The 59,347-nt window shown below is 37.8% G+C and overlaps 5 protein-coding genes across 7 annotated transcripts; 2 read left to right on the forward strand and 3 right to left on the reverse strand.

Annotated features, from left to right (window-relative positions):
• Positions 1 to 11,029: 11,029 nt before the first annotated feature.
• On the reverse strand, positions 11,030 to 14,030 carry LOC110871640. The gene is made up of 4 exons (XM_022120353.2): positions 13,408 to 14,030; positions 12,527 to 12,679; positions 12,226 to 12,431; positions 11,030 to 11,415 (listed from the first exon to the last, which is right to left on the reverse strand). The coding sequence occupies exons 1-4, from the start codon at positions 13,951 to 13,953 to the stop codon at positions 11,211 to 11,213; spliced, it is 1,110 nt and encodes a 369-aa protein (XP_021976045.1). The 5' UTR covers positions 13,954 to 14,030; the 3' UTR covers positions 11,030 to 11,210.
• Positions 14,031 to 15,397: 1,367 nt separating this feature from the next.
• Positions 15,398 to 24,102, forward strand: LOC110871639 (ABC transporter B family member 26, chloroplastic). The gene is made up of 18 exons (XM_022120352.2): positions 15,398 to 16,022; positions 17,132 to 17,259; positions 17,381 to 17,423; positions 17,899 to 17,943; positions 18,018 to 18,140; positions 18,230 to 18,333; positions 18,937 to 18,991; positions 19,100 to 19,170; positions 19,290 to 19,392; positions 20,076 to 20,286; positions 20,639 to 20,712; positions 20,797 to 20,853; positions 20,954 to 21,028; positions 21,775 to 21,849; positions 21,929 to 22,210; positions 22,876 to 22,934; positions 23,005 to 23,065; positions 23,734 to 24,102. Exons 1-18 carry the CDS (start codon positions 15,591 to 15,593, stop codon positions 23,824 to 23,826), a joined length of 2,091 nt encoding a protein of 696 aa, XP_021976044.1. The 5' UTR covers positions 15,398 to 15,590; the 3' UTR covers positions 23,827 to 24,102.
• A 1,284-nt stretch (positions 24,103 to 25,386) lies between these two features.
• Positions 25,387 to 29,459, reverse strand: LOC110871638 (F-box protein At1g70590). Of its 2 annotated transcripts, none has more exons than XM_022120350.2 (4): positions 28,752 to 29,457; positions 27,348 to 27,481; positions 27,032 to 27,214; positions 25,387 to 25,805 (listed from the first exon to the last, which is right to left on the reverse strand). In XM_022120350.2, exons 1-4 carry the CDS (start codon positions 29,314 to 29,316, stop codon positions 25,638 to 25,640), a joined length of 1,050 nt encoding a protein of 349 aa, XP_021976042.1. In that variant the 5' UTR covers positions 29,317 to 29,457; the 3' UTR covers positions 25,387 to 25,637. The 2 variants fall into 2 exon arrangements, with proteins under 2 accessions (XP_021976042.1, XP_021976043.1); XM_022120351.2 differs by having other exon boundaries at positions 25,463 to 25,838; positions 28,752 to 29,459.
• Positions 29,460 to 30,541: 1,082 nt separating this feature from the next.
• On the forward strand, positions 30,542 to 32,019 carry LOC110871637 (divinyl chlorophyllide a 8-vinyl-reductase, chloroplastic). Its single transcript, XM_022120349.2, has one exon. It carries the CDS (start codon positions 30,670 to 30,672, stop codon positions 31,888 to 31,890), a length of 1,221 nt encoding a protein of 406 aa, XP_021976041.1. The 5' UTR covers positions 30,542 to 30,669; the 3' UTR covers positions 31,891 to 32,019.
• Positions 32,020 to 46,294: 14,275 nt separating this feature from the next.
• LOC110871636 (glutamate--glyoxylate aminotransferase 2) lies at positions 46,295 to 55,474 on the reverse strand. Of its 2 annotated transcripts, none has more exons than XM_022120346.2 (14): positions 55,145 to 55,474; positions 53,296 to 53,429; positions 52,723 to 52,788; positions 52,490 to 52,607; positions 51,988 to 52,069; positions 51,149 to 51,236; positions 50,438 to 50,596; positions 50,156 to 50,329; positions 48,878 to 49,009; positions 48,637 to 48,702; positions 48,101 to 48,165; positions 47,927 to 48,018; positions 47,666 to 47,822; positions 46,295 to 46,621 (listed from the first exon to the last, which is right to left on the reverse strand). In XM_022120346.2, exons 2-14 carry the CDS (start codon positions 53,410 to 53,412, stop codon positions 46,492 to 46,494), a joined length of 1,446 nt encoding a protein of 481 aa, XP_021976038.1. In that variant the 5' UTR covers positions 53,413 to 53,429; positions 55,145 to 55,474; the 3' UTR covers positions 46,295 to 46,491. The 2 variants fall into 2 exon arrangements, with proteins under 2 accessions (XP_021976038.1, XP_021976040.1); XM_022120348.2 differs by having other exon boundaries at positions 53,296 to 53,455; positions 55,145 to 55,378.
• Between the last annotated feature and the right edge of the window lie 3,873 nt (positions 55,475 to 59,347).

Consider the following 59,347-nt stretch of genomic DNA (forward strand, 5'->3'; position numbering starts at 1 on the left):
ACTACGCAAGATGGGTGATGTTAAAAGAGCAAGAGAGTTGTTTGATGAAATGAAGAAAGAAGGCGTGATGGTTTAGTGAAGTGCTTTGACTTTGCCTTTGACTTTAATCAAATTTTGTAACAAACTCAATGTAATGCCTGCGTCCCTAGACTTTCAACTTTTGTCACTTTTAGCCCCTATACTACGTGATATTTGATACTTGGTGAATCTAATGCTATGAATCTTATGAGACTTGAATCTAGATACTTGATTCTTGACACTTGATACTTCGAAACTATGATTCTTGATACTTGGACTCTAGATTCTTGACTCTTGATACTTTGGTGCTTGACTCTTGGGGCTCGTGAAACTTGAGACTTGGTTGAATGAGGGACTAGAGTCTTGTCACTGGCGGAATCTATGAAACTTGGAATCTTTTGTATTAATAACGTAATCTAGTTATGTGATACTATGACCAAATAATACGCAACGCTGAATCTAACTCGCAAACGAATCAAAGACGGTTAAACGGAAAGGATGGGATTGGCCGAATGGCAATCTGATCGGATGACCATCCGATCGGATGATCAACATATCGGATGGCCATTCGATCGAAGTGCCATCTGATCCGTGCACACCGCCTTACACCCTCGCTCTGACACTATAAATAGGCCTGTTACATCATTCTCACTGATGTGACAGCCTCACTCGATACAGAGGCACGCACTCCTACTTCTTCTTCATTTCTCGACGATTTCAGTACGTTTTACACTAGACTCTTGTAAAACCTTGATCTAAATGTTATTCTCTACATGATTCTCCTTTAAAATCTCACTTTTCACCATGAAATCTCTGAGATTTGAGCTCTTGGGGGTGACATCATCATGGTGGTTTGTACAAACTATTGTGTGATGACATTCCTGCCAAAATTTAGCTCAAATATAAGGAATTTCATGCGTTTTACACTAAATCTTTACTAAATCTAAACTTTTCAGCTAAAACTTATGTTTTCTCTCTTCTTTTCTTAAATTTTCACTTAAACGGTGAAATCTGGATCTGAACGGACTGAAGACTTGATGATTAGTCTTGAGTCAGCTTGGAAATGGATTGTTGCCGGAGAAGATGACCGGAGTACGGATTCCGACATAAACCCCCATCAAGAACAGACGGTTGGACGGACCGGGGTGATTCCCATCCGACCAGAACGGCTGAACATTGATGTACTTACCATTGTCTCAATATGTACCATGCCGTCACCGTCAAACCAGAAACTTAGAAACTTTACAAGGTTATAAACGGGACAAGGACAACTCAATCAAATGACAATCCGATCAGATAGCCCTCCGATCGAACCACCATCCGATCAGGTGACACTTGCCTCGTAACCATTGAATACTTTGAAACCTTGAATCCTTGATCGTCGAATGGCAATCCGATCGGATAGCCATCCGATCGAACTGCCATCCGATCGAGGTAACAATGTGTATGGAACCCTTCAACACTTAGAAACTTTTTCTAGAAACTTGAACACTTGGCAAAACTTTTGGAATCACAACCCTTGGATCGAATAACCATTCGACCGAACGACCATGCGTACGGATGACCATCCGATCGGATGGCAATCCGTCCCCCACACAATAGTCATCCCAATCGAATGGCAATCTGATCGAATAGCCATCCGATCGAACAACCATTCGATCAAGATGACTGATCCGACACTTGGTTCGAATCTCGTTGTTTTGTCCGACACTTACCTGCTGTAATCTAATCAGGCTAAACCTAAAGAGCTCCCTTTGATCCAATAACAGTTAATCTGTTAAGCAATTGTTGTGAGTATACTCGATCCCGTTTTGTTTTAAACTTTGGGATGCAACATGTATTCTACTAAACTATGACACTTGAAACTTTTAGAATCTAACCTCTATCCTATGTGTATGTGAAACTTGTGATTCTTGATTCTTTGTGTTATGTGAACATTTAATCCAGAGTGTGTAGTTCCGCGTTAACAATAGTAGCGCTATAGGAGATGCACCTCCCCATTATTCTCGGGGGTATTGTTAGGAGGATTCTAGTTTTCCTTGATTCTTGGGAAAACACTAAAGCATCGGGACACTTGGGCTATCACTTGGACTGCAAACACTAGCACGGCTGAAACTATTTTGTCACTACTAGAAAAATTAAAATTTTTGACACCTTTTTCCGTAGGAAATTCGTCATAACTCTCGCTTTTCTACGAATTTGTGACAAAATGCATATGTAGGAAAACCACTCGTAGGAAACTGATTTCTTACGCATTTTCTACGCATTTTCCTACCCATTTTTGACAAAAAAGAGCTCTCACAAATTGCTACAAATTTTCTAGGCATTTTCATACCCATTTAATGGAAGTTAATTTTTAATTTTTGCTACACAATTGTCACGAAATTTAATTTTTATATTTTTTCATAGTTTATGACAAATTTCCTACTACCTGTTTACTACACATTTATGACGAATTTATAATAAATAAAATGAAAAAAGAAAATGTTTTTGGCGATGATTTTATGTAAAAAACCCTTCAGTAAAAATATGCTTTGTTTAAAGAAATAAAACTAAAAACTATACAAACTCAATAACATTAATCATAAATTTATACAAATTTACAAACAAAAAACTCAATAACATTAATCATAAATTTATACAAATTTACAAACAAAAAATGTATATCTGATTGTTCCTCTTACTGCCGTCTTTGACCCGAAATCGCGAACCAAAACTTCATCGAACAAGAATTATTTGATTCTGCCTCTTACCTTCTCTCTTTCTCTCTCTTAAATCTGCAAGATGTGGGGGTTGTCAGAGAACATGTCGACCGGGATTAAGAATTGTCGGAGAAGTATAAGAGTACCGCCACCGCCGCTGTAAACGACGACACCTCAACGGAGAAGCAACCCCCGTCATCGGAGACGGCACTGACCACCACCGGTTCTCTCCCTCTTCTCCATTTCCTCCATCTCTCTCCTTTCTTTCTCCGTCGCTGAAGAGAAGCCACGCCGCCGTCGCCATGTGCGGCGGTTCTCCCCTTTTTATTCTGTTTCCAGATCTGTGAGGGTGTGGGTGAAATGAAGGTGTGGTTGGCTCGCCGGAGACACTGGCCGGAGTTTATCTCCGGTGACCGGCTCGTAGAGAAAGGAAACAGAGAATTCTGTGGGTGTCGGCTGAAGAAATAAGGGGCATGTTAGGGTTTTGTAATTATAATTGGGTTTATATACTAGTGTTTGAAATTGGGCTTGGGCCCAAGGCCCGCAAGCCCATCTCTCTTGTTTTTAAGCGACCCGATAAGTCACTGAAGCCCATTTCCGCACCCGAACGTCGTATGAGGTCGTAAATCAAAATTTTAAGGTTGAGCGCACTTAAAATTATGCCGTAAGCCGTTAATAAGCGCGTATGCTCGTCAGTCGCGATAAATCACGTAAACTGCGTAGTTCGTCGTTTTTAATGCGTTTTTCAGTCCGTTTTCAAATACGGATAATAAAATTTAAAAACGAAGCTAAATACATCATAATATACTAATATCGAGACGTAATTGGCTTAAACGTTTGTTAATCGCGTAATTAGAAGCCGTTAAGTACCGGTTGTCACATTTTTCACACCAGAAATCGTTGGAACGTCGTAATATATAATTTTAGTATTAATATGCGTAAGATATGGTTGGTTTAATTAAATGAATAATTGCATATTTCCCCCTACTAAGCTTTTTAATTGCATATTTACCCAACTCCAATTTAAAATTGCATATTTTCCATCCTCTATTAAAAAGACAAAATTGCCCATTTCAAATTACAAAAATCCTATGATATATAAACATCATGTGCGTAACCAGGTTTAACACTCCGTAACGTTGTGGAATAAAATTTTAGGATCAAATTATGAAAAATAGAGTCGGTAGTCGCGTTTGGCGTGTTTGCTTGTCGTTTACGATAATAATTGCGTAAAGTTGCGTCGTTCGCCGTTTCAATCCGGTTTCGACTACGGTTATTAAAATTTAATTACGAAGCAAAATATATCATAAAATCTCAGTTTCGTTGCAGGTGCGTTCGTTACCGTTTAATATTTCGCATATTTTTCGCAGATCGTCATACGTGCACTGTAAAGTCGAAAAGACGTTCCTAGGCACTCCAAGGGTCTAATTAAGTTAGTTCGCATCATAAACACCATTTATTATCGTATTAAACATCTGTTAATCGTGTAATTAGAGGCGTAAATTACCGGTTGTCACACTAACCCACCACCACATACACCCCTTCACCTTCACCCATCATCACGAGCGCCGTCGAACCCAAATCAACTGCCGTCACCGCACCTAAAGGACATAACGTGCAACATTTTCAAACATTTAAATATTTTTTCAGTTCAAGTTTAAATTTAGAAGGTTAAAGTATGGGGTGTTAGGCCATGTGTAAGGGCACTAAGCTAGTTAAAAATTTATACTTAGGGTTGTTTTAGTGGGCTTTGGGCTTGGGCCCAAGGCCCACAAGCCTAATCTCATGCGTTTAAGCGGCCTGAACTTATTTACGAACCGGTTTTTAAAACCCGAACACTCCGTAACGTTGTAGAATAAAATTTTAGGATCAATTATGAAAAATAGAGTCGGTAGTCGCGTTTGACGTGTTTGCTTGTCGTTTACGATAATAATTGCGTAAAGTTGCGTCGTTCGCCGTTTCAATCTGGTTTCAATTACGGTTATTAAAATTTAATTACGAAGCAAAATATATCATAAAATCTCAGTTTTGTTGCAGGTGCGTTCGTTACCGTTTAATATTTCGCATATTTTTCGCAGATCGTCATACGTGCACTGTAAAGTCGAAAAGACGTTCCTAGGCACTCCAAGGGTCTAATTAAGTTAGTTCGCATCATAAACACCATTTATTATCGTTTTAAACATCTGTTAATCGCGTAATTAGAGGTGTAAATTACCGGTTGTCACACTAACCCACCACCACATCCACCCCTTCACCTTCACCCATCATCACGAATGCGTAGCAAGTTGCTACGCATTTCCTACGCAATAAATCGTCCATCACAAATGCGTAGCAAGTTGCTACACATTTCCTACGCAATAATTAATAATAATGCTGATTAAACATTAAAATATAATCTAAGTATAGTAATAAATATTTCGTCGTAAATTCGTAGCAAGTTGCTACACATTTCCTACGCAATAAATGTTCCATCACAAATGCGTAGCAAGTTGCTACACATTTCCTATGCAATAATTAATAATAATGATGATTGAACATTAAAATATAATCTAAGTATAATAATAAATATTTCGTCATAAATGCGTAGGAAGTTACTATGCATTTCTGACGCAACAATTAATATAACCGTCATAAATGCGTAGCAAGTTGCTACGCATTTCCGACACAATACTTAGAGTTAGTATTTTTGTCACTATTGTGTCACAAATTTGCCAAAAAAATCAAGGTCTTTTTTCCGTAGGAAATGCGTAGTAAATGTGGCAGAATTTGCTACACATTTTTTTGCGTAGAAAATTTTCGTAGCAAAATGACCACTTTTCTAGTAGTGTGTTATCATTTACATGATGGATATGAGTTGTTCTTTTAAACTATTATGCTATATATTCAAACTTGTATACTCGCCGGTACATTTTTGTACTGACTCTATTTTAATACATGTTGCAGGCTAATAGAAATGCTGGATACTGGAATCAAGCTAGGATGATGCTTGGAAACTCATCTAGATAATTAAGTTATGAGTAATGCTTGAGACTTGATGTAACCTATTGATACTTGTTGGTTGACTTGATATTCTAGACAGTTTATTGCATGAAATTTAGTTAAACTATATTGAAACAATAGTGTTATGGAAATCTCATGAACAATCTGAACGCTTAGTGCCGCACCCCGATGTTTCCGTCATCGGTTGGGGTGTGAGACTCAAATAGCCAAAAGGTAATATTCAACTATATGAAGTAGTTGTGTTTGTGGTAGATTATGTTTTTTTTTTCTAATTCTTACCTTTTTATCGCTTCCAGATATTGATACATTGGATTTTTTTTTGAAAGATCATCTAGAGCCTTCTCATTTTTCACAATCCGCATTGCGTGTCCAATACAACTGTTGGATCTTCAATTGTTACATAATAAAGTGAGATTGGGAATTTTGATGGGAAAACGATGTTGCTGGATTATTTATTCACTTCTTAGTGGTAGTAACCTTCTAATATCCGTGATTGGTGTTGTTTTTTTTTCTAGCAAAGTTGTTGGATTAAAAAATTACATTTTTCTGAATTTGATTGATGCGAAAAACAATGGAGATGCGAAATGCGGGTTGAGTTTTGTGGTTAAATCCGATATTTGTAATGAAGAAGCAAACTGAAAACCGAATCTATAAATCGATTCATTTTTTTTGTTACGGATATGAATCGGTTTTGGGGTCTTTTTTTTCGATTTTCAGTTTTTATTAAACACCTTTATATTGATTAGCTTCTTGAGCTTAACATGATCTTTGTCTAGTAAACCTACCGAGGACTAATAGGAAAAAAGCCCAATTTGAATAACTAAATGGTTAACTCAATTAATCCAATAGGAACAACAACAACATGAGGCACAATTCACTTATACCATGAAGGTGAGATTGAGAATTTTGACAGGAAAAACAATGTTATTGGATCATTCGCCTAGTTCTTAATGTAGGTAACCTTTTACCATGGTGATTGTTGTTGCTTTCTTTAGCAAAGTTGTTGGATACGAAATACATTTTTTTGAACTGGACTGATGATAAATTTGGTGAAGGTGAGATTGGGATTTTTGACATTAAAAATAAGGGATATGCTGTTGAATCAGAGCTTTGTAATGAAAGGGTAGGTACCAAAATCGAAAAGGAATCGAATTTGAATCGACTTTTCGGTTGCGGGTATTATTCTTTTTTTGGTTTTTTTTTTCGATTTTAACATCCCTCGTATTGATTACCATTATGAGCTTAACATGATCCCAGTCTGGTTAACTAAACGCGTCCTAACATGACAAAAGCCCAATTTGATTAATTAAGTGATAAACAAAATTAATGCAATCGAACCAACAACGTGAGGCATAATTCACTTGTACTATGAAGGCGAGATTGGGATTTTTAATGGGGAATTCAATGTTATTAGATTATTCACATTCTTCTTAGTGTAAGTAACATTTTACCATCCGTGATTGTTGTTTTCTTTAGCAAAGTTGTTGGATTTAAAATACATTTTCTGAACTGAATTGATGATAAACTTCATGAAGGTAAGACTGAGAATTTTGATGGGAAAAACCATGGAGATGCGAAGGATGGGTTAAGTTTTATGGTTGAATCAGAGCTTTGTAATGAAGGGGCAGGTACCAAACCGAAAAGCGAATTTATAATTCACTTTGGTTTTATCGGTTACAGATACGATTTGGTTTTTGGGTTTCTTTTTTGGTTTTCACGTTTTATTCACACCAACGTATTGAGTACCTTCGTGAGGTTACCATGATCTAAGTCTCGTTAACCTAATGAGGCCTAACAGGACAAAAACCTAAGTTGATTAAGTAAGTGATTAACCTAATTAATTCAACAGGCCCAACAGGCCAACAACAACGTTAGGCATAATTTGTTTATACCATGAAGGTGAGATTGGGAATTTTGGCAAAAAAAAACATTGGAAATCCGAATAGTGGGTTGACCTTTTTGGTTGAACCGTAGCAATGTAATTAAGGGTTAACAAATGAACCAAAAATCAAGTTTACAATTCGATACGGTGTTTTCGGTTAATACGATATTAGTCTAGTTAACCGAAAGATGGATAATAGAACAAAAACCAATTTGATTAACTAAGTGAATGAAACAACTAATTTAATAGGCATAACAACTTGAGGCACAATTCACTTATACCATATGACTAGGCCCAATTTATGTGTATGTGTTAGATCCAATTATAATCATTATATAATATAGAGTTTTATGTGGATTACATTTATACAGTCGCAAACATACTTAACATCCATCTTAACATTAAATCCAATTACATTAAAAGGGTTGCATGCTCCTCTGTTCCCAGATTTTCGGTCTATTCTCAGCATATGTCCTCCCAATGCTCTTATTGTGGGGCGTGTTAGAAGGAAGATACCCAATTATTCCATAATTAGCATATCTTATATCTTCAAATTTATTTGCATACTCAATTATCTGTCCTCACAGTGATCAGCCAGCCTCTTTAATCTTATTCTCAATAGTCTACGACACAAACTTCGGCTTCACAACGATCGGTTTCTTTATCAATATTCCTTTACCAAGGAGCATAAAATAACCTAAATGAGTAATATCAACCACTGGTGCATTATCAACTAAAGCTGAATCGGTAACCACTTTAGACTTTAGGAATAAGTGACCAGAGCCTATCAACATTAACGATAGGGCAATAGAACTTGTTACAGAGCTTTAGAAGTATCACATACTGACCTTACTAAAGAAACCGAGATGGTACTTGTCGAAGAGGATGCAGTGGTGGTGCATACCCCCGGTGTCACCATGACCTCCTGGATACTTTTGGTGTTTTCCAATACGGTCATGGTTGGTGCTCATGTGGCCGCATTTCTTTAGGTTTTACAAAGTATAGTCATCATTAGAGATGGAATTAAGGTTTTGAGTGGTGGTTATTGTTCAAGGAGAGATAGAAATTGTCCTATTTTGGGCTTTTGTTTATAGAAGGGATAACTTTGTTAAATAGTAACCATGTTTTAAGAGTGTTCCAATCAGGTCACTCATGAAATTTTTTGTTTCAATCAGGTCACTAAAGTTTAGTTTATATTTCAATCCTATATATTTTACCTAAATAGAAGGTTATCCATCCTACATACATGACATTTATTTCTATGTTTTAAATATGTTGACATGGCTTATAAATGACAACATTGATAAAAAATTGTATAATTTTCTAAATTTCGACTTTTTTAAAGTACTAAAAAAATTTTAAAAATGGCAAAAAAAAGGTAGAAGATATTTTGTCAAAATTTTTTAAAATTATCAAAACTATTATAAAAGTGCAAGTTCATTCATGAATCTTTACTACATATGCATTTTCACTCTATACTTCAATTATGTTGTTACCACTTGGAACAACATTATAATGCCTACACAATCAACCCGAAAGTCTATAAAAATTCATATCAAAATAGCAAAAATTTAATGATACAACCATTACCTTTGATTCTTTCTAATATCTTATAGTTTCTTTCTGATTGTAGAGCATAAGATGTTTAAAGCTTTTCAATTCTTTCACCACTAAGATCATTCTACACATCACAAATGTTCTTAATATCTTATAACATACTGATAATAGGTTTCCATGCATATGCTTGAATACAATATCTTCTATGTTCATCATACAAAGAACAAAAAGAGTCAAAAGCTTGATTGAATTAGTATTTAAATTGGCTCCAAAGAATTTACCTGTTGTTCGATTGGTACTTAAAAAAAGGTCGTCGTTGTTATTGGATTAGTCAAAGGCTTGATCGACATTGCTTGACGACAATTGTTCTTGATTCGCCATCTTCAACAAGTAATTCCTTACTAGAAAATTAGGCCATGCAAACATTTAATGATTTCATGTCAAAACATGTGTGTGTACGTGTGCAAATTGAGTCAACCAATCAATAACATGTACTTAAACATCCGATATTAAAATAAAATAAATATAATCCATACTTTTTCAACTCTCTTTGTGACTAATCAAGTAATCATGATGTAAAATCTTTATTACAAGTAGTAGGGGCTCAACAAGACATGAAACATAATATTTTTGTAACTTTCATCAAGTATCATTAGAAACTAAATCTCTCTTCACTTTCATCATCTACCCATGACATGTTCTTGAACAATGTCACAAATGAGGTGCTTCTAAAGTTGATAGGGTGGGTGGTGCGACGATGGGTGGTGGTGCAACGGTAGGATTTGAGAACAATGGTAAGTTTATGGGAACATGAATGGACGATCTATGTATTAGAATGTTATATTTGATTGTTTAATTTGTTTCTAGTAGAATGTTGTATTTGATTGCTAATTTGTTTTATTTTAAATCTCTTTTATTATTCATGTCGCAAAAAACTACATAAATGCCACATAGGATAGTTTACCTGTTATTTAGGTAAACAATATATGATTAGAACACAAGTACAACTTTTGCCAATGTGGGGCTAACCCACTTGGTAGAGATACATGCCTCTTAGAGGAGAGGCTCAGGTCCAAACAACCTAGACAAGGAATATCATCAATAAAGTGGCAAAGGATTTGCAAATTTACAGAGAATGAGCGTTATTCTAGCTTGACAAGTGGTTAGATTAAGGCGTTCTATAAAAATCCGTTGAAGGATCATTTGGGAGTTGATGCTAGAGAGTAAAATGCATTAGATTCAATGTTCAAAATTGATCAGTAGATGGAAGACAACGACGAATATTGATACATGGAGATGGATTGATAAACCAACGATACTTTTTCGGTACATTTTCTTAGGAATGTTATTGAAAGGGTCATGTTTAATATTGATTCTTACATATACACAATGGGGTTAAGTGAGTACCACTAAAAGTTAATTTCTTTGGTCGAGTAGCTGGTTTGGATAGAATTGCCATGAAGGAGGCGCTTGTTAGAAGAATGGTGTCGGTGTAGTGTCAAACACGAAGATCATTTTCTATTTTCGCGAAAGCTAATTGAGAGGTGATCAAAGGGTGGTACAAAAACATGGCTATGGATAATATTGTTATTATTGTAGCAAAATCACTAATTTTATGTTCATGTTCTTTTGCTTTTAAAATATTAAAATCTATATACACACAATTACAATTGTGGCCAGTATCAATATATCTTCTAATTTGCAGGTTTCATATTTATTACGGTATTAAACGATAAATATACATTCAAATACATCGAAATACATTTTGATGTAGTTAGCTCTGTTATAATTTACCATATCAATAAATTTAGAACTCCGATTCTTTTTGTACGAGCACTATGGCGCATGCCTTCGAGATATAAAACAGGCCTTAAAACCAAACTGGTAACAATAATATACCCATTGAAGAGAAGTTAAAAACATATACAATAATAATCACATATTATCAATTCTTCATATACACATTAAGATGACATAATAATCATATTATAGCAACTTGTTTTAATAACGCACAATGAGTTCACAAATGATACCTGCAAACACCTAGTTCGTCATTGGAGAAAGAGGGCCGCTCCAACCAGAGCCACCCACACTACTAAAGCCGCCCAGAAGGCCTGATTTTTCGCCAGGTCACCTGGCGGCCGCCATACCAAAAAGTCACCAAGGTAGTCTCTGCCAGACGACATTTGGTTGGTTGTGGACCGGTTCATTTTATCATCCTTGTCCTTGTTTTTGTCGCTCCAAGTTCCTGCATAGCTGCATTTATTCATATTCTTGTCATGTTAGTATTCTTGTAAGGTGAATGCCACAGGTCAAAGTGGATTCTGACCAAAATAGACTCAGATTGGAATGAGTCGTTCTAGAAAAAATATCAAAATACGTATGCCCGTTGTATTTTTATGGCGGCTAGTGGCAATTGGTTGGGTAGCTGGCTAGCGTGGGTAAAAACGAGCCGGGCCGAGCCTGAGCACGACTAGGCTCGAGCTTGGCTCGTCATGTTTTTATGAAGCTCAAGCTCGGTTAGAGCCTACTTATTTGAGCTCGAGTTCGGCTCGCGAGTAAAACCTAAAGCTTGAGCTCGGCTCGACTCAACTCCAACTATTTTGAGAATAACCTCAAACAAGCTAAAAGCTCGGCTCGAGCTCGCTTCAATATCGCTCAAACGAGTCAAAGCTCGGCTCGCCAATGTTATCATCATTATTATTATATTATTAAAAAAAACTAAAACTTTGTTTGGGCTCGTTTAGGCTCGCGAGCTTAAACGAGCTTGTATATCAAGCTCAAGCTCCGGCTCAATAACTAAACGAGCTCTATTTCAGGCTCGGGCTCAGGCTTGTTAAGGCTCGGCTCGTTCGAGCTATTACACCCCTAGTATTTGCACTAAGACTCCATTATATTTACAATATGACAAGCAACAAGAGTGTAATAAGTAACAACGATGATAACGGACAAATAGGTCGTTACTTGTTACTTTTAACACTTGACTTGATTTTTCATCATGCTTAAACATGTGAACTATGCATCACTAATGAGATGTATTAAAAAAATTTAATAACACGAACTCACCTATCATAGCTGGAACCGATAAGTGGAATTGTAACCATTTCTTCTTGTGATATCTTAAGCTTGGGAGCTTGTAAGATATATCTTAGGTCTTTAGCCTGGCGTCTAATACTTATAATAGGATGACTCGTTTCTAGCTTCCGATAAAGATCAATGCAATCTTTGTGGCGGTTATTAGCTTCATAAGCCATAGCAAGCCATATTTGTATCTGAATGTTCCAATCAACGAATAAATAAAAAAGGTCAACTTTACCACAAATTTTGACCCGTAACCAGTCAGACCGGATAAAAAAAACCAACCTACCTCGCCACCAAACAAAGTGGGCCTCGGTATGATTGTGAGAGCACCTTCCAAGTACTCGATAGACCTCCCATACATACCCTTCCCATAAGCCCTTTGGCCCATATCAAACATCAATTGAGCCATTTTCCTCCTCTCTGCTTGTTCTTGAGCAACCTGCCAATGTAACAAGAATTCATGTGTTACTTGCACCCAACAACACAAAGTGGTTAACCGAGACATAAAAGTACATATTTGAAGTTCATTAGGAATCGTTCACCTTTTTAAGTCAGCAGCCAAATTCGCAACGTATCATACTACAATTAAATTCAAGTATCAGGAACAAGGTTTAAAGATCCATCTGGATCACAACTGACATTCTCCTTTCATATTAGCTCGTAAATCCTTCCTTAGTAAAACGAACTAATAGAAAAATAAACGTAGTTCAAAACTTCTTAGTTATAGTTCTATCAACAGCAACAGCTGCGCGTATGTAACAGGTACTTAGGAGTTAGGACAGGTAACTAGTTGTCTTTCTAATTGTCAAATTCTTAAAGAGGCTGCAATAATGCAATTATAAACTTGTTCGATCGTTCTCTAGCAGACATTTATCACACACGCATCATGAGCGCACACACTTCAAAACTCATCTAATTCCTTGGAGTTACTTCAACATGAATAGAATCCACACATTTTATGTCATGAACTCAAGTTCTTCCATCATTTGACATCAGAATCTGAGCTAAGGCATGTTAAATCTACACAAATTGAGTTTCAACTTTCACATCCTATTGTAAACCCTAACATCATGTTCCTAAACAACTAAACTCAAAATTCAAATACAAAACCAATAAACACAAGCCAAACAGCAACTAATATAGTAAATCATAGAATAGAAACCTCACCTTCTCGAGCTCTCGTCGAACTCTCTCCCTCTTCTGTTCTTCCGTCTCTTCACTTTCTTCACCTTCATCTTCATCTCCATTTCCACCTTCATCGTCTCCTTCACCACGACTCTGCAACTCCTCAGCTTTCTTCTCCAACTCTCGCATATCTTCAATCTCCTTAACTCTCATCCTCATCTCATTCTCCCACTCCATCCTCTTCCTCCTCTCACTCTCAACTCTCTCAGCCTCATCCTCATCTCCATATCCATTTCCGTTATCTTCATCACTCGAACTCTCGTAATCCACTTCGTTAAACTTCGAATTCGCCTTCCGTCCACGAACGCCGCGGTGCGGCGGTGGAGTCGCATCCTTCTCAAACTCTATTCCACCTTTCAACGACGGTAACGAAGCGTAGAGTAGGTTAGAAGTAGGCGATGCTAGATCCTTTTTGAACAGGTTTAGGAAGAGGTCGGACGGCTGTAATCGTGCTTTGCTACGGTCGATTACGGTGGCGCGTGGTGAAGTAACGTCGATTAGAAGTGCTAGGTTTCCGATAACCGCCATGCCGGAGAAGATGAAGATTGTGGACGGTGGAGAAGAAGAGTGTGGTGGGATTTGAGAGATTCAGTTGAAACGGGAGTGGTGGTGATATTTTCGGTTGGAGTAAAAGACGTTTTTGCCCTTGTGTGTTTGGAGTGTGGCTATTTTAGTCCTTTTGTTTTTTGTTAATTTCGCTTTACACCTTTGAATGTTTGATGTCATTGTCGAGAAGAATTCGAGTGTGAGATGACTTCTATTGTTTTGGAATGGATGATAAATTACGTATTAAAAACGAGGTGTGAGTAGTGACAAAATTATGGTACAAGAAAAAATTGTTATTACGTTAATACAAAACTCGATATTTGACAAGTTGTTGGATCCGTCTCGATGATCTATCTTCTTTCTACACTTTTCTGGGCGTATTACCTACGAATCTATAATACACACCAGACATACGCTACGAAAGCTAAATAATGCATAACTCAAAATGATTTTAGAACAATGGTTTTATTATATTCAAGGACACGACTACATGAAATTTGGGTTGTCTTGTTAAATACGTCGGGTATAGATTTCATGCCTGTGTGATTTTATGTGAGATTTAGGTTGTTTCGATAAAACACAAGCCTATATGATTTCAATTACACACTTGTTTGATCTCACACACCTATGTAATTTAGTTTTACACACATATGTGGCTTTCTATGAATGTGGTCTCTTTCAACAAAAAAAATCGTACTTAGGTGAGGTTTGCTAGTTTTGCTTTAAAATCAACTTTTTCAGATTCATCTAATTCATATCATTTACTTTTATATCATTTACTGGCACATCTAAATATGTTATTCAGTCAAATTCAAACCACACGTGACTCATTACAGTGTTTAAAGTCAATCTTTAGAAATTGAAATCATGCATTAGTCGGACATAGCGTTATTGCCTTGTTGTTTGCATATTATGCACACATTACCACCAACTAGTCTAAACATATCATGGTGATCATTGTTCTTTTGTTGTTAACTGTACATCTATGCTACTTGAGTTTGGTTTTGCAAAAAATTGGCACATAAAGGAACGTTGCTCCAACATATTAATAATGTTAGTAGGAAAGCTAACTAAATGTGAGGCTAACCCACTTGGTCCTGGACAACTGCAAGTATTTAACTAAGTGTAGCTCGCAGTTAGCCTACAAACAATCAAAGCCAGACTGTAAACACGCATGGACATAACATGTTACAAAATTTCACTTTCATTGCCAAAACTAGATGCAAAAACCATACATATGTAATATATATTATTGCTTAAATTTGATTAAAAACAAAAATAACCAAACATTGAGGGGTCTTCATGTACTTTACACATAAACCCCAGTACAACAAGGGTAATTCCGTCAAACCACAAAGTAAGTGGTTACAATTCACTTCACGTCACAGCTTACTTCCTCAAAACGTCGCCGTTTCACTCCACCAAGCACGCCACATCAACGTACTTAAAACGTCGTCGTACCTCAAATTCCAAAACGCACTCCCACGTCACCACACATTAGCCACTCGCCGCCAGTCATTCGTCACCGATAACATCCTCCTCCAATTCCCGTCAAATTCAGTTAATTTTCCGTCAAATTCCGTTAATTTACCGTCAAATTCCGTTAAATGTAACAAACAATGGCTTTGATTCTTAACAACCATCACTCCGGCTTCATTTACTCAAACATTCAACCAAAAAAGTTCAATTTCAACAAGCAATTTAGGGCTCGAATATGTTACCGGAGAGTTAACAACAACAGACTCGTTCGTGTTACGAATTCAGCGTCGGTGAATGGATATAGTGTACGGAATCGTGATGATAGTGAAGAGGTTGTTGCGGATTACGGTGGCGATGAGGTGGTGGGAGTGTCGGAGAGGTTGTTGAGAGTTGTTCGGTTGATTCCGGCGTTGCTTCCCGGTGGAAAATGGTGGAGGTTTCTTGATGAAGTGGAGGTTGCGCAGAATGCGAAACCGGTTACTTTGTTTCGGGCTCTTGGACGGATGTGGGGATTGATTTCGAATGATCGTTGGGTTATATTTTCTGCGTTTTCGGCCCTAATTATAACTGCGGTATTGTTCATCTGATAATTCCTTTTCATTTTGCATTGTTATGCTTAATTTAGTTTAAATCACGTTGGTAAACGAACCGAACGTTTAGCAAAGAGTTCGTGACCCGTTCGGCGGGAAGTTTGTCTATATTCGTTTGTTTAATAAATGAATGAACACGAACAAGAAATTCCGTTCGTGAAGTTAAAAGATAGAACATTTCGTTTGTTTATGTTTGTGAATGTTCGGTAATATGTTCATTTATGCTCGCTCGTTTATGCTCACTTGTGTCCGTTTATTTGAAGGTTTCTATATGTTGTATTTTTATTATATTATTTTTAGTTTTTAAAAATTTTGGAACCATACAGTGGCGAAGCTTGACCCGAATGACCGGGGGGTCGAAAACGTATATATAAAAAAAATTCTATAGAACCGGGGGGTCGAAAACGTATATACCCAAAAATTTCTATACGAAAACTACATATATAACACTACTAAGCGAAAAGTTCGGGGGGTCGGGCGCCCCTCCCCGCCCCTTTTATCCTTCGCCAATGGAACCATAGTTATACTATATACCTCCCCCTATATACCATTTCAATTTCAGTTTGTGTTAAAGCTTGACAAACCACTTAATTTTGTGTTAATTATGTTTCTGATAATTATGTCAATTGTGCTCGGATAATTATGTTAATTTTTTTATGGTGGATTTGTTGTTATATTTGTGATTAAAAATGAAGATTTCATTTTAATATGAATATATGCCCTTGAACATTTGTCTGAGTTCATTTTCATTTGGTAACTGTTCGTGAACAATTCATGAACATGTTCATTTCCTTAATGAACGAACACGAACAAGAAATCTCGTTCATGGAGCGTTCATGAACAACCTCATTCCTTAACGAATGAACACGGTTCGGCTCGTTTACAACCCTGGATGTGGTATATTTATCATATTATACTCTATGTACATTACGAATTAGTAGTATTATTGAGACTAAACCTCATAGGTAATCAAATCAATATTTTTTTTTCTAGTAATTAGAATGAATATACCTGTAGCATACTCGTATTTTTGCATAAAAATCAGTCTATTATGCTGTTAATCTAACTTAGATATTGTTCATATCATACAGCTTACAGAGATCTCCATTCCTCATTTCCTGACAGCGTCTATATTTTCGGCCCAAAGTGGAAATACAACAGTATTCCGTTCAAATGTGAAGCTATTGATGTTTTTAAGTGTCACTTCTGGTATTTGCAGGTTAAGACCTTGTATGGTCAAATCTCTTCTTTTGAACAATAAGATAACGTCAATATTATTTAGTAGCTTTTATAATTTAATGAATTGTTTCTGACATTTAATTGTGTATTTGAAATTCCAGTGGTCTAAGAGGTTGCTGGTTTGGCATTGCAAACATGATTCTTGTGAGTTCAATATGACGTGTGTATTCTTCTTAAAAGATAACTTGTTACGTAAACACTTATCTCTAAAATACTTAAAAGAGTTAATTATTGTTTTCGTCCCTGTGGTTTGTCAAAAGTCACTATTTCAGTCCATTAGTTTAAAAATTGCGATTTCAGTCCCTATGGTTTCACTTTCGTAACCATTTCAGTCCCTGTGGTTTCACTTTCGTAACCATTTCAATCCATTATTCTGTTAAGTACAGGGACTGAAATGGTTATGAGGTGGACTGAAATGGTTACGAAAGTGAAACCACAGGGACTGAAATCGCAATTTTTAAACTAATGGACTGAAATAGTGATTTTTGACAAACCATAGGGACGAAAACAGTAATTAACTCTACTTAAAACATTGCATTGTTTGAGTTTTGACTCTCCACCAAGTCAAATAAATTTGTAATGATGTTGTTGACCAAAAAACGAGTTTAATAATCTGCAGGTAAAACGAATGAGGGAAACGTTATATTCCATCCTTCTTCTCCAGGTATGTAAAAGAGATTTACGACGCTTTCTGGACTACTACATGATCGTCATTAATGATTATTAACTTTTCTGCAGGATATTAACTTTTTTGACTCTGAAAGTATTGGTGATTTGACTAGTCGATTAGGTTCAGATTGTCAGCAGGTGTCACGGGTTATCGGGAATGATCTTAACTTAATATTGAGGAATCTTCTTCAGGTGCACTAAAAGATATAAGTTGCTGCGAGCAAAACTCAAATCAAAAAAAAAAAAATAATAATAATAATAATTTGAGTGTTTTCTTTCAGGCAACAGGGGCTTTGATCTACTTGTTAGTGTTGTCTTGGCCACTTGGCTTATGCACATTGGCCATATGCACTACTTTATCGTTAATTATGTATCGATATGGACAGTAAGATTCTCCATTTTTCTTAAAACTTCATTTATGCTTTTAATATGATTTTTTTATATCACATAGAAAGACGATGTATAGTTTTACCTTTACTTTGTACATTATTTAATAAAAATGATTAAATTTTTGTACCAATAAGTAATAGAAAAGTTCATTAAAACCTCAATTAACTGTACAACAAAAGTGTATCGTCTATTTTATTTGGGGTAAATTGCATTTTATGTCCTTTAAGTTTCAACAAAATTTCAGACGTCCTTTAACTAACGAAATGCAACGGATGTCCTATATGTTCTAATTTCTTTACAGGCGGTGTCAAGAAATTATGACATCTGCTGTAAAGAAATTATATCATAAAGGACACCGTCTATAAAGAAATTAGAACATAAAGGACATCCGCTATAATTTCGTTAGTTAAAGGATGGCGCCTGAAATTTTGCTTTGCTGAAACTTAAAGGACGTGAAATATAATTTACCCTTTTATTTTTGGAAATACGATTTATCGTTTCTTGTATCGTACAGAGAGGTTAATGTTATTGTAGAATGCTTAATTTTTTGATATATTTTAGTGATGACTATTTAAATTCCCGAGTGCCTTTCGTATAGGTACCAGAAGAAAGCAGCCAGGTTAACACAAGAGTACACTGCGTCTGCAAATGAAGTACTACAAGATCTAATTATGTTAACAAAGATTAGTGTTCACACACACACACACACACACACACTCCTTTATTTTAACCATCTAAATGGTGCGTTAATTATAATATAGGTTGCACAAGAGACATTTTCTTTAATGAGAACAGTCCGAGTTTATGGAACTGAGCATAAAGAACTTGAAAGGTATATATTTGGTTGTATTTTCATAGAATATGGTGTGGGATTCTACTGGGTACGTTTGTTTCATTAGAAAATGCATGCTTAAGGTTTAGTTGACTGTTACTGATTTTATTCACGGATAGGTACACCACTTGGATGGAAAAACTAGCTCATATAAGCTTGAGAACAAGTGCTGCATATGGAATTTGGAATTGTAGTTTCAACACTCTTTATCATTCTACACAGGTTATGCTCTTTTTTTCCTCTGTTCATAAAAGTACATTGGAAATAGACACATATTATGTGTAGAAACTGCTAGCGCATATTTATGTGTCTGTTACTGTGCGAATAGGCTAGATAGAGTGTGTGACTGTGTGTTGTATATGTTTATGTTTAGTTAGTGCTAACGCATGAGGTCAGTCAACGCATGAGTGATGCGTTTGACTCGAAGACATACGTTCAGTGATGTTGAATGTATGAGCCACGCGTGTTAGAGTCACAACACATGAGCCATGCGTGTTAGAGTCACAACGCATGAGCCATGCGTGTTAGAGTCACAACGCATGTGACATGCGTTTGAGGCTCCCAAACGCATGTGTCATACCCTATAAATAGGGAGTCATGCGTTGGACACCATAAGGTTTTTAGATTTTGGAGATCGAAGTCGAACACACTTGTTCTCTCCCTGAGGTTAACGATGTTAACTCTTTCGGTAGTTAATAAAATATGTGTTGACTAAATGTTATGCTGCCGAAATTGTTATAATTATCTAATACTTCCGTCTCGAACGTATTACACACTAATCCGTAGGAAATACAATCAGTTTTCACGGTTTTAAGAAGCGCACACATACAGATCATATATACATGTTCACACATATCTATCTTTTTCCATCCATGTACACTATATGTGAATGTCTTATTTTATAGGTTGTTGCTGTGCTGGTAGGAGGAATGTCTATAATGGCTGGTCATATAACAGCTGAGCAACTTACAAAGTTCATATTGTACAGTGAATGGCTAATTTACTCAACATGGTTTGTGGGCGACAATTTATCATCACTAATGCAATCTGTTGGTGCAAGTGAAAAGGTATTCCAGCTGATGGATCTTGTGCCTAGTCACCAGTTCACTTCAAGCGGTAAGCAATTTATTCCAAATGTTGGATCGGGAACCAGGGGTCTGACCTGTCCAGTTCACCCTATCAGACCGGCTTTGAGTCGAACCGGCGGTTGGACCAGAAAACTGGGTGGTCGAACCAGATTTTTTAGGGGTTCAACCGGATTTAGATTAATTATTTTTTTTTTCATTTTTACCATATTTATTTTTATAATATTTATGACATAACCCGGTTCTTGCATCCGATCTGACCGGCCCGACCAGCACTGGTAAGAAAACCAGTTCGACGTCCGGTCCGGTCCTGAAAACATTTTTATTTTATTCGTCGAACAATTCTTAGTATTTGAACTAATGTGCATGTTGAATTGTCGCAGGGTCAAAGTTGCCAAATTTGAAGGGTCGTATTGAGTTTGTGAATGTATCATTTAGCTATACATCAAGGGAGACGGTACACTTCTAATTTGTCTCACATCACAAGCATTATAAACTACTATTGATATGCAAAGAAATTATGCTTGTGACATTTCAACAGGTGCATGTATTAAAAGATATAAACATTACTATGAATCCTTATGAAGTAGTTGCACTTGTAAGTAAGTCTATTATTCTGGCTCCCTAATATATTTAATAAATGACCACTTCAAGTATTAATTTTTTTTTTATTTTTTTTTTTTGATATTGTTCATTAGGTTGGTCTTAGTGGTAGTGGGAAAAGCACAATTGTGAATCTTCTACTTCGTCTATATGAACCAACAAGTGGCCAGGTAACCCTTCCTTCCTAAAAGAGTAAAATGCCATTTTTGTCCCTGAGGTTTGGCCATTTTTGCGACTTTCGTCCAAAGGTTTCTTTTTCCGCATCTCAATCCAAAAGGTTTAAAATCTTGTCGTTTTCATCCGGCTCGTTAACTCTATCCATTTTTCTCTGTTAAGTCAAGGGTATTTCCGTCTTTTTTGTTAACTTAAAGGGCAATTCGGTCTTTTTCACTTTATGTAAAAAGACCGAATACCCCTGAAAAAGACCGAATTGTCCTTTAAGTTAACAAAAAGGACAGAAATACCCCTGACTTAACGAAGAAAAATAGATAGAGTTAACGAGCCGGATGAAAATGGCAAGATTTCAAACCTTTTAGATCCAGATGCGGAAAAACAAACCTTTGGACGAAAGTCGCAAAACTGGCCAAACCTCAGGGACGAAAATGGCATTTTACTCTCCCTAAAATGATGGTGAATTTTCAATAGAGGGGACGGGTCGGGCGGGTTGACCCACAAGTATTCTTTGACCTTTTTATTACTAAAAAGATATTTTGTTAGAAGACTAATTCAGTTTTCCTTTCAACAAAGTATTCATGCAAACATTTAAATACACTTCGGGTCATTTTTTAACGATTAGCCTATTTAAATGAGTCAAAAGCGTCATCTCTTTTAACTTAAGCATAGATGATCATAAAAACGTTTGCTACAATTCTTGCAACATTTACCGTACACTGATGTAATATAGTTGCTTGTGTAGATTTTGATCGATGGATCTCCTCTAAAAGATTTGGATATCAAGTGGCTTAGAGAAAGAATCGGATATGTTGGACAGGTCATTTTTTATATACTTCTTATGTAATAACCCAATGACAGAATCGTTATTTATTATTGATTTTACGTATATAAAACAGGAGCCTAGGCTTTTTCGGATGGATGTGAAATCGAATATAGCGTATGGATGTACGCGAGATGTAACTCAAGAGGATATTGAACGGGCAGCCAAACAAGCATACGCGCATGACTTTATTACCACATTGCCTGATGGCTATAATACAATTGTTGATGATGATTTACTTAGTGGAGGACAAAAACAAAGAATCGCAATTGCCCGCGGGATTCTTAGGGACCCGTCTATATTGATTCTTGATGAAGCTACTAGTGCTTTAGACGCAGAGAGTGAATACAACATCAAGGTGTGTATATACACTACTTTTAATGGTAGGAAAAGGTTTCTAGGTGGCAAAGGGGGTCGGGTCAAAATGGGTAATTGCTTAGTGCGGGTCAAAACGGGTTAGGGCAATAGACCCATATTTCCTATAAACTGGGAGTGGGATTATGTTATGTACTCATGTAGCAACTAGGGGTGCAAACTAGCCGAGCGGCTCGAGAAAAGCTCGAAACGAGCCGAGCCTTATCTAGCCCGAGCTGAGATTGAGCCTAAAAATAAAGCTTGTTTATTTATCGAGCTCGAGCCTTATCGAGCCTTAATGTAATATTGGTTTTAATTAATATTTAATAACATTTACCCCTTTTTAAAGTTGTCTAGTAAACGACTCGAGCCGAACTTATCTAAAGTTGTTTACGAGCTGAGCCCGAACCTAAAATAAGCTTGTTTAGTAAACGAGCCTGAGCTTCACTTATCGAGCTCGCGAGCCTAAACGAGTCTATTATTTATATTATTTTTATTTAGTATATTACCTAATATATAATAAGAGCCTGAGCCAAGCTCGAGCTTGAGAAACAAAGTTCGAACCGAGCCAAGCTCAAGCTCCAATAAGTTAATCGAGCTCGAGCTTGGCTCGGCTTGTTTGCACTAGCAACCTTCATTTTTTGCTTATGGTATACCTTGATCATGCAGGGTGTACTTCGTGCTTCTGGAGATAACTTTAAGAGGACTGTCATAATAATCGCGCACAGGTAATGCAAATAAAAAAAAAATACTTTTTGCGGTTTATGATTAAAAACACTAATTTTCCCTTCTCCACAGACTGTCCACTGTACAAGCAGCAGATAGAATAGTCGTCATGGACCGTGGCCAGATCGTTGAGGTAGTATTGACCCATAAAAACTTTTTTGCCCATTTTCAAGTTTAACAATAAATAACTAATACGTTAAATATGACTCCGGATTCAATATTTTTACAATAATATTCTAATATTTGAATAAAACGATTTAGGATGTTGTTTACATTAAACGAAACGTCCCCCCCATTTAGGTAATCTTTTTTTAGATAAAAGTCATAAAACACACCCAAGTCGACCAATCATATGTAAATGAGTCAAAACTAAAACCTGTGAATAATTAATATATTATAAATAGGATTAGAAGTAATTGAGATGATTTTTTACCCATTTCATTACTAGCTACTTTTAGAGTAAATTACGTTTTTGGCCCCTGTGGTTATATTACTTTTACTATATTAGCCCAAAATAAGAATCTTTAACATATATGCCCCCATGGTCTCTATAACTAACCATTTTGGCCCCCATGATCTCTAAGATTTAGGGACCAAAATGGTTAGTTATAGAGACCATGGGGGCATATATGTTAAAAAGTTCTTATTTTGGGCTAATATAGTAAAGTGATATAACCACAGGGGCCAAAAACGTAATTTACTCCTACTTTTATTATTTTACCCATTTTCACATAATAAGTTGAAATTGTCATTTCGGAGTAACTAATCGGAAACTCAACCCATTTATGGTTGTGAATTCAGATGGGAAATCACAAAGAACTTCTACTTAAAGATGGATTGTATGCGCGATTAACCAGAAGACAAGTTGATGCACAAGTTGATGCCGTGGGATGACACCTGAAACATATATAATCTGATTAAATATGTTGTTATGGTCAAAACACGAATACGTTATACCCATGGCTGTAAATCATGGATTGGAATGAGATGCAGCTGCAAATCCCTTAATTTATTGAAGGGTAAGTGAGAATACAAGAATTAATGTCAATCATGGATTTGTAGATTCATCATGATGAAATGCTAATTGTTGTCTTTTTTCACCAAATTGTAATATGACTTCATTGTTGCAAAATTGGCTAGTGACATGTTACTTCTATCTTTATTTATATTTTGGCATATTGCATAAAACATTATATTTGTGGCGATAAACAAATATACAAGATAATAATATTGTTAAGTAATCACACCTCCTACGGTGGTTGCCAAAGCTCCGAGTGAACCCGAAATAGGCCATGGACTTGGATCTACCAAATGATAAAAGTGCCTCTGAGATTCAATCATAAACAACTTTGCGTCGGTTGTATGTACCCCCCCCCCCCCTAAAGTGGTAAAGAAGGCTCTTTGGGGTCCCTCTTTCTATCTGAAGGGATGGTTCTTTCGTTGCAAGAAGTCTAACTAGAAAAGGATCTCCTTATTATTTTGAGAAGAGAATTATTATTGCTTTGATCAACCCACTTAAATAAGTAAATATGATAATATTATTAAAAATAACTTTATTAATGTGTATCGTGTAACTACATTTACTAAGTAAATATGACAATATTATTTAAAATAACTTTAATATGTAGTTATAGCCTATAATCTTTTGCAATATTGGTACAAATTAAGTTCACTACAATTTGTGAAACGGACCAATTGACCGTCCACAAACATCACTATTAAAAACCACTATGCTAACTTAGCCCAAAAGTTGTCTAACTTTTGCTGATTGGGTTCGTTTAAATCTCCAGCTCGTTTCCATGTCGTAACGCCCTTTCTTCTCTCTTCCACTTTTGCCGCTTGTAGAGCTAAAAAAATCTATGTTCGAAGAGAATTACACACTAACTCAACTAGCAAGGTGCTAGAAGAGAGATTAAACCAAAACAAGGAAAACTACAAATCATCATCATCATACTCAGTTAATCCCACTAATAGCAAAGCAAAGGTAGGGTCTTAGAAGGGTAAGATGTAGACAGCCTTACCTCTACCCCGTAGGAATAGAGAGGCTGCTTCCAGTGAGACCCCCGGCTCGATAGTAGTTTTGCATCAAGCCTTGGACATAAGACACATAACACTCAGCACTCGGGACAAAGACCGATTAATGAATGTACCCTTTTGTCTCTCAGCTATCAACGCCACCACATGATGCAAAACTTACCGTCCTCAGCTTTTAATGTTATTTTCACGAAGTTGGTAAAATAACGTTAAAATTCATGCACTTTCAAAACTAAAGTTGCACCACGTAGTCCATTAGTGATTGTAATATCGACATGTTCGCCTTATCAAAAGAAACTAAGCGACTTGACAACCGGCTTGTTGGAGAAATTGCGAGTTTGAAAATAAGATTTCCCAGAGAAGAGATGCAATTTTTCTTGAATCTAATTGAAAGAGTTTGGATTTGATTTTGGATGAATAAAATTCAAACAAAAAAATTATATCATAAGAGCCCTTGATTTGAGTTGAAAGATATAAAGGAAAAAACATAACAAAATAATACAACATACAGACTTGGGGATTAAGAAGAAAAAAAGCATAAATCAATTGGTGGCTGCATCATCTACTTATGTAGATCTTAAAACACCAATTAACAATCATTTTTCATTAAGGTAAGTATGGTTTTTGTATAAAAGAAGGTTCCAACTTCCAAGCACACACGGACAATGCGGTCAACGGGTTGATGGAAGAGCGCGCCAGTTGTCAGCAAGAGTGAGGGCACGTTCCCGAGAAGGAGGTGAGAGTTGTTGAAGTATAACATTCTTCACATGAACCGCCGCCGTCTCACCACCACGGCCCGCCAGTTCCAAGTACACTACAGCCTTCATCATCTGCCCTTCCTGTTAATCAAGTACAACAGTCAAACTATTAGCCTGCAAGTTTCAAAAACACAAAACCGTCAGAATTTGAAAATAGGCCAACATATCACTCCCTCTAGGCCTGTAAATGAACCGAACATGAACCGCACATATAATCGAACACATTTTTTTGTTCATGTTTGTTTATTAAGAAAATAGGCACGTTCGTGTTCGTTTATGTTCGTTCGTTTAAACCTAAACGAACAGTTCGCGAACATAAACAAACTTAAATGAACATGATTTCATATGAACATAATTGAACAAACATAAACGAACAGAAAGTAATTATTTATACGAATTAGTGATTAATTACGATAAATTCCAGTGCAAAACAAATTTTATTACCATAGTTGTCAATAGCGATCGTAGCGATCGCTATAGCGCGCTACGTAGCGTATAGGTCCAGTATCGCTATTTGGGTTGTAGTGATGGACAGCGAGAACAACGACACTTTATTTATTTATTAAATATAAATAGCAATTGAATATAGCTATAAAATAGGTGGATTTTAGGTTTTTGTTAAATATACATGTAAAATAGCATATATACCAGGGTATTTGATATAATATACATATAAAATTTTTGAAAATTCTTTTTCTAGTGTATCGCTATTTATAAAATAGCCACCTGCTATTTATCGCTATTCGCTATGTAGCATATAGGTACCTTATCGCTATTTGTCGCTATTCGCCATTAACAACTATGCTAGAAAGCCCAATTACCTTGGTTAAAAAGTTCCTTTTCTGTTTAATATTCATAGAAGTATTACTCGAAAGCCCAATTATCAACTACTTATGTATTTAAATTGAAACGAACAAACATAAACACATGTAAATAAAAGAACATAAATGAGCATAAATAAACAGACATAAACAGACATTCATGACATAAATAAATGAGCAAAACGTGTGTTCATGCTCGTTCGTTTATTAAATAAACGAACTTCCTGCAAAACAAGTTCATGAACCTTTGATTCATTTACAGGCCTAACTCCCTCCTATTCCATGAAAATTGCAGCATCCAACTCTCCAGTAAAACATTTGATAACTTGTTAAGCTTTAAGAACTCACTTCAACAAAAGAGAAATTATTTGACTACATGGCATAGGAGATAAGGAGAACGTATGGTACTTAATGCTCAAAGTCAAATATTGACTTTTTTCCGGAGTAATATTGAATAAGTCAACAGTTATTTGTAGTAGTGATTACCGAAAATAGGGTGAGTCCATGCTCAAACTGAGCTTTTCGATGTCCATGATCAGCAGCAAGCTTCATCCATTTTCTTGATTGTCTATGGTTTTGTATAAAACCCTTGCCTAAAGAGTAACACAACGATACGTTATACATGGCACGCACATATCCGCCCACTGCAGCTCGTAAATACCATCTCGCCTGTTAGAAACATACAAAAACTATATGAATTAAACAAACATAAAATTGGATTCAGCAAATCGAGAACGCATAAAAGTATCATAACTAAATAAAGTATAAAAAATGTATAAAGTATTAGTATTTAGCAGCTTACCGCTTCTGACAGATTCTGGTCTGTTCCAATACCCCTATGCAAACAAAGGGCAAGCTGATATTGTGCACGAACATAGCCACCAACTGAAGCTTGATATAACCATTTAACAGCCTCCTTCACGTTAGGCGGTTCAGCTGCATTTGTTGAATAAAAGCATGTCAAAATTTACAGGCCTGGATACCCTTTGATAAAACAAAGAAGATAACTTTTTAGATAAAAACTTCGATGCAATTTGCATGAGAAAAAGTGCACATACAGACATACACTTACTTTAAGCCCCCAGATTTCTTTTAAGCGCTACAACCCTAAATCACTTATTCCATGAGCTACAACACATTTAAGTTATCGTTATGTGCGTGTGTGATCATTAATCGTTTTGCTTGGTTATCCACAAGTTCAACCACTAGAAAACAAATACAATAGTTACGGGATAGCAAAAGGCCAAGAATAACAGTAAACCTAGTTATCCACTAGCAAACCGAATCGGAAGTTACTAGATGACAAGAGTTATAGCAAAATTGATCTAATTCCTTATACAGTGATATTAAACCCCCTTATTTCTTACAATTGTCAAACCACTAATCCCTAATACACATAAATATAACAATCACCCAATAAAATAAGCCTAATAAGTAATAAGCACATGAACGTCTGTGTTATTAGTGAATAAACTATCTTTTTTGCTTTGTTATCCAGAAACAACCATTAAAAAAAATCCTGTAATACTGATAATATTGCACGAAACAGAACACAATTAACCTAACTGCATACACATTGATTTTAATTTTTTAAAGTTTAACCCTCCTGCCAAAACCCTAATTCCAAATATCAAATAATATAGCAATCAAACAATAATTCTCAGGCATCAAAAACATTAAAACACTAAAACTCTAAACGCATTCACAACAACAACAACCACCACAACTGTACCCAGTGAATCCCACAAACATAGCGAAGCTACTAATAGGGTCTAGGGAGGGTGGGATGTAGGCAGACCGTATCTCTACCCCTAGAGATAGAGAGGCTTTCAGAGAGACCCTCGCTCCAACGAACAGCGGAAAAACAATAATAAAATAAATAAAAGATGTTACCAAGCAAGGAAACAAAGAAAGTGACGAAAAAGGTAACCGAGTAAAATAGATCCATATAAAGTATCCTAAGGCAACATATGAACCTAGATACAAGACGACAATAACATGCAAGGTCCAACTAAAGTGTAGGGAAAATCTCCGGCCCTATTACACGAATTCCTATCCTCTCGACCATGTCAGAGGTGCAATTCTAGCAAATCTTGCCTAATTTTCTCATCCTAGGTCAATTTGGGCCTACCTCTATTTCTTTGGCATCAAAAACATTTAAACACTAAAAGTATTCAATATTCACAATCAAACATTTATATTATACCTTGAAGATAAGAAATCCCCAAATTACACTGTCCAGCAGGATCACCAAGCTCAGCAGCTCTCCTATACAAAGCCACACCTTCCTCCTTCCTCCCCATCTCCCAATACACCAACCCCGCATCCACCATCGCCAGCGTAGATCCACGCGCCGCCCCTTTCAAAAACGAATCCAACGCCTTTTCCATACTCACCTTCACTCCACCACGCCCATGCTTAAACCTCTTCCCCCACCGCAAAAACAACATCGCCTCTCTCAACGGACGGAGACCATCTCTCCACGCTTTACACACCAACGACGCCGTTTGCAGGTTCGGTAAGCTAAAATTCGCAGCAATTTTCGTCAACACATCGTTCGGTAGCGCCGCAAAGTCACGGTGGTGGTCTGACCGCCGTGAAGTCGCCGGTGATCGGAACTGCCGGAGGCAAATCGCCGTTGACGGAGAATTTTCATGTTTTTCGTGGTTTTTCGTCGGATTTTGGTGTTTTCGGATCGGATTTTTGATCGGAAACGGTAGGGTTGAGAAGTGAGAGGTTTCCGATCGGTGAGGCCAGGTGCGATCGTTCATAATCGATGATCGGCGACGGTTTTGTGTGATTTGTAAGGGGCAAAACCCTAATTTTTATGGTGGCGTAAGGCGGTGGTTGGAGGATAAGTTGACGGTTACGGAGTGAGTGACTGAAGGAGGAGGTTTGTAAGGGTTTAAATTTTAATATTTTAATAATTGATAATTGATGTATTATTATTGGGTAATTACAATATTTGACTTTTCTAAAATATTATAAAAAAATATTATAAAATACTATGTGAGAAAACGAAATTTTGTCGCCATGGCAATATTCCCTAAACTATGATAATTGAAGAATTTTTTTTATATATAAATCTTTTTTTATTTTCATGGGTGCTTTAGGACTAGACAACCCGAGCCGAGAGAGGTAAGCTTAGGTTGCACATGTTAGATCCGATTCTAATTTGACGAATTACCCTCTTATGTCATATCTGAAAAGAATGTATTCCAGTAGTGGGTTCGAGGGGCTGTAAACGAGTCGAGTCGAGCCGAACTTGACCCAGCTTGAGCTCGGCTCGAACTGAATTCGAGCTAGCTCGGCTCGAGCTCGAATTTCAAATCGAGCTAAGATTTGAGGCTCGATCTCGACTCGATTAAAATTCGAGCTAGCTCGGCTCGGCTCGATCTAGCTCGAACTAATAAAGAACCGCAAAATTTACTAATTAAAAAGCACTAAAAATGAATCTTTTCATATACTAAGGGCTATAAATGCAATTTAATTTAACCAAATGACTAAATATGCAAGTATAAATAGTTAACTTATTTGTACATTTTCTTTACCTTTTTTATAGGGGAAATACTCTCTTAGTTTTTGTCTTTTGAGCGATGTGGGATAAAAAAATGAATGATGTAAACCTTATCGAGCCGACTCACGAGCTCACGAGCCGAGCCAGGCCAAAATCGAGCTCGACTCGTTTACAAACCGAGCCGAGCTGGCTCGTTTACAACCGAGCCAGTTTAGAGCCGAGCTATTTTCAAAAAAAATAATCGAATGAGTTGCGAGCCACGAGTTTTTTGAGCACCTCTAGTTCGGCAAAGCATGCGAGGCGCAGACGTGGAGGGGTTGGTGTGAGTGGTGGTCGCTGGAGCGGGGCAACAAATGACGAAAGCGTAATTTACCCAAAATAAAAAAAAAACAAAACTAAAATACCATTAATCATTTAAAAATATTCAAAAATTGTGTAAAATAAAACAAGAGGTTTAGGGGTTATGGAAGAGATGAGACATCAACCAATCATCTGGATTCTTCCTTGATAGCAAAAGAGATAAGAAAAAAAAAAAAAAACAAATGCTTCCTTCATCAACTCCATCTTCATCCTTCATCCTTCATTCACACCTTCAAAAACTTAAACCATGTCCACTTCCACTTTCTTCTGCGGCATCACACCCAATTCTTCAACCTCAACCTTCAAAAATCTTCTTTCTTTTCCCCACCCAACTAAAATCCAACCAAATTCATCCAAACCCTCTGTTTTTCACCAAACAAGATTCAATCCCGTAACCGCATCAACACCCACATCTCTCGAATCACCACCCAAATCCTCATTCCGAGACAAACCCCCCAAAGATATCAACGTTTTAGTGGTGGGATCAACCGGCTACATCGGAAACTTCGTAGTTAAAGAACTGGTTAACAGAGGGTTCAATGTGATCGCAGTTTGCAGAGAAAAGAGTGGAATCAGAGGCAAAAACAGTAAAGAAGACACCTTGAATAAGCTCAATGGAGCTAATGTATGCTTTTCAGACGTGACCCAGTTGGAAATCTTGGAAAAAAGTATCGAAAATTTAGGGGTTTCTATCGATGTTGTGGTTTCTTGTCTTGCGAGTAGATCTGGGGGTGTTAAAGATTCATGGAAGATTGATTATGAAGCGACAAAGAACAGTCTTTTAGCCGGTAAGAGTTTCGGGTCGAAACATTTTGTGTTGTTGTCTGCAATTTGTGTGCAGAAGCCGCTTCTCGAGTTTCAAAGAGCGAAGCTGAAATTCGAAGCCGAATTGGTCGAAGAAGCGGAAAAGGATGAGAGTTTTAGTTACAGCATTGTTAGGCCAACTGCTTTTTTTAAAAGTTTAGGGGGGCAGGTTGAGTTAGTGAAAGATGGGAAGCCATATGTTATGTTTGGGGATGGGAAGTTGTGCGCTTGTAAGCCGATAAGCGAGCCGGATTTAGCTTCGTTTATCGCGGATTGCGTGTTGAAACCGGATATGGTTAATAAGATTTTACCGATTGGTGGGCCGGGTAAGGCGTTGACACCGTTGGAACAAGGGGAAATGTTGTTTAAACTAGCGGGAAAGAAACCGAATTTTATAAAAGTGCCGATTGAAATAATGGATTTTGTGATAGGGGTTCTTGATTTTCTTGTGAAGGTGTTTCCGTCGTTGGAAGATGCGGCTGAGTTTGGGAAGATTGGGAGGTATTATGCGGCGGAAAGTATGCTTGTTTATGATCCGGAAACGAAGGAGTATAGCGACGAGGGGACGCCGAGTTATGGGAAGGATACATTGGAAGATTTCTTTAGAAAGGTGCTTGAAGAAGGGATGGCAGGGCAAGAACTAGGTGAACAGACAATTTTCTGAAAGTTTTGAGTGTGTTAAAGGTGTGTACTTTGCAATGTATTGTGAATTATATGCCAGTTTTGCATATATGTCAATTGTATTATATTGCTACACTTGCTTTCCAATTTTAGTATGAAAAGTGGCGTTTTTCGAACGAACGTCGAGCGAGTATCGAGCGTCGCAAAACAAAAAAGGAAAGTGATGATGGGGGTGCTAGTTATCATAATGAATTTAGTCCCGAACCAACAAATCTAAAGGTTTTAGCATTGTCTAAATTAGGGACTAAATGCGATACAAAGTGCAAACCACATGGACCATCCATGTACTTTTGGAAAACGCTGGGGACTAGTGCGTTACAAAGTGCAAACCATAAGGACCATCCGTGTACTTTTGGAAATGTATGGACCAAATCCAAAATTTTGATAAACCACAGGGACCATCCGTGTACTTTACTCGAAAAAGAATAGATAACAGCAATCTTTTTTCAGAAGTTTCATTTAGTACGGAGTAAATTACATAGATGATCTATACAATAACGTTTAATTTCTACCTTTTTATCATTTTCAGGAGTTTCATCTAGTACGGAGTAAATTACATAGATGATGTATGTAATAACGTTTAATTTCTACTTTTTTATCATTTATTTTAAAAAATTTACATATGATCATAAATGTTTGCCTAGCCATAACGTATTGTATTATTCCAAATCATATTTAGTTGGTATGATTCATTCTACAAAACTACAAATCATATTTAGTTGGTATGTGTTGTAGGGGATGGATCATGAGAAAACTAGTTTAAATGAGAAAACCAAAAAACTAACTAAAAAAACCTAAAAAAATACCAATTTTTTTTTACAATTTTTTAATAAAAAATCGCTACTTTATATGTATGGAAAAAAATTTCAAAAAAAAAAAATTGTTTTTGTTGTACTGCACATGTGCACTAATACGGAAAGCCTAAACCACTTAACCCACCCCCCATCGACACCCCCCAAAAACCTAACCCCCCCCCCCCTCACCCCCCCCCAAAACCTAAATTCACCCTCCCACCAAAAGCCTAACCCCCACCCCCCAAAAACCTAAACCCCCCCAGCCTCCAAAAACCTAACACTATGTTCCAGAGTTTACTAACGGAAGGAAAGGAAAGGAAACAGAAAGAAAGTAAAAATATTTTGTGTTCCAGAGTTTCATTTAAGAAAGGAAAATAAAACATGTTGTGTTCCCGAGTTTCATTTAAGGAAGGAAAAGAAAGGAAATGACAGGAAAACTAGGCTAAATTCTTTAATTTTTCTTTCCTTCCGATTTGGGAGGAAGCGGTGGGAAAGTCATCTTTTTTTTTCCTTTCTCATCCTTTCCTTTCTCACTTTTGCTTTCTTTTCTTATCCCTCGTTAAGTTAACTCGGGAACAGAGCGTAAAACTAAACCCTAAACATAAACACGAAAAAAACCTAAACCCCCCACCCCCCCAAAAAAAAAAAACCTAAACCCCCCTCCCCCACCCCCCAAAAACCTAAACCCACCCATCCCCACCCCCCAAAAACCTAAACCCCCCCCCACCCCTACCCCCCAAAAACCTAAAACTAAACCCTAAACATAAACCCGAAAAAACCTAAACCCCCCACCCCCCTCCCCCCACACCCAAAAACCTAATCCTAATCCTAAACCTCCAAAAAAACTAACCCTAAAAGCTAAACTAGACTCAAAAAGCTAATTTTAAGCATGTAATGCAATTGTAGTACATGTTACATTGCACATGTGCACTACTATAATAATAGTGTTGAAAACAAGACGACACCATAAAATTTTTTTTATGTCATAAAAAATATACTCGAATATACTTGAATGAAAGATAAGAAAATTTGTGATCTTATGGTGCCATTTTTGTTTTAAAATGATAACGTATGGAGAAATGGGAAATGTTTGAAAAGTTATATATTTTTTGTTCCAATTTTACCCCTTCTTCATTAAAAGTCCCCCCTCCTTCATTAAAAGTCTCCCTCCCCCTCCTTTTTAGTGGATTTTAGTTAGTTTTCTAGTTTTCTCATGATCCTCTCCCACGTGTTGTATTTGGTGTACATATATATATATATATATATATATATATATATATATATATATATAGGGTAGGGATATGGTAAAAAGTGTATAAAATGTGAGAAGGGTAAGAAGTGTTTTAAACCATTGGATATTTGATCTAATGGTTGAGATCAATAGGGTATAAAAATGTAAATTGTGTTTTAATTAGAGGGACCTTATGTAAAATTGAAGGGCAATAGTGTCTTTTTCAATGTTTCAAATATGGTAACCGTATTCTACACAACCAAAAATACCTACATTCACTCCTTTTTCCTTAATTATCGGAATTAATTACCAAGATCTAAATCGGAAGCCTCTTTGTTTTATATAAGATTCAATGCGTGGTGTTTTACGTTTAGAAGAACTGTAATCAGATTCATGGCGTAGTGTTTTATCCGGAGACATTGTTTATGGCGTGGTGTTTTATCTGGAGACATTGTTCATGGCGTGGTGTTTTATCTGGAGACATTGTTCATGGTGTGGTGTTTTATCTGGAGACACTGTTCATGGCGTGGTGTTTTAAACATCTGGAGACATTGTTCATAGCGTGGTGTTTTATCTGGAGACATTGTTCATGGTGTGGTGTTTTATCTGGAGACATTATTCATGGCGTGGTGTTTTATCTGGAGACATTGTTCATGGCGTGGTGTTTTGTCTCCAGATGTTTAAAACACCACGCCATGAACAATGTCTCCAGATAAAACACCACACCATGATTCAAGTCATGGTGTTTTATCTGGAATCCCAAGCAACCTTCTATGAATATAACACCATACAACTTAATAGAACCCGTTTCATACCAAACATTATATAAAACAAACCTAATCAAATAACTCATGTTTTTTCATGAAAAAAAATATAGATGAAATCCATGAAAACACAGTAAGTTTTATTGTATATTTTTCCTCAACGCAATCTGTATATAAACGACACCATACAAACAATTGTTTTATGCAATAAAACACCACACATGAACCTGTATCGCTTTCTTCCATTTGTGATTTTCGTAATGAAAAAATTGCTCCAAAATTGCAGAGAAAAAAATACTTTTGAACCTGAATTAATGAACGAAGATGATATAATACTAGTTAATGATTGATTCTGATGATATAATCTCCTAAATTAACTCCAAAACAGTTACACACAATTAATTGATAAGAAAGGTAATTACTAATGTACCCTTTTGAATTAATTAAGATAAAGGACACTTGTCATCACCAAATTATTTCTCACACTTCTTACAAAAGTAGGACTTTGTACAGGATCCTTTACCTATATATATATTGTGACACTTCGGGCTTTCCCGGACAACCATTTCTGTAATTAATCAACTTGTATATATTTATATATTATTATTAAATGAAAATCGGTGATTTATCGTTACGTGTTAATTGTTGAGAAATTGTACGTATATATGTATTTATATATAGTGGGTGTATGAGAGACGAGCCGGAACCCAAAACCACAACCAACCCGAGACCCGACTCGAGACCGCTTGGTCTCGAGTGAACAGCAAGTGTTGGGCCGGTTAGGGCCTTGCGACCGAGAAGCCCAAAGTCGGAACCCCTAAGCCCACTCGGAACACTATATAACCCAACCCTCACACCCCTTTGCCATTTTTACAACACTCCTCTCACTCACCCTCATCCTTCTTCTCCAAAACCCTACAAACACCAACATCCACCATCACCTTCTTCCTTCTACTCGGAACCAAGCTCTCGGGTCGACTCTCATGTGCACCCGTTTAGAAGCTTCATTCTCACCCTTGGACCTCATCAACCGGTTAGTGACTTTTTAGGTGATTACTTGGTTGTCTATTGATTTTGAAGTTTGTTAGCTAGGAAAGAAGTGATGTTGTTGATAATATGCATGATGTTACTTTGAATGATGAATTGATGGCTAATGTGTTGCTAGAACTTGTGAAATGACTAAAGAATGGTAACATAGGGTGTTCAAAATCATGCGGTTTATGTGGATACTATTAGTTTACATGATTCCGGTTAACCGGGTAGCTTGTGTTAAAAATGGTGTCTATTTGAATGAATAAGCATGATGATTGAGTATCTTGAATATGAAAATGGTTTTGTTATCCGATTTATATTAGAAAGTTTTAAGCATGATGAACAATTGATGTTAAGTGATGAACAATTTGAAGGTTGCTTGAATATTCAAAATGATGAGTTTGATCTGTTCTGGACAAAGGTTAGACAACAAAACATGATTATGCAATTTCATTGGTTAGTACTATATTTCATGAAAATGCAATGTTATTGGATAGTACATCTGCACAGGGTCTAGAAGGATTTATGTGCACGTAAATGTGGTTGCGAGTCGGAACCCTTGGTTGCGACTCGAGACCAAGGCATGACAACTCGAGATCTCCTAGTTGCGACTCGAAAGCAGCACACTCGAGACCAGGCATGATAAACCGAAACCAGGGTTGCGAGTCAGCATTCCTTGGTTGCGACTCGAGACCAAGCATGACGGGCCGAAACCGAGATTGCGAGTCGCAATCCTTAGTTGCGACTCGAAATCACCCTTGTCTCGACTGGGCTGCCTAAGTGTTATTGGGCCATAACTTGTTGGGCTATCTGTTGACTGAACTACATGTGTGTCTGTTACTGTTTGTGAAAATGTTAGGACAGGCCCAATAACCCAACTGTTTGATTGAATACTTGCTGAATGTGTTTATATACGTGATTACTTGTACCCCAACTTGACCTATATTTGGTAACCATGCTAGGACGTGGTGACCAACGTGTTTGACCAAGTTAAATATCTACCGAGCAACCCAAGGTGAGTTCACAACCTAAAGCATGCGTTCCCGGTGGTTTGGGAAACGGAACTACAAGCAACACTATCCCCTATGAGGGATACAACTTACTTTTCTTCCCTTGTTATTGGGAACCTTTGGTTAATTACTGTTTATACGGATTGCAACTAACGGCACTAAACGAAACTCTATCACTCAAGTCCCTACTACATAATACCGATTAGTTGCCGGGGCCAGGCGAACGGGTTATTAGTTGATAGCGCTATTTAGGTTTTACCAACCTCACACCGTGCCATGGTATGGGATCGGTCGTGAACTAATGTACTCAGGCATCCGTCAATGATGATAGAACATTGACATCGGGGCATCCTGCGGAAACGCAAACGGTTACCTAGTGTTCGGTATTGGATAAACAGTTTAGTCGCTAACTTTTGGGGTAGCTCCCCATGGCATGTATAAACGGATAAATTAACTGGTGAAACAAGTTTTTGGTAATTAAAAACTGGACAACTAGTGAACTCACTCAGCATTATTGTTGACCCCCTTACTGCATGCTTTGTAGGTAACCAGTGACTGAGGAGCTGCTGCTTGGGGATGTGTAGTGTTCGTCAAAACCCGTGTGATGGGTTTACTCATCTTGAACCATGAACTATCTCTTAAAACTTTTTGGGTTTATGCTTCCGCTGTTTTGTTTAAACTTATTGTCGAACTTAAACTACGATGTTGCTAACTACTTTAGATAGCAATCACTTTACTATTAACCATTGTTTAGTATAATTGGTGGCTGGATCCTGGTCAGTCACGCCCTCAAGCGGATGTTACTCCGCAGGTGGAATTTGGGGGTGTGACAGATTGGTATCAGAGCCATTGGTTATAGTGAACTTGGTTTTAAAAAGGGGAAAAATCTTTTTGAGAAAAACCAGACTATAACCCGTGACTCGTGACGACACTACACTCCAAGTGCAAGGCTCGACTTATCCGACCTCATAGCTCGGACCCATATTTACTTGCTTGCTTGTCTTATGCTTTCTGCTTTACTATACATACTAGTTTGCCTGATTAGATAGATACGCCTCCCCTCTTCTATCTCATTCTCGCTATATTACGACATCACACTCATGCTATGTTTTCTGGCTATGAAGACAATGAGTGGACGCGGACGAGGAAACATCAACATGACTCAGGCTCAGTTCTCAAACTTGCTCAACACGGTGGCTGCAGCTTTCGCAGCCCACCCTGGAGGTCAGCAAGCGCCTGTGCAACCACGTGTTTGTACCTTCAAGACTTTCATGGATTGCAAACCTCTCCCTTTCAATGGCACAGAGGGTGCCATAGGTCTTCTGCACTGGATCGAAAAGGTGGAAGTTGTCTTCGCTGTCTGCGAATGTCCCCCAGCTAATTGGGTGAAGTTTGCTACTGGTACCCTTGAGGGTAGTGCGCTTTCGTGGTGGAAGGCGCAAATTCAAATGCTTGGTTTGGAGACTGCTAACGCTACTGCATGGGAAGATTTCAAGGATATGATCAAGGAAGAGTACTGTCATAGGGATGACATCCACAAACTCGAGGACGAGTACTATGAACTCAAGATGGTTGGGTCAGAGATTGAGGCCTACACCAAACTGTCCAACGACTATGCTGCTCTTTGCCCTAACATGTCCCGACCCATGTACCGAAGGATCGAATTGTACATCAAAGGCTTAGTCCCAGAAATCAGGAGCCATGTAACCTCAGCCAACCTCACTACCATACAGCCTGTGGTCCGTCTTGCCCACAAACTCACTAACCAGGCTGTAGAAGAGGGCAGGTTGCCCAAAAGGATCAGTGCTGCAGAAGGAACTTCCAGTGATGGCAAACGAAAGTGGGATGGAAATCAGGGCAAAGATGCTAACTCTACTCAGGCCCCAGCTCAGCAAAGGAAAACTGACAACAACAAAGGCACTCAGCAACAGGGTGGTTACCGGGGAAGCTACCCTAAGTGCAACAAGTGTAACAGGCACCACAATGGGGCATGTAACAAGGGTCAGTGTCAGCGATGCCACAAGATGGGGCACGAAGCCAAGGATTGTAGAAGTCAGTTCCCAGCAAGGCAGAATCAGCAACAACCTCAACAGCAACAGCAGCAGGGAAACAACCGAGCATGTTTTAAATGCGGGGCAACAGGGCACATGCGAAAGGATTGCCCTGAACTGAATCAGAATCGCAACAACAACCAGGGAGCTGGGAACAATGAGCAAAACAACAATGCTGGGAATGGTGCAAGGGGAAGAGCTTTTGTGATTGGAGCTGGAGAAGCAAGGAACGACCCCAACGTCGTGGCGGGTAAGTTCCTACTTGATGATCGTTATGTTTCTGTGTTATTTGATTCCGGTGCCGATGCCAGTTATGTATCCCTTCGCATTAGTAAGAAACTTAAGCACCCGCCTGCATTATTAAGTTCTAAGCATGTCGTCGAGATAGCCAATGGTAGGAACATCGAGGCCACGCACGTGATCCACGACTGCACGCTAGAAATGTCTGGTCACACGTTTAGTATCGATCTTTTCCCCGTCAAACTTGGAAGCTTCGACGTCGTCATCGGTATGGATTGGTTATCCAAGCATCGCGCTGAGATTCTCTGTCAAGAGAAAGCGGTTCGTATCCCTCGTCGTTCTGGCCAACCCCTCATCGTTCAAGGCAACAAAGGTGGAGAAGTCACAGGCATTATCTCGCTTCTAAAAGCCCAGAAGTGTTTACAAAAAGGGCACACCGCTATCCTAGCACTAGTCACCGACACCCACGAAAAGGAAAAGAGGATTGAAGATTTTCCTGTAGTACGTGACTATCCCGAGGTATTTCCTGAGGAACTACCCGGACTTCCTCCCCACCGTCAGGTCGAATTCCAAATCGAGCTAGCTCCCGGAGCAGTACCCATAGCTCGTGCACCGTACCGTCTAGCCCCTGCGGAACTGAAGGAACTCTCTATGCAACTACAGGAACTATTGGATAAAGGATTTATCCGTCCTAGTTTATCACCCTGGGGAGCCCCAGTACTCTTTGTCAAGAAGAAGGATGGCACATTCCGAATGTGCATCGACTATCGTGAGCTGAACAAGGTTACCATCAAGAATCGTTACCCTCTCCCGCGCATCGACGACCTATTCGATCAGTTGCAAGGATCGAGCTACTACTCCAAGATTGACCTGCGATCAGGCTACCATCAGCTGAGAGTTCGTAATGAAGACATCTCCAAGACGGCGTTCAGGACTCGTTACGGTCATTACGAGTTCCTCGTTATGCCTTTTGGAATGACTAACGCACCTGCGGTTTTCATGGATCTCATGAACCGAGTGTGCAAGCCTTACCTCGACAAATTTGTGATTGTGTTTATCGACGACATCCTGATCTACTCGAAAAGTCAAGAAGAGCATGAACGACACCTACGCCTTATCCTCGAACTCTTACGCAATGAGCAATTGTACGCCAAATTCTCGAAGTGTGACTTCTGGCTTCGAGAGGTCCATTTCCTTGGGCATGTGGTCAACAAGGACGGAATTCACGTCGACCCCGCTAAGATCGACTCGATAAAGAATTGGCCTACACCCAAGACTCCGACCGAAGTTCGCCAATTCTTGGGATTGGCTGGATACTACCGCAGATTCATCAAAGGATTCTCAAAGATTGCACAACCCCTCACGACTCTTACTCAGAAAAGCATTGTTTACAAGTGGAATGAAGCTCAGGAGTCGGCCTTTCAAAGGCTAAAGGATAACCTCTGTAGCGCTCCTATTCTCTCGTTGCCTGAAGGCACTGACGACTTTGTAGTTTACTGCGATGCGTCCATCCATGGGCTCGGTTGCGTGTTGATGCAACGCGAGAAAGTTATTGCCTACGCCTCTCGACAACTCAAGACGCATGAAAGAAACTACACTACGCATGATTTGGAACTGGGAGCAGTGATCTTTGCTCTTAAGATATGGAGACATTACCTGTACGGTACCAAGTGCACTATTTACACCGATCACAGGAGTCTCGAGCATATCTTTAGGCAAAAGGAATTGAACATGCGACAGCGCCGCTGGGTCGAACTCTTGAATGACTACGAATGCGCCATCAAATACCATCCGGGCAAGGCCAATGTCGTGGCAGACGCCCTCAGCCGAAAGGACACTATACCAAAGCGCGTGCGAGCATTGCAACTTACCATCCAGTCTAACCTCCCTACCCAGATCCGAAATGCTCAAGTTGAAGCATTGAAACCGGAAAACATCAGGGCTGAGTCTCTGCGAGGATCGAGACAGCGATTAGAACAAAAAGAAGATGGCGCTTACTATCTAACAGGGCGCATTTGGGTTCCACTCTTTGGAGGGTTACGTGAACTCGTGATGGATGAAGCCCATAAGTCCCGCTACTCAGTACATCCTGGTTCGGACAAGATGTACCACGATTTGAAGACTACATATTGGTGGCCTGGCATGAAGGCCCACATAGCAACATACGTCAGCAAATGTTTGACTTGCGCGAGAGTCAAGACAGAATACCAGAAGCCAGCAGGCCTACTCCAACAACCAGAAATCCCGAAATGGAAATGGGAGCAAATTTCCATGGATTTTGTTACAGGGCTACCTAGATCTCAACGTGGAAATGACACCATTTGGGTAATAGTAGATCGATTGACCAAGTCCGCACACTTTCTGGCTATTAAGGAAACAGACAAGTTTTCTACCTTGGCGGAGATTTACTTAAAGGAAGTAGTTTCGAGGCACGGAGTGCCAACCTCGATTATTTCCGACCGAGACGCTCGTTTTACTTCGGAATTGTGGCAAGCTATGCACAAATCCTTTGGCTCACGTTTGGACATGAGCACCGCTTATCACCCGCAAATGGATGGACAGTCCGAACGCACCATCCAGACTCTAGAAGACATGCTTAGAGCGTGTGTGATCGATTTTGGCAAGAATTGGGAGAAGCGTCTACCGCTAGTAGAGTTCTCTTATAATAACAGCTACCACACTAGTATTCAGGCAGCACCTTTGAGGCATTGTACGGTCGTAAATGCCGGTCACCTCTTTGCTGGGCAGAAATCGGTGATAGTCAAGTCACGGGCCCAGAGATGGTGGTAGATACAACGGAAAAGATTGCCCAGATCAGACAACGCATGGCGGCAGCTCGTGACCGTCAGAAGAGTTACGCTGATAAGCGTAGGAAACCACTAGAATTCCAGGTCGGTGACCGGGTTCTACTTAAAGTCTCACCCTGGAAGGGTGTGGTTCGCTTTGGTAAACGGGGCAAGCTAAATCCGCGATATATCGGACCATTCGAAATTACCGAGAAAATCGGTAAGGTTGCTTATAGATTGAACCTGCCTGAAGAACTAAGTGCGGTACACAACGTATTTCACATATCTAATCTGAAGAAGTGTCTATCAGATGAAACACTCGTAATTCCTTTCAAGGAACTAACTATCGGTGAACAGCTACACTTTACTGAGGAACCGATTGAGATCACGGATCGAGAGATCAAAATCCTCAAACGTAGCCAAATCCCTCTTGTACGAGTCCGTTGGAACTCGAGACGTGGCCCAGAGTTTACCTGGGAGCGGGAAGACCAGATGAAGCACAAGTATCCCCAGTTGTTCCCAAACGAAAACCCCAGCACTGAAGCTACAGTCGAATTTCGGGACGAAATTCCAAACTAACGGGGGGATGATGTGACACCCCGTTGAAACATTCTCGCTTACACTAGCTTGACAGTGACTGCCTTAACTTTCAACTTTCGGGACGAAAGTTCTTCAAACTTGGGGATAATGTGACACTTCGGGCTTTCCCGGACAACCATTTCTGTAATTAATCAACTTGTATATATTTATATATTATTATTAAATGAAAATCGGTGATTTATCGTTACGTGTTAATTGTTGAGAAATTGTACGTATATATGTATTTATATATAGTGGGTGTATGAGAGACGAGCCGGAACCCAAAACCACAACCAACCCGAGACCCGACTCGAGACCGCTTGGTCTCGAGTGAACAGCAAGTGTTGGGCCGGTTAGGGCCTTGCGACCGAGAAGCCCAAAGTCGGAACCCCTAAGCCCACTCGGAACACTATATAACCCAACCCTCACACCCCTTTGCCATTTTTACAACACTCCTCTCACTCACCCTCATCCTTCTTCTCCAAAACCCTACAAACACCAACATCCACCATCACCTTCTTCCTTCTACTCGGAACCAAGCTCTCGGATCGACTCTCATGTGCACCCGTTTAGAAGCTTCATTCTCACCCTTGGACCTCATCAACCGGTTAGTGACTTTTTAGGTGATTACTTGGTTGTCTATTGATTTTGAAGTTTGTTAGCTAGGAAAGAAGTGATGTTGTTGATAATATGCATGATGTTACTTTGAATGATGAATTGATGGCTAATGTGTTGCTAGAACTTGTGAAATGACTAAAGAATGGTAACATAGGGTGTTCAAAATCATGCGGTTTATGTGGATACTATTAGTTTACATGATTCCGGTTAACCGGGTAGCTTGTGTTAAAAATGGTGTCTATTTGAATGAATAAGCATGATGATTGAGTATCTTGAATATGAAAATGGTTTTGTTATCCGATTTATATTAGAAAGTTTTAAGCATGATGAACAATTGATGTTAAGTGATGAACAATTTGAAGGTTGCTTGAATATTCAAAATGATGAGTTTGATCTGTTTTGGACAAAGGTTAGACAACAAAACATGATTATGCAATTTCATTGGTTAGTACTATATTTCATGAAAATGCAATGTTATTGGATAGTACATCTGCACAGGGTCTAGAAGGATTTATGTGCACGTAAATGTGGTTGCGAGTCGGAACCCTTGGTTGCGACTCGAGACCAAGGCATGACAACTCGAGATCTCCTAGTTGCGACTCGAAAGCAGCACACTCGAGACCAGGCATGATAAACCGAAACCAGGGTTGCGAGTCAGCATTCCTTGGTTGCGACTCGAGACCAAGCATGACGGGCCGAAACCGAGATTGCGAGTCGCAATCCTTAGTTGCGACTCGAAATCACCCTTGTCTCGACTGGGCTGCCTAAGTGTTATTGGGCCATAACTTGTTGGGCTATCTGTTGACTGAACTACATGTGTGTCTGTTACTGTTTGTGAAAATGTTAGGACAGGCCCAATAACCCAACTGTTTGATTGAATACTTGCTGAATGTGTTTATATACGTGATTACTTGTACCCCAACTTGACCTATATTTGGTAACCATGCTAGGACGTGGTGACCAACGTGTTTGACCAAGTTAAATATCTACCGAGCAACCCAAGGTGAGTTCACAACCTAAAGCATGCGTTCCCGGTGGTTTGGGAAACGGAACTACAAGCAACACTATCCCCTATGAGGGATACAACTTACTTTTCTTCCCTTGTTATTGGGAACCTTTGGTTAATTACTGTTTATACGGATTGCAACTAACGGCACTAAACGAAACTCTATCACTCAAGTCCCTACTACATAATACCGATTAGTCGCCGGGGCCAGGCGAACGGGTTATTAGTTGATAGCGCTATTTAGGTTTTACCAACCTCACACCGTGCCATGGTATGGGATCGGTCGTGAACTAATGTACTCAGGCATCCGTCAATGATGATAGAACATTGACATCGGGGCATCCTGCGGAAACGCAAACGGTTACCTAGTGTTCGGTATTGGATAAACAGTTTAGTCGCTAACTTTTGGGGTAGCTCCCCATGGCATGTATAAACGGATAAATTAACTGGTGAAACAAGTTTTTGGTAATTAAAAACTGGACAACTAGTGAACTCACTCAGCATTATTGTTGACCCCCTTACTGCATGCTTTGTAGGTAACCAGTGACTGAGGAGCTGCTGCTTGGGGATGTGTAGTGTTCGTCAAAACCCGTGTGATGGGTTTACTCATCTTGAACCATGAACTATCTCTTAAAACTTTTTGGGTTTATGCTTCCGCTGTTTTGTTTAAACTTATTGTCGAACTTAAACTACGATGTTGCTAACTACTTTAGATAGCAATCACTTTACTATTAACCATTGTTTAGTATAATTGGTGGCTGGATCCTGGTCAGTCACGCCCTCAAGCGGATGTTACTCCGCAGGTGGAATTTGGGGGTGTGACATATATATATATATATATATATATATATATATATATATATATATATATATATATATATATATATATATATATATATATATATATATATATATATATATAAAGGTTGTCCAAAGTAGCTGCTCATCAACAGAGGACAGGGGTTTATCTTTAATAGGCTAGGGTTTGCTATTCCAAAAGGGGTAGCGGCGCAGCTTGTTGCTCGCTTACATGCGATATTGATGTATCTCGGCCAGTTCTTTTTTAATAAATACTTCCATCTTTCAGTTAAAAAAAATGTATGTATGTATGTATAGCTGTGTGTGAGTGAGGAGAGAGAAATTGAGGCCCGTGAACATCGGCTGGTGGGAGCCGAATATGACGCGCCGGAGGAGTGGGGGTGATGTGGGGGACCGGCGACGGGCCAGGACGAGCCTAAGCCAGCCCCCATACCGTCTGGTCTAATAAAATTGCAATTGCTTAAAACAAATTACAAGTCATCACACGATTGGCATGTGAAGGTTACATTCATCATTTAAACTTGAAAAACATGTTTGTATGTTCTCTCTTGTTCATCTTCTTGGTTATCTAGGTTTTGAAGATGATAAAGAAATCATTACTAAACTCAAGAACATGAAAAACCAGGTTCAGAAATCCTAAACCCAGTTTTTCATCGTCATCGTTTAAAAAGATATAAAGATTAAAAAAAACGCAAAAAAAAAAGATCGGCTATATAACTTTGAATATTTTATTCTTCTTGTTCTAGACAAACAATTAAAAGAAGAAAAATAAGATATTAAAATCAGTATTATTAATCATGCTCAATTATGTCCCAACAACACGGTACCTTGTTAACATGGTAATTTGGTAATTTAATCACCCGATAACCGGTTTCTTGTTTATAACTATAGGCGTTCGCGGTTCAGTTTTCTTGGTTTTTAGGTCAAATCTTAAGCCAAACCGTTAGTTACGGTTTTTTATTTTCGTAAACCAAAACCAAACCGTAAAACAACTAAACCGAACCAAACCACACCCTGAGTAACAGTTTGGTTTTAGTTTGATTTCACGGTTTAGCCCATTCTAATTTAATTAGATGTAAAACTAAATAAATTTTAGTTGTCTAATAAGTAATAGCACTTGTGTGTATATATATACACACTATGTGTATGTGAATATTTTAAAAAGTTTAATAATAATAAATTATTACGGTCTAGTCTGATATTATACGGTTGGTTTTGGTATAAACCATAAAACAAACCGTTCACTACAGTGTGAAAACACTGAAACCGACCGACCAAAAGTTAAGTAGATAAACTGACCGTAAAACCAAACCGATGATCAGTTTAGACAATTTCTTGCTTATGTATCATATTTTCTTACAAATAACCCCTTTCCAATAACTAACCAAAGTAATATGTCAATACTCTTAAAACAAACCGAGCATAGCGATAGCATATAAATAGCGATTAACATACTATAAAGAGAACCGAAACTTGGTTAATTAAGTATGTGAATGAAAATGCTGGAGTGAGTGAGTACAGACATCAACAGATAATACGAAACGTTGAAAGTTCGAAAACAATAATAAGAACAAGTAACGGATAACAAGTTCAGGTGAACTATACATACATACGCATATTATATACCGATAGATAGCGGTAAAACATGCACACCTTACATCCTTGAGTACCATGAATTGCCTTCATATTGATCCATGAATGCATCATTGAACTTCTTGAAACTTTCCATAATTGCAGGCATGTCCTCCTCAGCTGGCAAGATAGTTGTCCTCAAGTGGAAAACCCTATTTTTTTTTTTTTAAAAAAAAAAAAGAAGAAAAATATTAATATTATTACCAGACCATCTATATGAAATAGGTCCGTCGTGTGCGAGAAAAGGGACCCGGCTATGGGACGAAGGGGTAAACTAGAAAACGTTAGCACAAAAAAGAAACGGCTCAAAATATATCCGATTATTATTGTAACAACATATTCTTTATAATCATATTGAACACATTAACAGTTGAGTAAATTACGTTTTTGGCCCCTATGGTTATATCACTTTTACTATATTAGCCCAAAATAAGAATTTTTAACATATCTGCCCCCATGGTCTCTATAACTAACCATTTTGGCCCCTAAGTCTAACCATTTTGGCCCCCATGGTTTCTATAATTAACCATTTTAGCCCCCACGATCTCTAGACTTAGGGGCCAAAATGGTTAGTTATAGAGACCATGGGGGCAGATATGTTAAAAATTCTTATTTTGGGCTAATATAGTAAAAGTGATATAACCACAGGGGCCAAAAACGTAATTTACTCTTAACAGTTGATTAAAAAAAGAGTAAGATGCCATTTTCGCCCCTGAGGTTTGGCCACTTTTGCGACTTTTGTCCAAAGGTTTGTTTTTTCCGCGTCCGGATCCAAAAGGTTTGAAATCTTGCCATTTTCATCCACCCAACTAACTCCGTTTGTTTATTCAGTTAACTTGAAGGGTATTTTAGTATTTTAAGTTTTTAACTACAATACAAGTTCATATTGCATAAGGTACAGAGATGATGTACCTTATGCATTATAAACTTCTACTTTAGTTAAAAATACTAAAATACCCTTCAAGTTAACAGAATAAACAAACGGAGTTAGTTGGGTGGATGAAAATGGCAATATTTCAAACTTTTTGGATCAAGATGCGGAAAAACAAACCTTTGGACGATAGTCGCAAAAGTGGCCAAACCAAAGGGTGGCATTTTACTAAAAAAAACAGGCAGACGTTTGTGCGACAAAACCACCAGACCCGCCCGTTTTGTAACATGTAGGAATAAAGTCAAGAATAAGAAAAGTGACTTACCCTTCCTTTTGACCAAACCCTGAACCAGGGACAGTCGAAATGCCGGTGGCTTCTAGAAGCTTAAGGCAATAGAAAACATCCGGAACCTTTCCGGCTTGCTTCGCAGCTTCAATGGCTTTTGGAGGTAGTTTAACTTGCGGAAATGAATACATGGCACCTAATTCATACACCCACAAAATAATAAAAATTAAAAATTAGAAACGACCGATTAATAAAGATATGAATTACGATATCTAGTTATTTCCCGGCTGACGAACTGACCTTCTGTGAAATTACAAACAACATTTTTGCAACTGTTGAATCCATCTGTCATCATGTGTGCTCTCTTCCTTAGTGATTCAAGGATGCCCGTGCTGCGTTAATTTAAAAAAAAATGACTAAAGTACCCTCCAACGACGACAAAATAGAAAAGAGAAAAAACTCAACGGCTGTTACCTCTCTCTAAGATACTGATCATATGAGATATCACCAGGCTTTGGAGGGCTGACCATACATCCCATCTATTAACAGATTAAAAACAATTAATTACGAGAAAATAATAAGAGTTAAATGCCATTTTAGTCCCTGTGGTTTGGGGCATTTTGCCAGTTTAGTCCAAAGGTTTCATTTTTAACCTGTGGGTCCAAAAAGGTTTCACAGTTGCCATTTTAGTCCACTGGGTTAACTTCATCCATTTTTTCTGTTAACGAAAAGGCCAACTCGGTCATTTTATATGGCTGAATTGCCCTTTTAGTTAACAGAATTACATACAAAATGACCGAATTGGCCTTCTCGTTAACAGAAAAAATGGATGAAGTTAACCCAGTGGACTAAAATGGCAACTGTGAAACCTTTTTGGACCCACAGGTTAAAAATGAAACCTTTGGACTAAACTGGCAAAATGCCCCAAACCACAGGGACTAAAATGGCATTTAACTCAAATAATAAAATATTAAAACTTCTCTAAGTCATATTATTTAAATTCAACTTACGAATATCATCCCAGGAACATTGGGACTGAGTGAAATCGATGCAACTTTGTATATCTCCTCAACCGACTGAAACATCAAATAGATATTTAGTAACAAACTCATATTGTCGAATGCTAATCACTTTTTTTTTATTTTTTTAACCATTGCCCTTACTAGCTTATTAAACCAAAAATAACAATAATAATAATAAAGTAAACTATAATCAGGTGGTTAGAATGAATATATTTATAAAGGAATAAACCTCTGGTGGGATGTTTGTCATCTCAAAGTATCCACCACGTTGTCCGCATTCGCCCAAGAATCCTTTCGACACAGTGTGGAACGAAACAAGCTGAAGTTCTTTGCTAATTGGTGGGCCCATGTCCAACAGTACCTTCAAACCGCAACAAAATTTAGGATAACAAATATTCTCAATACTTTTAACGTGTAAAGATCAAAGAGTAAATTACAAGTTTTGTCCTTTATGTTTACATCAAATTTCAGGCGCTGTCCTTTAGCGCAAAAGTTGACAGGCGGTGTCCCTTACCTTTCAAAATCTTGCACGTTTTGTCCTTTAGGTCAAACCCAGTTAGAGTTTTTGGTTAAATCTGATCATGTGCAAGGCACATGAGGGTACTATTGTAATTTCACCATTCAATGGACTATTGTGGAAGATAAATTATATCAAGGGGCTATTATGTAAAATGACCTTAACATAAGAAGTGGAGATTTTTTATTATTTTATTTTTTTTTTTGGAATTTTTTTCCCGTCTACTTAAGCATGATGTTTAGTTGCAAAATGTTTAAAAAAAATCATGTATCTACTCTAGTAGAGTAATTATGTATAATTACCCTAGGGTAATTATAAATACTCTACTATTATTTACACATTTTTTTTAGATTCTGGGACTAAAATACGTGTTGAATATGATGAGAAAAAAAGTTTAAAAAAATCCCCCTCCTTCACTTCTTACTAGGGGTGCAAACGAGCCGAGCTACTCGAGCTCGGCTCGAAAAAAAGCTCGAACGAGCCGAGCTTAAACGAGCTTGAGCCTGAGCCTAAAAACAAGCTCGTTTAGTAAACAAGCCCGAGCCTGAGCTTCGCTTATCGAGCTAGAGCCGGCTCGCGAGCCTAATCGAGCTTTCTGTTTATATATTTTTTATTAATATATTAAACATATATTTATAGAATAATAATTACCATTTATATAAATATAAAAAAATAACTAAATTATATGTATAATAATAATTATAATTAATATAAATTAATTAATAAATACTAAACGAGTCGAGCCCGAGCCCGAGCCGAGCTCGAGCTTGAAAAATTACCTTCGAGCCGAGCTCGAGCTTTATTTCAGCCGAGCTCGCGCTCGAGCTTTCATATGTTAAACGAGCTCGAGCTCGAGCCTGGTCGAGCTCGGGCTCGGCTTGGCTCGTTTGCACCCCTACTTCTTACGTTAAGCCAATTTGTATGTTAAGACCGATTTGCACCGGAACCTAACTCTACTTTTAATTTGATATAACATGAAATAACAGTTACCTTTCGGGAACTTATAAACGGACGTTCATCCTGATAAACATTTTGCTGATAAACTTCATCTCCAAGCAAGACCAAGTTCTCTTTGTGACAGAATCTCAGTATTTCCTTGAGATTATCGACACTAAGACATTGTCCGGTCGGGTTTCCAGGGTTAATAATCACCATTGCCCTTACCTAATCATAATTAAATTATTATAAACTTATTATCATCAACGGAACTGAGGATAAGAGATTGGACCCACAAAATGAAATGATAAATCGGGTAAATGAATGAAATCTTACGGTTATTCCTTTGAAGCGCGCTTCTGCAACCGACTGGCGTAGGTTGTCGATATCGAGACCCCAATTAGCATTTTCTTCAAGGTAATACGGTACAAGTGAACCACCAAACAGAGAGATAGCAGCTGAGTATAGTGGATACTGAGGGACCGGAACCAGAATCTAAAAAAACGACGAAGAACCAAATTATAAATGGGGAATTTACGAAAACGTGCGTTGACCAACCATGTTTTCGAATTTGCCACGCTCATGCGTCCGTGGAAGGACCTCTGAGCATGGGATGCGTCGGCGTATCATGTTGAAGAGTCCATGTAGCAAGCATCTGACACGTGTCCGACAGACCACTCCCGTGCGTCGCTGACCACTCCCATTTTGGCTGACTCTTCGGAAGAGTCACTGACGCTTCGGGAGTGGTCCGCCGACGCACGGGAGTGGTCTGTCGGACATGGACGCATCAACATAACATGCGGACTCTTCCGAAGCTCAGTGGTCCTTCCAAGGACGCAGGAGGGTGACAAAATTGAAAACCCTCTTGGTCAACCAACAATTTCGTAATTTTCCCATTATAAATTGTATAAGATTATAATTTATAAGTTGTGATTGCTAAAAACAATTTTGTTGTTATTTACATATTAAAAAAATAAAATAATTCTTAATATTTTATGTTTTTTTGGAGCAAAAGATATAGTATGTTTTGGACAAGGGATCACATACCCCGTCACCGTTACCACGAATAACAGTTTGCAAGATCTGCATTACTCCTTTACTGGCACCATCGGTCAGATATATGAGCTCCGGATTACTGTCACCAAGTTTAAAAATACGGTTAGTCTCAGTGCAAAACACCTTTTCATATTTTTTAGAGTTAATTGCTCGGATGGTCCCTGTGGTTTCATGTTTTTTCACGTTTAGTCCCCACCTTTTGAAAATAACAGGTATGCTCCCTATGGTTTGTTATTTTGTTACTAGGATAGTCCCCTGAGTAGATGTCAGTTAGTTTGGAAATAGCAGGTATGCTCCCTATGGTTTGTCATTTTGTTACTCGGATAGTCCCCTGACATTTACTCAGGGGACTATCCGAGTAACAAAATGACAAACCATAGGGAGCATACCTGTTATTTCCGAAAGGTGGGGGCTAAACATGAAAAAACGTGAAACCACAGGGACCATCTGGGCAATTAACTCTATTTTTTTATTTAAAATAAGAGTAAAGTACACAGATGGTCCATGTGGTTTAACCAAAATTTTGGATTTGGTCCCTAACTTTTCAAAAGTACATGAATGGTCCCTGTGGCGCATTTAGTCCCTAGCTAACAAATCTAAAGGTTTCACCAGGTCCAAGTTAGGGAATAAACGCGTTACAAAGTGCAAACCACACGGACCATCCATGTACTTTTGGAAAAAGTTGGGGACTAAATGTGTTACAAAGTGCAAACCACAGGGACCATCAATGTACCTTCGGAAAGCTAGGGACCAAATCTAAAATTTTGGTCAACCACAAGAACCATCCGCGTACTTTACTCTTAAAGAAAAGACTCCATATGTTTTTGTACCTCGGATATCCATCACGCCTCCCGATGAATTCAGCAACTTCTTTCCTTATTCCAGGAAGACCACGGGAATCACTATAAGCACCTACAGAATCAATAAGACAGTTAATTAACTTTTTTTTTAGAGTTAATTACTGTTTTCGTCCCTGTGGTTTGTCAAAAATCACTATTTCAGTCCATTAGTTTAAAAATTGCGATTTCAGTCCCTGTGGTTTCACTTTCGTAACCATTTCAGTCCCTGTAGTTTCACTTTTGTAACCATTTCAATCCATTTATTCTGCAAGTACAGGGACTGAAATGGTTACGAGGTGGACTGAAATGGTTACGAAAGTGAAACCCCAGGGACTGAAATCGCAATTTTTAAACTAATGGACTGAAATAGTGATTTTTGACAAACCACAGGGATGAAAACAGTAATTAACTCTTTTTTTTTAACAAAAGATTATAAGAAAAAAAAAAAAAAAAAAAAACTAAAAAGTATTAACAAGGTGTCTTTAAATAATACCTAGACCCCCTGATGTATAAGAAAGGTACAATTTTGCTTTTGCAATTGCATCAGCCGGGAACAAAAGCCCGACATTCGGATCATCAAGAAGAAACGGAGCCTGGCAAAGCGCAACCACCTGCAACAATACATGTTACGTTTATTAGATATATGAATTTATGTCAAATATATTTATTTTAATTAGCAATATAAGAATTTACCAAAGAAAACGAAAAAAAAAAAATAGCACGAACCTGACGAGGGAATGTTAGAGGTTTCTGCCCCAGGGCATGAGGATTGCCCACATTGGTGAAGATAATCTGCAAAGGAATAGTTAAAATAGTGAAACATTAAAAACTAAATAAATAAAATTAAGGAAAAATTACAAGTTTTGTCCTTTATCTTAATACCGCTTATCAGGCGGTGCCCTTTTTAACGAATTTTGACAAGTTTTGCCCTTTACAAGGAATTTTGTTGCACGCTTTGTCCTTTAGGCTTAACCCAGTTAGATTTTTTTTTGTTAAATCTTGTCACCCAAGGGTATTTTAGTCTTTTTACCCATTTATTTCAAGAGTCAACCCAAAAATATTTTGTTTTATTCTTTTAAATAATATTAAATAAATGGATAAAAAGACTAAAATACCCTTGGGTAACAAGATTTAACAAGAAAATCTAACTGAGTTAAGCCTAAAGGACAAAACGTGCAACAAAATTCCTTGTAAAGGGCAAAACTTGTCAAAATTCGTTAAAAAGGACACTGCCTGATAAGTGGTATTAAGATAAAGGACAAAACTTGTAATTCTTCCTAAAATTAATAAATAACTAACCTTCTTGCCCTCCTTTTGAAGCTCGGAAGCACGAAGATACAGCTCGCCCCTTACAGCGTACTGGGCTTTCTTCACATTCTCATTGATCTGATCATAATCCAATGCTTTGCGCGACATGATTCTTCGTTAAATCACTAGTGATTATAGATCAGTTGTTAGCCTGAATTTTTTAAACAAATTCACATGAACGTAACCCGTTGGTGCATGCATGACAGGCGATACACACACACACAGATTTCATTGATTAATCAATATTATTAGTAAATAAAACAGATGCATTAAACCATATGCCCAACCAGTAATTAGAGTAAAACTGCCAAAATGGTCCCTGAGGTTTGGTCACTTTTGCGACTTTAGTCCAAAACTCAAACCTTTTGAATCTGGGTCCTGTGGTTTCAGTTTTGTTGCCATTTTCATCCAAAATCAAAATCTGATCAGATTTTTCAGTTAACATCCAGTTTTTTTTTTTTTTTGTCTTTTTCCTCCCTTTTAATGAAGGGCAAAATGGTCTTTTAACGTTTTATTATAACAAATTTAAAAAATCTGACCATTTTGCCCTTCATTACAAGGGAGGAAAAAGACAAAAAAGTTGGATGTTAACTGGAAAATCTGACCAGATTTTGCTTTTGGATGAAAAGGACAATAAAATTGAAACCACAGGACCCAGATTCAAAAGGTTTGAGTTTTGGACCAAAGTGGCAAAAGTGACCAAACCTCAGAGACCATTTTGGCAGTTTACTCCAGTAATTACAATTGCCTTAAGGATAATGAAACTGTAAAATTAAAAAATCAGGAGTAAATTACAAAAATCGTCCTTTATATATATATCATTTATTGCAAACTGTGTCCTCTGTCTTTAATAATTACAGAAAACGTACTCGATGTTTGCAAACTCTTGCAAGTTATGTCCTTTAGCCCTAACTCAGTTAATTTTTTGTGGTTAAATCTGACCAAATGAACCCCACATGAGGGTATTTTTGTGGTTAAATCTTACCAAATGGACCCCACACGAGAGAAAAATGACCAAAATACCCTCATGTGGGGTCCATTTGGTCAGATTTAACCACAAAAAATTAACCGAGTTAGGGCTAAAGGACATAACTTGCAAGGGTTTGCAAACATTGAGTACGTTTTATGTAATTATTGAAGACAACAGACACAGTTTGCAATAAGTAACATACATAAAGGACGATTTTTGTAATTTACTCTAAAAAATCAGTAATTCAAATATGGCTAGGCCTAGAACTCTCTGATATCATCATCAAACAACTTATGCTATACCGAACATTACACGGCTGACAAGTATCCAACACGTTACATAGCAAGACATCATCATAGTCCTCATCTTTGACTTTTGATAAACTTAGACAGATACCCTTTGACTTTTCATGTCAGTCAGTCAATCTAACTTTCATCTTTCAATTACAGAAAACAAGGTAACCAACTAACCATACTAAACTATAGAACAAGAACTACAGATAGAACAGAGAGATGATCCAAACACCAATCATATATCTTAAAAGTAAAAATCTACTATGTTTGACTTTAAAAGTCAAACCACCAAGTGTGTTTAACTATTAGAACAAACAAACAAACAGATGATCAACAGTTCAACACTCAATTAACTCAAATTAGATCATAAATTCATAATCTTGCTCCAATTACTAAACAAAACACCTATCTAAACCGATCAGATTCAAGAACTTTAACAAAAACAGAGTCTTTCAACAAAAAGACAAAACAGAGTCAATCAAACACACAAATCACAAAATTGCCAATACCCAATAACCAAAAACCAATAAAGATCCAAACTTGATAAAAAAGATCGAAACTTTAACACAAATGGTACCTTAATCTTGAACAAATTAGGGTTCTTGGTCGAACCCTTTTGGGAGAAGAAGCAGAGGAAGTGGAAGAATGAGGAGAAATGTGTGTGGGGGATATGTAAGTATAGAAAAAGACGAAGTGGGTATGGTGGCAAAATATGGAAAAAAGGAAGAGTGTGAGCCACTGAAATGGAGGAAATGGATTATTTGGGGAGAAATTGGGATTAAATTGGGGATAAATGGGGAGTGATAACTGTGGTGTGAGTTCAAACTACAAAAATATGGTTCATATTGGTTCACTTACCATCTACATTGTCGTTTTTCTGATCCAATAATGGCAATTGGACAAACATGTGTCAACATTTAGAGGGGAGAGAGGTTATTTTTATAAACATGTGTAGAGTTATGTTTGCATAAAATTGGAGTCATGGTGGACTCATAAATAACTAAAGTTTGTAAGTTGTTAAGTTGTTTTATATGGTTCTTTTCTTAATACTAGATTATTGTCTAGGGTGATGTTTCTAAGTTAAGTTGTTGAATCTCGTGTGAATGAGTCGAGCTAAGTGTAAACACGACTCGTTTGATATAAGAGAGGTTGGTTTATGTCGAGTTTTTTAGATTGTCGCGTGAGTCGTTTTTTAAGCTTGAGGTTTGAATCTCTGACTCGTTTGTTATTTGTTAGATGTTATATTTATATATACGGACAAAGAAACATACTCAGTAAAATAGTAAAATTTGACTCATAGCAAAAGTTACTCGTAGGGTTTAGGAAGTGTGGGATGAGGACAAATATTTCCATATTCTCAAAGATTATACACTTTACATATGTGTTAAATAACTATAAAATATATAAATATAACAAACAAACAAACGTACCTAATATAATCCTACTCATAGCAAACTATTTGTAATGGCATGGTGTAATGGGACAAACTTTACCCATATCCTAGGTAATAACGAGACTTCTCCGGCTAAAACCCCCAACTCCAAAAGAAAAACTTTTTTTTTTATATGTACACAATATAGTATAGTATAGTATAGGGGGTGAGGTTCGGCTATAGAGTCTAGATTTCCTAAAAAATGTAAAAAGTTATAAAACAGTATAATTTCACCCATGAGACACACCTAAAACCTAAAAAATAATAGTGTGAAGATTATTAAAACACCATATTCAAACCTTAATAGTCCATAAAAACTTCAAACACACCATCGTAGAACTATAAACATAAAACACAACATGCTAATCAACATAAAACACCATCATGTTTGTCATTCCATAATCAGAGCCTTATCATTCAAAATACAAAACAAAACCCACATATATGATATTATAGTAATCTTCATTATGTTATTTGTGTGTTTTACGATTGATATTATGATGTTTTATGACATTTTACACTTTTTAGAAAATTTGGACTTTATAGCAAACTCTTAACATAGTATAGTGTAGTGTATGGTAATATAATAATCTAAGTATCAGTAAAAAATAGAATTCTAACAAATAACTATACACGAGTACTAATAAAGAAAGTTGCGAACAACAATGACTATAGATGATAAAGCAAGTAAGCAAGAAAAACAAGCACTTCCCTTTATGCAAGTGCCTATATATTCTCCTAAACATGTATATTCTTCAAACAACACAAACACAAGGCCAAGACTACTCAGAGTGTAGGAGCTTGAAGGGAGGGTATGATGCGACACATGGCTACCACGTCAGGAGATGTGGCTTTCCCTTCAAGCCCTAAAAGCACCGGGTGGTAGGGGCGTGGAAGAGGGTGTTTTTACAACCAACCACGCACCACCACCTCACTACCTCCATTTGCCCTTGAAGCCACAACCAACCACACATTACCACCTCACACCTCCATTTGGCCCACACCATTGAGAAAACCCACGCCACCCCCACGCCACTACTGGGGGCGGTGTGCCCGACGTGGGTGGGGGTTCCACGTGGCCCCCACGCTCCCACTCCGCATAGTCTAAGCTAAACAAAAGGTTATAAAAGGCTAAAAACACTAAACAAATCTAAAATATAATTACACATGCCCCAAAGCAATCCATAGCACAATATGAGGTCTCTAAGAATATGACCCCCGATCATATCTTTAGAGAGGTGCTAATCTAGGAAATCATGCCTAATTTGCTCATTTCAAATTGGTTTGGTATATCTCTTCTTATTTTCCCATCCACATTGAGAGTTTCCATGGTTCTTACTGGTGTCATGATCTGTTTTCTTTGTACATGCCCAAATCATCTCATTTTCCACTCCATTGTCTTCTTCAAGATACATGTCCCCCCAAATTTCTACCGGAAAACTTTGCTTCTTATCATGTCCATCAGCGTGTGCACACACATCCACCACATCTATACTACATCTAACTTTTTTGTGTGTGTCTTCTTGATGACCCAACAATCTATTCCGTATAACATAATTCGACAAATTGCAACCCTATAAAATTGTTCCTTTAGTCATGTTGGGAACCTCTTATCACACAATACTCATGTGGAGGCCATCTATTTGCCGGCAAAGCTTTGTCGTGATTGTTTGGAGAGAGTGTGGTTCGAGGAGGTGGGGTCATCTCTTTAAAGGGTGTGGTCTATGGTTCTAGGGTACCTGTGGGCTGTGGGTACACGTCCAGTGTTTTGGTTGTTCTAGAGTACGGGGGTATAGAGTTGACATGACAATGTAGGATTGGACGGGGCTAAAGTAACACCACTCTAAGAGCAGAGCAAATACATTATGTCAGAGCCGTCCCCGAAAACTCTTGAAAAAATTTAGGCCTCGGGCGACGAAAAGAATTGGGCCCAAAATTATGGTTAAGTGTAAATGAATTACAAAAATAAAAACTTAGTGACTGAGCAAAGATTTGAACTTGAGACCTTTATATTATTTTGAGATGGTTTTTAGCACTACGCCATCAATATTTTTTTTGCATAATAAACGCATAAATATACTAAATATATAATTTAATAAACATATATACAAGCTTATAAAGACTTTTCGGGTCCTTTGAAATTTTGGGCCTCAGGCGTTGGCACGGGTTTGCCGGGCCCAGAGCCGGCCCTGCATTATGTCATTGTGTCTGATAAAATAACATACCACCACCACGGGCCCAGATGCATTAATTGGACTGAACATCACTGGATTGGATCGATATATGAACCCAAGCTTATGAGCCCTTTTTTAATTTATTTGTAGCCCAAAACCTACATGGCTTAACAACGTGTTAAATACAACAATAAAATTATTATACAGATATATTTTGTTTAGATTTTCTACATAAAAATAAAATATAATATTGTTAAAGATATTATAGTCTCCTTATCTACACTGAATAATAACAGTTTACTATTTTAAAAAGGTTTTTTTCTATTAGTATATTGTCGTTTTGAGTTATACGAACCATGACAAAGCAACAAGTGTTATGGACTAAACTATTGCAAGGTATGAGACTTGTTCCATATCGATTGTATGGCAACTGGCGTGAGGTTTATATACCAAATGGACTCTCTCATTCATCAGACTAGTCTTTTAGGTTGAGTTCTCTCGTTTGATATGTAACAAAAAGTCATTTTCTCCATCTATCACATGAGAACAGCATGACTGTCCATTATTATATGAAAACCCAACTCGAATCCGAATTAGAGAATACCTGGAATACCCAAACCCGACCAATGCGAACCTAATATGAGTTGGTTATTAGGTCATTTTTTTCCCAACAAAAAACCCGAACAACTGGACCCAAAAAACACGAAACCCAAAAAAACCAAACATTTGTTGGTTTTTTGATTTTTTATAGAGCTGTTTTGGTTTGAAGTCTCTAGTATTTGAAACATTACGTTTTGATACTTTTGAACATATGACATCATAAATATCATATTGTCAAATGATGTTTTGTAGAAAAAGTATTGTTTTAAATTTTACATCTAAACCTGAAAACCGAACACCCCGACCCGAACTAACCAAACCCGTAAAACCTGAACTTTAAACGAGTCAGTTATCAGGTCAACTTTCCCGACCCAAAACTCGAACAACTTGACACGAAAAAAATACGCTAGAATACCCCTATGTGTGGGTCTACAATAACCTAACCGTTAACCGAAACCGAACCGAAATCCGACGAATCCGAACCAAAATTAACAGAAATCGAATTAACCGAAAGTCGGTTATCGGTAAATTTTTGTACCATCGGTTAACCGAAATTAACCGAACCGAACCATTT

Source organism: Helianthus annuus, chromosome 8, assembly GCF_002127325.2.
Source record: "Helianthus annuus cultivar XRQ/B chromosome 8, HanXRQr2.0-SUNRISE, whole genome shotgun sequence".
Lineage (NCBI taxonomy): Eukaryota > Viridiplantae > Streptophyta > Magnoliopsida > Asterales > Asteraceae > Helianthus > Helianthus annuus.

Excerpts from the sequence above, each read along its gene's own strand:
- LOC110871640 (XM_022120353.2), bottom strand. The coding sequence starts at position 13,953 with ATGGCGGTTATCGGAAACCTAGCACTTCTAATCGACGTTACTTCACCA. Across the intron at positions 12,680-13,407 it reads TTCGACGAGAGCTCGAGAAG|GTTGCTCAAGAACAAGCAGA; the intron begins GTGAGGTTTCTA and ends TTACATTGGCAG. Across the intron at positions 12,432-12,526 it reads CCACTTTGTTTGGTGGCGAG|ATACAAATATGGCTTGCTAT; the intron begins GTAGGTTGGTTT and ends TGGAACATTCAG.
- LOC110871639 (XM_022120352.2), top strand. The coding sequence starts at position 15,591 with ATGGCTTTGATTCTTAACAACCATCACTCCGGCTTCATTTACTCAAAC. Across the intron at positions 17,424-17,898 it reads GCATTGCAAACATGATTCTT|GTAAAACGAATGAGGGAAAC; the intron begins GTGAGTTCAATA and ends AATAATCTGCAG. Across the intron at positions 22,935-23,004 it reads GTCATAATAATCGCGCACAG|ACTGTCCACTGTACAAGCAG; the intron begins GTAATGCAAATA and ends CCTTCTCCACAG.
- LOC110871638 (XM_022120350.2), bottom strand. The coding sequence starts at position 29,316 with ATGAACGATCGCACCTGGCCTCACCGATCGGAAACCTCTCACTTCTCA. Across the intron at positions 27,482-28,751 it reads GGGGATTTCTTATCTTCAAG|CTGAACCGCCTAACGTGAAG; the intron begins GTATAATATAAA and ends CAACAAATGCAG. Across the intron at positions 25,806-27,031 it reads ATGGACTCACCCTATTTTCG|GAAGGGCAGATGATGAAGGC; the intron begins GTAATCACTACT and ends CTTGATTAACAG.
- LOC110871637 (XM_022120349.2), top strand. The coding sequence starts at position 30,670 with ATGTCCACTTCCACTTTCTTCTGCGGCATCACACCCAATTCTTCAACC.
- LOC110871636 (XM_022120346.2), bottom strand. The coding sequence starts at position 53,412 with ATGTCGCGCAAAGCATTGGATTATGATCAGATCAATGAGAATGTGAAG. Across the intron at positions 52,789-53,295 it reads TTCAAAAGGAGGGCAAGAAG|ATTATCTTCACCAATGTGGG; the intron begins GTTAGTTATTTA and ends ATTCCTTTGCAG. Across the intron at positions 46,622-47,665 it reads GGGTTTGGTCAAAAGGAAGG|GGTTTTCCACTTGAGGACAA; the intron begins GTAAGTCACTTT and ends AAAAAAAAATAG.